Source organism: Hyperolius riggenbachi, chromosome 3 (genome assembly GCF_040937935.1).
Source record: "Hyperolius riggenbachi isolate aHypRig1 chromosome 3, aHypRig1.pri, whole genome shotgun sequence".
NCBI classification, from domain to species: domain Eukaryota; kingdom Metazoa; phylum Chordata; class Amphibia; order Anura; family Hyperoliidae; genus Hyperolius; species Hyperolius riggenbachi.
The window spans coordinates 498,794,719-498,864,951 of record NC_090648.1 but is presented as its reverse complement, the minus strand read 5'-3'; the positions used below and the strand labels follow the sequence as shown (position 1 = coordinate 498,864,951).

Below are 70,233 nucleotides of genomic sequence, written 5' to 3'. Positions count from 1 at the left end.
AGGAACTCGCTTTGCAAATTGCAGTCATAGTTCCCCAAAATGCTTTCTGTATTGCCAATTATTTTAAATTTTGTTGTTTTCCACATGTAAGAGGTACGCTTCTTTATGGTGCTTTTTAAAAACGTCAATTTCTATTACTCTGTGGTCCATATGCAATCAACCTTTTCTCCTGACTCCTGAGTTATATCCTAGGAAATAATTTTCATATTTTCGTTAAAATAACATTCAACATCTTAAAGACCGCCTCACGCCAATGGGTGTGAGCACGGCGGCAGCCCCAGGACCACCTAACCCCAATTGGCGTCAAGTCTTGGGGGAGGGTTGTGTAGGAGATTGCGCGCGCCGATGGGTGCGCATCTCTGCTCGGATGACGGTGTTTTTTTCTATTAAAAAGACCCACAATAAATATTTGTAAATAATAAATAAACAATGCTGGGAGCGATCAGAGCCCACCAACAGAAAGCTCTGTTGGTGGGCAGAAGAAGGGGGGAGGATCCCTTGTGTGCTCACTGTGCTGTAGCGAGGCCTTAAAGAGAACCCGAGGTGGGTTTGAAGAATATTATCTGCATACAGAGGCTGGATTTGCCTATACAGCCCAGCCTCTGTTGCTATCCCAAACCCCCCTAAGGTCCCCCTGCACTCTGCAATGCAATCCCTCGTAAATCACAGCCACGCTGCTGACAAACAGCTTGTCAGAGCTGGCTGTGTTTATCTCTATAGTGTCAGTCTGCTGCTCTCCCCGCCTCATTCAGAACTACAGTCCCCGCCTGCATCCCTTCCCTCCCTGCTGATTGGAGGGAAGGGACGGGGGCAGGGACCGGAGCTATGCAGGAGGCGGGGAGCAGCTGAGACTGACACTACAGATGTAAACACAGCCTCACAGCACGGCTGTGATTTATGAGGGATTGCAGAGAGCAGGGGGGCCTTAGTGGGGTTTTGGATAGCAACAGAGGCTGGGCTGTATAGGCAGATCCAGCCTCTGTATGCAGATAACATTCTTTAAACACACCTCAGGTTCTCTTTAAGTTGCAGTGGCCTTAATTGCAAAAAATAGCCTGGTCACTAGAGGGGTGTAAGGGGGTGTAAGACTACAGTCCTCAAGTGGTTAAGCATTCTACACTTGAAAAGTACCCAAGTTGTTGAAAAAGTACTAATTTTTGAGTATTTTCTTGCTTGCTGGTGGTTTAAAGGCATTTTATGACAAGGGCCCATATGCCATTCACTTTCTATCCTGAGTTGTCTCCTAGGTTATATTTTCAAACTTGTAAATACAATGCCTTTAAAACCACCAGCAAGCAAGAAAATGCTCAAAATAATTGTGACAGGACTTTTTCAACTACTTTTTGGTACCTTTTCAATTGCTAAATGATAAAAAGTTATTTTAAATAGAAGATGAAAAATTATCTCCTTGGAGAAAAGTTAATTGCATATGAGCCCTTGTCATAAAATGCCTTTTAAACCACCAGCAAGCAAGAAAATACTCAGGAAAATTTTGACAGTACTTTTCCTCTAACTTTTGGGTACTTTTTCAACTACAGAGTGCTAGAAAGTTATTTTAAAAAGAAGATGAGAATTATCTCTTAGGAGATAACTCAGGAGAAAAAGTCAATTGCAAATGGGCCAATAAGCACACATCCTATATTTAAACAAACGTTTTCGCATTTTGCAACTGAAAATGTACCAAAAAGTAGTTGAAAAACTACTATCAAAATTATTTTGAGTAGTTTCTTGCTTGCTGGTGATTTAAAATCCATTTTATTAAAGGTGTGAAAATTTAACATAAGAAAAAACTGTGGCCCCTATGCGATTCACTTTTCACCTGAGTTTTCTCCTAGGAGATACATTTTCATCTTCAATTTAAAATAACTTTCCAGCACTTTTAAACTAAAAAAAGTACCAAAAAGTAGGTTAACCTTTTCGGGACCGGCCACCTACCCCCCCTTAAGGACCAGGCATTTTGCGCGGGAGGGGGGTGCGCACGTTTGGGGGGGGTCAGGCGGCCGGATCCCGTGCGTGGCTGGCTGGATTTGTGTCCCCTCATGGTGGCCTGTGCCTCCCCCCTTCTGCCAGCAGCCTTCACTTACCTTCCAGGCTCCAGCGATGAGCCGCACGGGACCCTCTTCTCCGGCCGGCATCTCCGTTCTGTCTGACGAGCAGTTCCGTGTCGCGGCTTGATGATGTCATCAAGCCGGGACCCGGCGCTGACGTCAGATGAAGCGGAGATGCCGGCCAGAGCGGAGGGGGGCGCCGATCGTCGCTGGAACGGCAGGGAGGTGAGTGGATCCTCTTCTTTCCCCCCCTGCCGCCGCAGCTGTCAAACAGATCACTACGATCCGACGGCGATCGTAGTGATCGTGTGATCAGCAGCCATACGCGATGGCTGCTGATCACTCGGGGGAGATGTCGGCTGTCATATGACAGCTTAATCTCCCCCTCCGGGTGCGCACGATCGCGTCGGGAGCGGAAATTGCGGGCCGGCGTAGATTTTACGCCGCATCAGGCTAGAACAGCCACAAGTGCGGCGTAGGATCTCATGCACATGGTCCCGAAAAAGGTTAAAAAGTACTATCAAAATTATTTTGAGTATTCTCTTGCTTGCTGACCGCTTAAAGAAAATCTGTAATGAAAAAACCTCCCCTGGGGGGTACTCACCTCGGTTGGGGGAAGCCTCCGGATCCTATTGAGGCTTCCCCCGTCCTCCTCGATCCCACAGCGACGGACAAAATCCTCCCGGAGCGGCAGCGATGTAAATATTTACCTTTTGGCTCCAGCGCCGGCGCAGTATCCGCTCTCTGCACGGAGATAGGAGAAAATAGTCGATCTCCGTCGGGCCGCTCTACTGCGCAGGCGCAAGTCTCCTGCCCCTGTTCAGTAGAGCGGACCCGACGGAGATCGGCTGTTTTCGCCTATCTCCGTCAGAAGAGCCACAACAGCGCCCCCGCTGGAGCCTGGAAAGGTAAATAGTGCAAAGCCCGACAATTGTCGCCTGTGCGTTCCGGGGGCTGCAGCGAGACCGCCGTGGGGCACAGGAGGACGGGGGAAGCCTCGATAGGGTCCAGAGGCTTCCCCCTACTGATGTGAGTACCCCCCAGGGGAACATTTTTTCAGTACAGGTTTTCTTTAAAAGGCATTTTATTGACAAGTTTTAAAATTTCACCTAGGAGAAAACGCAGATAAAAAAGTGAATTGCATATGCCCCAAAGTATCTGATGTTAAACAAGGAGTTTCATTGGGTGATATTTATGTTGTCAGGGCCGGATTTTCCATAAGGCACTGTAGGCACGTGCCTACAGGCGCCTGATGATGAAAAGGCGGCTCACACCTCTCCCCGAGCACCTCCCTCCTACCTACCTATTCAGAGTCCTGGTGAGAGTGTAAATGAGAGGTTTCTCTCCCAGCTCTTGGCATTCCACTGCTTAGATCTCCCTTCAGTTGGGTCACTTCTAGCTACTTAATACTGAGGATAGCTCTTGCTACCTAATACTTGGGGGCACCTCTAGCTGCTTATTATTGAGGGTACTTCTGGCTACCTAATACTAAGGGGCACCTGTAGCTACCTATGATGGGCAGGGGAAGTAAGGGAGAAGTGACAGCTGAGCCAGTCAACACAATTGGGGGGTGGAAGGATGGGTTGTAGGTTCATGGACGGCGAAGTCTAGTGTGGCAGGACATCTATACAATACAATACAATACAATACAATACAATAATACAATACAATAACATTTGTAAAGCGCTTTTCTCCCATAGGACTCAAAGCGCATAGCTGTGTCTCAGATTAATACAGGGTTTCAGGCTGGGTTGTGTTACAGAGGAGATAGTCAGATGTTCATGAATTCCAGACTGAAGAGGTAGGTTTTCAGTTTAGACTTAAATGCTTCCAGGGATGGAGCTGTCCTAATTGGGTGTGGCAGGGAGTTCCAAAGTGTAGGGGCAGCATGACAAAAGGCTCTGTCTCCAAAGGTTTTGAGGTGGACTCTGGGGGTGACCAAGGTGTTACGTCCTTTTGATCTAAGATTGTGTGTGTGTGTGGGGTGGGGGGGTGATGCAGTTGCAACAAGTCCTTCAGGTATCCAGGGCCCAGATTGTGCAAGGATTTGAATGTCAGTACATGTCAGACATCTGTGCTCCTTTAATGTAAATCCAGGCCTATATGCTGTGTTAGTATTATTTTAATATAGATGTGGCAAAAATGATGGTCAGTAACAAAGATTTGTGTTGTTCGATGTCTGGCTGGGCATTGTGTATTCAATACATCTTTGTGCTATTTAGTTTCTTTGGCAACTGTGGATTTTGTATTTTTTTTTTTTTTTTTAGTAAAATTCTTGGAATGGCAAGAGCTAAGCCTGTCAATCACCCAAATCCTCTAGCGATGACTCCGCCTCTCTCCTCTGTCAGCCAATAAGCACACAGTGGAAAAGGAATTTCTCTAAGCTGGTACGAATACTAGAAAGCATGAATCCAGAGGTTCAGAAATATTTGAATTAAAGCTTAAATAAGAATCTATCCAACAATGTTGTAGAATTTAGCTATTATTATTCTTGCTCTGTAAAAACTTTTAAGGGAATGTATAATTTCTTTGTAGCATGTTTGTGTAGTTGTAAAAAATAAAAATGTACCGTATTTTCTGGCGTATAAGACGACAGGGTGTATAAGACGACCCCCACCTTTTCCAGTTAAAATATAAATTTTGGGATATACTCGCCGTATGACTACCCCTCTTGACTGTTGGACATTTGTATACTGTATTGTATGTACCAGTGCTGTACTGTATAAACAGGTACAGCTACTGGCGCTGTACTGTGTGTGGTACCCTGTATACAACAACCAACCAATCGCAGCAAGCGATGTACCTTACCGGTGATTGGCTGGTTGTTGTATACAAAGCCTGCTTGGATTGGTCAGTTATCTTTGTCTCCAAGATTATCAGAGCGGAACACGCCTCTTTCACCCTTCTGGCCCGCCCTTGTATACTATTACCTCCTTCTCTGCCTCTCAGATCTCGCATATGCACGCCTGCGCCGCTGCACTGCAGTCCTCAGGAGTGAGATCTGAGAGGCAGAGAAGGAGGTATGGTAATAGGATACAAGGGCAGGACAGATGGGTGGAAGAGGCGTGTTTTTCTGGGCACAGTGACGCTCTCTCTTTTTTTTCCATACCCCCGGGTGTCCCAGACGCCTGCAGCTTGCTCCGCCCTTCACTTACACCTTCACAGTGTGGTGCCCCCTCACCTCGTCATCGGCAGTGGTGCTCACCACCAGGTCGTGTTCACGCTTACGCGTGGATTCACGACCATTTTGACGCATTCTGCCTCGGACACGCTAAGCTGTGAATAGATTTTCAACCACGAAAATCTGCTTGGGCTTCGCGTGAATGCGGACAGAAATCCGCATTCACGCTCGTGAAACCCGGCACTGAAGTCGTGGTTAGCGGAAATGCGTCAAACTATGCGGAAGTGACACATTGCAGGCCAATCAGAGGGCCCCAGCCAGGCCCTAGCAACCAATCACAGGAGGGGAGCTATGCCCTCCCCTCCTGAATATAAAGCGGCGGCCATGATGGAAAAGCTCTGTCCTTGCTGGACTGTGGTGCTGAGAGGATTATCTCCAGGCCATTGTTGTTTGAGCAAGTGCATTTATTGTGTTAAAAACAAAGCGTTTTTTTTGCTAACACTGCTCTTATACTGTACACAGTTATCTAGTCAGTGAGTGATTGCTGTAGTTAGTTGTAGTCAGTGTAGTGTAGTGGGAGTGTGGGAGTCTAGTGATTATTTAACTGTGTGTAGTGCAGGCAGGTTCAGTGCTGCAGTGTAGTCAGTGTAGTGGGAGTGGGGATTATCTGTGTGTAGTGCAGGCAGGCAGGTTAGTGCAGCTGCAGTGTTCACTTGTATATTCCAGTGACAGTTATACACTCTCTGCCAGCGCTGTTCATTCATTCTGTCAGTGAACTTGTGCCGTGCCCAGTGCCCACTGCTCGCTCGCTGGCATATAAGCATCTCATTACACAGCGTGACATCCTTATGTGCCCACTGCATCCTTCAGTGACCTAGTTGTATATCCAGTGCCCACTGCTGTGCCCACTGCATCCTTCAGTGACCTTGTACTGTGCCCACTGCATCCTTCAGTGACCTAGTTGTATATCCAGTGCCCACTGCTGTGCCTACTGCATCCTTCAGTGACCTTGTACTGTGCCCACTGCATCCTTCAGTGACCTAGTTGTATATCCAGTGCCCACTGCTGTGCCCACTGCATCCTTCAGTGACCTTGTACTGTGCCCACTGCATCCTTCAGTGACCTAGTTGTATATCCAGTGCCCACTGCTGTGCCCACTGCATCCTTCAGTGACCTTGTACTGTGCCCACTGCATCCTTCAGTGACCTAGTTGTATATCCAGTGCCCACTGCTGTGCCCACTGCATCCTTCAGTGACCTTGTACTGTGCCCACTGCATCCTTCAGTGACCTAGTTGTATATCCAGTGCCCACTGCATCCTTCAGTGACCTTGTACTGTGCCCACTGCATCCTTCAGTGACCTAGTTGTATATCCAGTGCCCACTGCTGTGCCCACTGCATCCTTCAGTGACTTTGTACTGTGCCCACTACATCCTTCAGTGACCTAGTTGTATATCCAGTGCCCACTGCTGTGCCCACTGCATCCTTCAGTGACCTTGTACTGTGCCCACTGCATCCAGTGATTCATTACTAGCAACATGTCTGGCAGGGTTTCGCGGGGTGAGAGGAAAGGGAGTTCAATTGCCTCAGCCACTTCTGGGACTGCTCCACGTCCAGGGAGAGGACGCCCAGCTGTACGTGGTCGTGATGCAGCAGAAAGGGGGGCAGCAAAGCCTGGGCCGAGTCAGCGGACCCCATTGTCCAAATATTTTAAAGTTTCTGGTCCCCGTGTGGTGGTTGAGCAAATGGAACCTGACGTACTCATGGACATCATGACTTCCTCCCAGACCTCTACTGTGAGCACCACTCCAAGCAGCAGCAGCAGCCAACGTCCCACGCTTGTTGTGACATCCACCCCAGCACCCACTGGTCAGCAGCCCTCCCAGGATGACAGCGTTCTGTCCCTCAGTCCGGCATCTGGGAACCTGCTGATGCAAGAAGCTCAGGACTTACTGGGGACTGATGTGGCAGAGATTGAGATCGGGCCACAATCACAAGCGTTGTTGAGTTCTGGTGATGAAGAAGAGGGGTCTGTGTCTGGGGATGTAGGGACAGAAGAGGAGGCGGGGGAGTCAGAGGAAGAGCTGGATTATGATGATGCTGCTGATGATGACGACGTTGTGGACCCTAACTATGTGCAGCCTGCTGAGTCCGTGGAAGAATGGTCAGAGCAGGATGACGAGTCACCTCGGCCTAGGCAAGGATATCGCCATATGTCAGGCAGGGGCAGGGGCATCGGCAACAGTGGGCGTGGAGGAAGTAGACAGGACACTGCTTCAGCCGGCACCACCACCATGCAACCCCCGGCAACTACTACCACACATTGTTCCGCTGCACCCTCTGCTAGTGGGGGCCGCAGTAAATTAAAGTCACCAGTGTGGGATTGCTTTGACGAATGTACTGATGACAAAAGGTATGCGGTGTGCAGGTTAATGGTTAATTTTTTGGTGTTATGGTACTAATACCAGTAAGTTGCCATGGTCCTCCTTCTGAGCTGCTGAACTGACCGCCCGCTTTGTCCTCCTGACTCAGTCGCTACTACACTCTGCGTTCACACTGCCCGGGTCACTGGGTGCATTTAATTTTTGGGCCAGCACTATGACGCTGTGCTACTACTACTACTACCACCAGTATGTTGCCATGGTCCTTCTGTGCTGCTGCTGCTGCTGCTGAACTGAACGCCCGCTTTGTCCTCCTCCTCCTCCTGACTCAGTCGCTACCACGGTACCACCAATGCACTCTGTCTGCGTTATCACTGCCCGGGTCACCGGGTGCATTTAATTTTTTGGCCAGCACTATGACACTGTGCTACTACTACTTCCACCAGTATGTTGGCATGGTCCTGTGCTGCTGCTGCTGAACTGACCGCCCGCATTGTCCTCCTCCTCCTGACTCAGTCGCTTCCACCAATGTACTCTGTCTGCGTTCACACTGCCCGGGTCACCGGGTGCATTTAATTTTTTGGCCAGCACTATGACGCTGTGCTGCTACTACTACTACCAGTATGTTGCCGTGGTCCTTCTGTGCTGCTGAACTGACAGCCCGCATAGTCCTTCTCCTGACTCAGTCGCTACCACCACTGCACTCTGCGTTCACACTGCCCGTGTCCACTGACAACTCTGCTGCGATGTCATTGCTAATTGCTGCAAAAAAAAAAAAAAAAATTACAAAAACCTCTCTGGGGCCTTTTTGGCGTCAGCACTAATCCTCCTCCAGCGGTACCTTCGCCGCCAAGTGCCATTGGAACTCGCCTTCACCTCTTTGATTGCTTAACGCGTATATCCCTTTTTAAAACCACGTATTACCAAATAATAGCCCCATTTACAGTGGTGATTTGTCTTTAAAAGCCATTAAAAAACAAAAAAAAAAATTTGGAATTTTTTATGTTGAAGTTATGTTGCCCCTTATCACCTTGATAATCCATGCAATTTGGGGGATTGTAGCATGTATGGGGGCTTTGTTATTAACGTTAAAAGAAAATCCGACTCCGGGCGGGAATCCACGCGTGATTACGCCATCCACGGCAGAAAATCCGCGTGGTTGCGTGGACGCGGACGAAAATCCGCATGCGGCGGGGCCGAATGCGGATTTTTTTTTGCAACCACGCGAATTTTCTTCTACCATACTTGTACAACACCGCCCTTGCTGCTTTCATACGGTTGCCACATACGGCAGAGAAGCGGCTGCAGACGTTTTTGAGCTCCACCCACCATATGCAGCCACCGCAGATTCTCCAGTCTGGCTCAGAAGTTTCAGCACCCGCCCCATAAGACAACCCCCGACTTTTTAGAAGTTTTTCCTGGGTTAAAAAGTGGTCTTATACGCAAGAAAATACAGTATACATTTTAACCTTCTGGGGTCCGGCTGCCTAACCACCCTTAAGGACCAGGGCATTTTACCTGCGGGGGGGGGGGGGGGGGGAGGGGGTCGAGTTTGGGGGGGTCAGGCAACCGGATCCCCAGTACAGATAGCTAGGCATTATGTCCCCAGTATAGCCAGGTGTCCCCCATATTGCCAGCAGCCTTTACTCACCTCCTTGGGTCCTGCGAAGAGCAGCTCTAGCCCCCTCCGATCTAGCCGGCATCCTTGCTCGCACTGACTCTAAGTTCCGGGTAGTGGCTTGATGATGTCATCAAGCCGGGACCCGACACTTAAGTCAGAGCGAGCAGAGATGCCGACCAGAGCAGAGGGCAGCAACAATCGCCATGGGAACATTAGGAAGGTAAGTCCCCGTCCTTCCCCTCCTACCGCCGCTGCTCAACTCAATAGTGATCACTACAATCGGCCAGCAATCGTAGTAATCACGTGATCAGGAGCAAATTGCAATGGCTCCTGATCACTACGCCACATCAGAGTTAGGCAGCCACAAGTGCATCGTGGGATTTACTACCACCGGTCTCCAGAAGGTTAACGCAACAGGGACAGCCATACTATGCCAGGAAAAAAAAAAACATTTATAAGTAGATAAATACTTGTTTTACTTACATAACATACGCATTGTACTGTCCATGCTTTGAATTCTGTAGATTTTGTATAGAAAATAAAGAGAAAACTATTCCAGGCATTTTCCATCTTTACTGCCTCTGACTGAAGCCAATCTTGATTTAATTTGCTCCATTACTTTTTTTCCCTCTTGCCTGAAATGGTGCATGCATTGCAAACCTTCCTCCCCACTGAGCTCTGTACTAAAACTGCGCTGTCATATCTAGCTTGCTTTGTTAACACATGTGAGCACAGAATAGATCGTATTTCAGCAGCTTCTGCAGAGGGGTGAGGGGTATTTCCCTTCTCAGCCTCATGTCACACTGACCTGCCCTCAGCCAATCAGTGAAGAGCAGGAATTCGGGAGGGGAGATAACAAGCTTCCTTCTCCCTGGCAAGGTACCAGAAAACAGCCATGCTGACTGAGATAACATTCATTACAGCAGAAACATTTATGATTATATTGCAATGCTTGTAATGCAGGGTCAAGTTGTAGACTACATAATAAACACAGAGCAGTTTATTGCTGTCAGTCCCACTTTAAGAGCTAGAAATAAACAATTCATTTTTTCGAACCCTCATTCCCGGCTGCTAATGTTTTGTATCAGAAGTGAGTAAGTAAAGGTGCCCGTTAATGGCCCCATTTTTAGTAGACAATTGGAGTTTTTTTCAATAAGATAATTCAGATGGTATCTTATGAAAACAGAGAATCTGGTGGATATAGAATACTGGGCTTGGGGGGCAACTAAACTGGCTACTTATACTGGGCCTGGGGGCAACTAAACTGGCTATAAATACTGGGCCTGGAGGCAACTAAACTGCCTACCTATACTGGGCCTGGAGGCAACTGTACTGGCTACCTATTCTGGCCTGGGGGCAACTATACTGGCTACCTATACTGGGCCTGGGAGCAGCTATACTGGCTACCTATACTGGCACTGGAGGCAACTGTACTGGCTACCTATACTGGCACTGGAGGCAACTGTACTGGCTACCTATACTGAATTCAACGCACACAAGCAATAGAACACAGCAGTACATGCATCCAGCTACATTTAAGTGGTCAGCAGGTGCTCGTCAGCCAATCAGGATGCACTGTCATACACCCTTTACCTGCCATACCACATCTAGCAGCCATTAGCATTCAGGTGGGAGGCTTCAGTTGGACGCCATCGCAAGATTGCGTCGCTAGCAGGACCGCCCCGTGCAGGCATCCCTCCCACAGGGGTCCCTCCCTAACCGCTCACCTGTCCGCCATGTCCTAGAGCTGAAAGAAAACATTTAAAAACACATGATTGGTTCACATGATGGCCAGGGGCCCCGGACCTCTCTCACTGCCCCCCCCCCCCCAATAATCACTTTATTTGGCAGAGTTTCATCCAAAATACTCAAAATGAGGCAGAGTTTCCCCCCAAATATATATGATTAAGCAGTGTTTCTCCCAAAATACAAATAATTAGGCAGTGTTTCCCTACAAAATACACATAATTAGGCACCGGTATCCCCAAAATACACAAAATGAGGCAGTGTTTCCTCCAAAATACAAAAATTTAAGATAGTGTTTCCCTAAATACACATAATTAGGCAGCGTTTCCTCACAAAATAAAAATAATTAAGCAGTGGTTTCCCCCAAAATACACACAATGTGGCAGTGTTTCCCACAAAATACACATAATTGGTAGCATTTCCCCCACAAAAAAAAATTAGGCAGTGGCTGCCCTCAGAAATATACATAATTAGGCATTTTTCCCCTTAAAGAGACTCTGTAACATTCAAAAGATCCCCTGGGGGGTACTCACCTCGGGTGGGGGAAGCCTCCGGATCCTAATGAGGCTTCCCACGCCGTCCTCTGTCCCACGGGGGTCTCGCCGCAGCCCTCCGAACAGCCGGCGACTGTGCCGACTGTCATTTCAATATTTACCTTTGCTGGCTCCAGCGGGGGCGCTGTGGCGGCTTTCCATTCCGAACTACACGGAAATACCCGATCTCATTCGGGTCCGCTCTACTGCGCAGGCGCAGGAAACTTGCGCCTGCGCAGTAGAGCGGACCCGACGGCGATCGGGTATTTCCGTATAGTTCGGAGCCGACAGCCGTCAGAGCGCCTGCGCAGGAGCCAGGAAGGTAAATATTGACGTCACCGCTGCCCGGACTCCACGGAGGGCTGCAGCGAGACCCCTGACGGATGGAGGACGGCGTGGGAAGCCTCATTAGGATCCGGAGGCTTCCCCCACCCGAGGTGAGTACCCCCCAGGGGATCTTTTCATGTTACAGTTCCTCTTTAAGAAAACACATTAGGCAGCATTTCCCCATAAAATATATTAGACAGAGTTTTCCTTTAAACTTTTTCTCTCTCTCCCCCCAGTTAATGCTTCTTATATACCTGGCGGTACCTAAAAATGAAAATAAAAGTACTCACCTGGAAGGTGACTCCTCTCCTGTCCTCCAGCGCTGCTCCCCAACCTCCATTGCAAATCTCCCACGCTATGCTGACAGGCAGAGCAGGGCTACAGGAAAATGGCCGCTGGAGCCCAGCACTGGAGATACAAATAGACTCCAATGCTAGGCTTCAGACACCATTTTCCCATAGCCCTTCTGCCAGAGTGGCACAGAATCTCTGGTTGAAAAACACTGCACTAGAATCTTGAAAAACATTTAATGTATATCAAACTTAAAAGGACAACTGGACAGAGAGGTGTATGGAGGCTGCCATATTTATTTCCATTTATGCTATACCAGTTACCTGGCTATCCTGCTGACCCTCTGCCTCTAATACGTTCAGTCATAGACCCTGAACAAGCATGCAGCAGATCAGGGTTTTCTGCCAATTTTGACAGATATGACAAGATTTGCTGCATGCTTGTTTCTGGTGCGATTCAGCCACTACTTCAGCCATATAGCTCAGCAGGGCTGCCAGGCAACTGGTATTGCTTAATAGGAAATAAATATGGCAGCCTCCGTATACCTCTCACTACAGTTCTCATTTAAAGGGATTGTTAGGGTTATGCATCGGCGGGGTTGTGGTTAGGCATCAGCAGGGGGTGTGGTTAAGGTTAGGCTTCCGTGGGGGGGGTTGCTAGAGCCCGTTTCCATTATATGCGGTGTACTGCGGCTACATAGCGGCATTGCACGCGGGTGTCCTGAACAGTTTCCATTCCGTGCATTGTGTGCGGAGCGGTACGGAGCGATCCGAGGATCTGCAGCATGCTGCACATTCTCGCACAGCCACATCCGCCCGCCGTCCCCTCCATACACTTCCACGTCTCCCCCGATGCAGAAATGACGCAGCCAGCAGTGGAAGTGATGGGATGCGGCATGCGCATCACTCCGCAAATGGAAAAGGGCCCTAAAAGCCTGTTTCCACTACATTTTGAATGCCAAAAAAATGACTCCAATAAATGCCTATGGGCCTGTTTCCACTACCATTCTGATCGTACGGGAAACAATGCACGATGCAGAAATCTGCAAGCCGCATTTAGCGGAAACAGGCCCATAGGCATACATTGGAGTCCGTTTTTCTGAATCTAGAATCTGCCTGTAGTGGAAACAGGCCCTTGGCATCAGCAGGAGGGGTGGTTGGGGTCAGGCATTGCTGGGGAGGTGGTTAGGGTTAGACATTGGCAGGGGGAAGTTTAGTTTAGGCATCAGCAGGAGGGGTGGTTGGGGTCAGGCATCGCTGGGGAGGTGGTTAGGGTTAGACATTGGCGGGGGGAAGTTTAGATTAGGCATCAGCAGGAGGGGTGGTTGGGGTCAGGCATTGCTGGGGAGGTGGTTAGGGTTAGACATTGGCGGGGGGAAGTTTAGATTAGGCATCAGCCGGAGGGATGATTAGTGTTTGGTATAGGCAAGGGGGGGGGGGGGGGGTTGTGATTAGGCATTGGCGTAGGGTTGGTTATGGTTAGGCATTGGCAGGGGAGAAGTTAGGGTTAGGCATCGGTAGGTGAGGTGGTTAGGGTTAGGCCTCGTTCACATCAGGGATGTTTCTGTGCGCTTTCCACAGAGCACTGCCCTGTGCGTTCAGCAAGGTATTGATTTTTCCATGTAACTAAATGTACAGTAGCTGGTTCACATCTATGCGCTGCGCTGAGCAGCGTTACAAAAACGTAGTGCTGCATGCATTTCTTTGCGCTGAGCTGTAAAGCGCACATCAATGCAAGTGAATGGGTGCGCTTTTTTAGCGCATAGAAGCGCGTACAAGCGCATAGAAGCGCATGCGTTTTTTACCCCTAATTGGAGAAAAAAATACATTTACATACAAAAACAAAGTTTTATTGACAACTGCTGCTGCTACAGTAAGCAAAACGTGCTTTAAAGAAGCGCAGCGGAAAGCACAGAAACGCGCACTAAAGCGCACACAAGCGCATGCGTTTTTTACTACGTGCTTTAACACGTTTTTCAGCGCAGCAGATGTGAAGGAGGCCTATTGGCAGGGGGGATAGTTTGGATTAGGCATCGACAGGAGGGTTGATTAGGGTTAGGCATTGGCAGGGGGGGTTGGTTAAGGTTAGGCATTGGCAGAGAAGGTTTTTGTGTCAGAATAGTGTTAGGTTGCATTATCTGACACTAATAGCTTTAACTTAGTGGTTAGGTTTCACTTTATGATAGTAGTACCGATAAATTATTGCAGCTGGTGGGAAAGGGCCCTTCCTATGAATCCCTGAAGTTATGTTCCCTAGAGCTGAATTGAAGGGATTGCTGATAGCTGGAACATCTGTGCTCAAGTCTGGCTTTGCAGCTGCTGGGAGTTTAGCTGCCTCTGTGACTTTAAGGGGAGTTGCTGAGTTTTCTGCTGTGTGGCTCTGCAGGATCAGCAGGCGGGACTATAACAAGACTTGGGAAGCAGAACAAAAATAATACAATACACAATACAGAAGATCTACAGAGAGGCTGAGCTGCATGACCCGGGGATATCAGCCTCTAGGAAGAGCAGGCAGAGCAAGCTGGGGTAAGACATGGATACTGAGCACTGCAAATCAGGAGATGCCACTGTGACTTTCCTGGGCACACAGCAGGCAGATCAGGAGGTCTCTACTACTGGTAGCTAACTGGACTCTTCCCTGCTCTGACAGCAACTGGCAAAGGCAGATCAGGAGGTCTCTCCTACTGGTAGCTAACTGGACACTTCCCGGCTCTGACAGCAACTGGCAGAGGGCAGGGCTGGCTTCATCACCTGGCAAGGGAGAGGGCAGTGTGACCAGCCAACACCTGGGGGAGGAGAGCAGGAACCATAGGATGGCTATGAGTACATCCATGTCCCATGCCAGCTCCCTGTGACACCACAATGACCCTGTGAGTACCTCCACATCGCATGCCAGCCCCCTGTGACACAGTGATGACGCTGTGAGTACCTCCACCTCTCATGCTAGCCCCCTGTGACACAGAGATGACCCTGTGAGTACCCCACATCTCATGCCAGCCCCCTGTGACACAGAGATGACCCTGTGAGTACCCCACATCTCATGCCAGCCCCCTGTGACACAGCGATGACCCTGTGAGTACCCCCACATCTCATGCCAGCCCCCTGTGACACAGAGATGACCCTGTAAGTACCTTCACATCTCATGCCAGCCTCCCGTGACACAGCGATGACCCTGTGAGTACCCCACATCTCATGCTAGCCCCTTGTGACACAGCGATGACCCTGTGAGTACCTCCACATCTCATGCCAGCCTCCCGTGACACAGCGATGACCCTGTGAGTACCCCACATCTCATGCCAGCCCCCTGTGACACAGAGATGACCCTGTGAGTACCCCACATCTCATGCCAGCCCTCTGTGACACAGCGATGACCCTGTGAGTACCTCCACCTCTCATGCCAGCCCCCTGTGACACAGAGATGACCCTGTGAGTACCCCACATCTCATGCCAGCCCCCTATGACACAGCGATGACCCTGTGAGTACCCTACATCTCATGCCAGCCCCCTGTGACACAGAGATGACCCTGTGAGTACCCCACATCTCATGCCAGCCCCCTGTGACACAGCAATTAGCCTGTGAGCACCTCCACATCTCATGCCAGCCCCCTGTGATGAAGCGATGACCCTGTGAGTACCCCACATCTCATGCCAGCCCCCTGTGACACAGAGATGACCCCGTGAGTACCTCCACCTCTCATGCCAGCCCCCTGTGACACAGCGATGACCCTGTGAGCACCCCCACATCTCATGCCAGCCCCCTGTGACACAGCGATGACCCTGTGAGTACCCCCACATCTCATGCCAGTCCCCTATGACACAGAGATGACCCTGTGAGTACCTCCACATCTCATGCCAGTCCCCTGTGACACAGCGATGACCCTGTGAGCACCCCCACATCTCATGCCAGCCCCCTGTGACACAGCGATGACCCTGTGAGTACTCCACATCTCATGCCAGCCCCCTGTGACACAGCGATGACCCTGTGAGTACCCCCACATCTCATGCCAGCCCCCTGTGACACAGCGATGACCCTGTGAGTACCCCCACATCTCATGCCAGCCCCCTGTGACACAGCGATGACCCTGTGAGTACCCCCACATCTCATGCCAGCCCCCTGTGACACAGCGATGACCCTGTGAGTACCTCCACATCTCATGCCAGCCCCCTGTGACACAGAGATGACCCTGTGAGTACCCCCACATCTCATGCCAGCCCCCTGTGACACAGCGATGACCCTGTGAGTACCCCCACATCTCATGCCTGCCCCCTGTGACACAGCGATGACCCTGTGAGTACCCCCACATCTCATGCCAGCCCCCTGTGACACAGCGATGACCCTGTGAGTACCCCCACATCTCATGCTAGCCCCCTGTGACACAGCGATGACCCTGTGAGTACCCCACATCTCATGCCAGCCCCCTGTGACACAGCAATGACTTTGTGAGTACCTCCACATCTCATGCCAGCCCCCTGTGACACAGCGATGACTTTGTGAGCACCCCTACATCTCATGCCAGCCCCTGTGACACAGCGATGACCCTGTGAGCACCCCCACATCTCATGCCAGCCCCCTGTGACACAGCGATGACCCTGTGAGTACGCCACATCTCATGCCAGCCCCCTGTGACACAGCGATGACCCTGTGAGTACCCCCACATCTCATGCCAGCCCCCTGTGACACAGTGATGATGCTGTGTGTACCTCGACATAGCATGCCAGCCCTCTGTGACACAGCGATGACCCTGTGAGTACCGCCACATCTCATGCCAGCCCCCTGTGACACAGCGATGACCCTGTGAGTACCTCCACCTCTCATGCCAGCCCCCTGTGACACAGCGATGACCCTGTGAGTACCCCCACATCTCATGCCAGCCCCCTGTGACACAGCGATGACCCTGTGAGTACCTCCACATCTCATGCCAGCCCCCTGTGACACAGAGATGACCCTGTGAGTACCCCCACATCTCATGCCAGCCCCCTGTGACACAGCAATGACCCTGTGAGTACCCCCACATCTCATGCCAGCCCTCTGTGACACAGTGATGACCCTGTGCGTACCCCCACATCTCATGCCAGCCCCCTGTGAGACAGCGATGACCCTTTGCGTACCCCTACATCTCATGCCAGCCCCCTGTTTCACAGCGATGACTTTGTGAGCACCCCCACATCTCATGCCAGCCCCCTGTGACACAGCGATGACCCTGTGAGTACCCCACATCTCATGCCAGGCCCCTGTGACACAGCAATGACCCTGTGAGTACCCCCACATCTCATGCCAGCCCCCTGTGACACAGCGATGACCCTGTGAGTACCCCCACATCTCATGCCAGCCCCCTGTGACACAGCGATGACTTTGTGAGTACCCCACATCATGGAACCCATGGAAAATGGGAGCTGGAGGAAGCTCCAGGTAAGTATAAAAGCTGCTTATTACATCATCTCTGGTACACTTTAAAAGACCACCAATTATTTTGTTATTTATATAGAAACTGGGACTGGGACTGCAGTGATTGCAGCGTTCCATTAAAAGCACAGCTATCGTTACACTGATGGCTTTTAGGATATTTATTATTAATTATATTTGTATTCTACTCAATATGGAGGATAAAAATAGCACTTCCGCTGTGAGCAGCACTCCGGAACCTCTGCTGATGTACTCACAATGTCATTTCTCTGCTCCCTGCACATCCTCCTGTCTAACTTGTGGTGTTTGTGTTTCGTTGTTACATAGTGCAGAATATCAGTATCAGAATAGCAGTCAAAAATGTCACAGGTTGTGAACTGGTTCAGGGGTCAGGTGTCTTCTTAAAGAGGAACTGTAACCAAGGATTGTACTTCTTCCCAATCAGTAGCTGATACCCCCTGTCCCATGAGAACTCTTTTCTCGAATACATCAACAAGGGGGTCTGTGTGGCTGATATTGTGGTGAAACCCCCCCCTGAAACCTGTGATGTCATGACCATGGTCCAGACAGTTTCCTGTCTGTGAACCTCGTTGCATTGTGGGAAATAACGACTTTTTTTTCCAACTGCCAAGCAACCAGTATCTCCCTCCGTGCATAGAACTCTCAGTAACGAACATTCCATACATTATGCGGAAAACAGAGGCGCCAAAAGGATAAAAGGAAGCTAAATGAGCTTAAAAACCAAATTCTTGGTAAATAGAGGAGGTAGTGGTGGACTTACCTCCTCCAAGTAGACACACAACGACTGTAGTAAAGACAGTCAATATATTTTATTTATGAACTCCAAATATGCAACGCGTTTCACATGTTTGATCCCGCTTCATCAGGCAATAACAACGGAGCAATAGCATATGTGGTCAGTAGAAGAGCCAGGCACCTCTGTCGAACATTCCGTACAGATCACCTGGCAGAACTAAATATATCACCACCAGTGAAAAATGTCAGACTGTAAATCAGGGAGAGGAAAGATTTTACAATGGGCAAACACTGACTAAGTAAGCTATAAATGAATATTGTAAACAATAAGCAATTTTATTAATTATGGTATTTTCACTACAGTTCCTCCTTAGCGGTGCCCATTAGCGCTACAATCCCCCGGACTATCGATCTTCCGACTCAAGCGTCCCGTTCTCCTACTGAATCATAAATGATCGATTGGAAACGATTGTTTGGGCCAACTAACGGAAGGAAACCTGCTAACCAATCTGATCATTGATAACCACTCGATTGATGCCATCAATAATAGCAGTTTTCTTTCCGTTAGCAGGCCGAACAATCATTTCCGATCGATCATTGCGATCAAATCGTACGTCAGTTGTCCGGGGAATTGTATCATTAACCTCCTGAGCGATAATCCCGAGCTGAGCTCGGGGTATGTCGCGCAGGAGGATTTCTCAGGCCCCGCTGGGCCGATTTGCATAATTTTTTTTTTGTTACACGCAGCTAGCACTTTGCTAGCTGCGTGTAACTTACGATCGCCGCTGCTCGCCGCCGATCCGCCGCTACCCGCCGTTCCGCGCAGCCCCCCCCCTCCCCAACCCCTTGCGCAGCCTGGCCAATCAGTGCCAGGCAGCGCTGAGGGGTGGATCGGAACTCCCTATGACGTCACGACGTCCATGACGTCGGTGACGTCATCCCGCCCCGTCGCCATGGCGACCAGGGAAGCCCAGCAGGAAATCCCGTTCTGAACGGGATTTCCTGCTTACTCTGATCGCCGAAGGCGATCGGAGTGGGTGGGGGGATGCCGCTGCGCTGCGGCTATCATGTAGCGAGCCCTGGGCTCGCTACATGATTTAAAAAATAAAAAAAATAAAAAAATAGTGCTGCGCCACCTCTTGGGCGATATAATTGTATCGCCCAGAGGGTTAATGGGCAACTCAAGGGCGCCACCACACTTGTCCCTGCGATTTTCAGACCATTGTTTTTTCGGATTTGCGATTCTGAGTTTTGCGGGTTTTTTGCATTTGCGAGTTTTCACATTCCAATTTTTATTTTGCATATTCCTGAAGTTAATTAAATGAATTTTGAATGTTATTAACCTTACGTTCGCATGTGATTTTCCGCATTTGTAGTAAGATCGGATGTAAAGATTCAGAATAAAACGCACAAGTGCAATGCCCTTGACTTGCATTAGATGTCCCGGGAACCTGAATTCATAAAAAGGAAATTTGCATACGAATTCTATCCAGTGTGAGGGCTGGAACCCACCGGAGCGATTTTTTTTTTTGAGCGTTTAGGGAGGTTTTCAAAACGTTAGCGATTTTCCTAAACGCTCAGCTAATGTTAATGGATGGGTCAAATTCCACTGGATTGAAAATCGCAAGCGCAGGATATGCAGCATTTTTGAGCGTTAGCGTTTTGCGTTAGCGTTTCTGCAATGTAAAGTATATAATTGCTGGCGTAATCGCTCATAAATCGCTACACAGAGCGTTTTGCTAGCATTTTTAAATGACTGTACATGCTAAAAAAAATGAAAATTAATTGAAAGGACCAATCAGAATTAAAAATGCTAATTGCAAATCGCTACACAATCGCTGGCAAAAAATTGCTACCAAAATGGCCAGAAAACGCTCATGAAATAGCTTACAAAAAGCTACTTTAAAAAGCTAGCGATTGCAATTAACAATAGCGCTTTGTATGGGCCAGGCCTCTAGGAGGCCTAAGTTGGCCAATAATGATCCAATTTTTTAGCAAAGAATCGTTCGAGCGATAATTGTGATCAGATTGCCAGAAAATAAACTCCGTTGGTGTCTCCAATTGACTGCAAACTATTCTAAAACTGAGCATTTGATGGCAATTTTGATTGGGAAAACGTTTTTTTCTAATCAGTTGTGATAGATAGGAAGTACAGATTGGTTAGTTGCTGGTGTCAAATCAGTGTATTCTGGCATTTGTCTGGTCGCTCAAACAATTCTTCACTAAAAAATGAACCGTTATCGGCCACCTTTCAGGTCCGTACGCACATCCAATTCTGATTGGCCAATGACTGGCCATTTCATGTAGTATGAGAGCCAAAAGACTTAGGCTTTGTTTACATTGCTTAACGCAGAATGGCCATGCGATCGGGAACGCAATGCGCACAATTGCACGCCATCTACGCAGATTTGTGCTGCGCTGCTGATCCCACCCATTACAGTGAATGCGCATATGATCTGAATGGCAGAAGTGCTGTCTATGTTCTTGTGAGTCGCACTCTATACCCGCTGCCAAAATGTGCATGGCAGCACGTATAGTCTGAACGAGGCCTCAAGGTGCGTACGCACATCCAATTTTTATTGCCCAATAATTGGTCAGTTTCACCACTTCCATGTATGTACAGAGCTTACCTGCACAGACTGCTCTTAGTATTCAAAACCTGTTAGCTTTAAATTTAGCCTTCATACTACATGGAGGTGGTAAAATTGGCCAGTGATTGGCCAATCAAGATTGAATGTGTGTTTGCATCATTAGAATATTATGTCAATCTATACATATCATTCTAATGTGTGGGTAAAGACTGCTTTAGACTGCACGAGGAGCATTAGACATTGACTGAAATGGTAGGATTAGAGTGTGAGCTCTTCTGAGGCCAGTCAGTGACATGACTATGTACTCTGTAATGTGCTGCAGGAGATGTCAGTGCTATATAAATACATAATAATAATATGGTAGGACATTAGACTATGACTACGGTAGGATTAGATTGTGAGCTCCTCTGAGGACAGTCAGTGACATGACTATATACTCTGTAATGTGCTGCAGAAGATATCAGTGCTATATAAATACATAATAATAATACGGTAGGACATTAGACTATGACTACGGTAGGATTAGATTGTGAGCTCCTCTGAGGACAGTCAGTGACATGACTATATACTCTGTAATGTGCTGCAGGAGATGTCAGTGCTATATAAATACATAATAATAATACGGTAGGACATTAGACTATGACTACGGTAGGATTAGATTGTGAACTCCTCTGAGGACAGTCAGTGACATGACTATGTACTCTGTAAAGTGCTGCAGAAGATATCAGTGCTATATAAATACATAATAATAATAATAATAATATGGTAGGACATTAGACTATGACTATGGTAGGATTACATTGTGAGCTCCTCTGAGGACAGTCGGTGACATGACTATGTACTCTGTAAAGTGCTGCAGAAGATGTCAGTGCTATATAAATACATAATAATAATATGGTAGGACATTAGACTATGACTATGGTAGGATTAGATTGTGAGCTCCTCTGAGGACAGTCAGTGACATGACTATGTACTCTGTAAAGTGCTGCAGAAGATGTCAGTGCTATATAAATACAGAACAACAATGACCTTTAATGATTATTTTAAAGAGTAAACTCTAGTGAAAGTAACGTAATTAATAAAATTGCTTATTTTTTTATAATATTAATTTATTTTTTTTAAAGAGATTTTTTATTAAATTTTATCAAACAGACAACACAGAAAAGATAAACACATTCCCTCCGTTAGCTATAAGAATTAACAACATATAAAGCATTTGTATAGCAAGAGACAGATGAATTCCAGTTTATACATACATATACATATACATATAGTGGTATGTTGTATAACTGAACGTTGCATCTTTTGAATAATAGTATGACAACACCCTTTTGAATTTCTTAGATATCTTACATATATTAAAATTGTAAATCTTGCACCGTGGCTGTAATATCCAGGTTAGAGATAGGCGTTATTGTCTCAAAGGAATCTACCCATGTACTCCACACCTTATTGAATTTATTAAACTGGGGCCTGGCCTGATAGGTAAGTTTGTATACGGCTGGTTTCACACCAGGACGTTGCGTTTTAGGGGACGTTATGGTCGCATAACGTGCCTCTAACGCAACGCCTGGTGCTCTCTGATGTGGACGTCAGAGTGAGCCGCGTTGTGCAGCTCACTCTGGCGTCCGTGATGCCTACTCTTGGACGCATGCGGCATCACGTGGTCCCGCCCGGCCAATCACTGCACAGAGCGGCCGCTCCAGGAAGTAAACACTGCACGTCACTGAGTGCAGTGAATATTAATTAGCCATGTGCCTGGCCGCTCTCCGCTCCTCCCCAACTTTACTGAGCATGTGCAAACAGTCTAACGCGGCTCTGCCGCTTATAAAGTACTGCATGCAGTACGTTGTGTAATGGCGCAGCGTTACTGAGTAACACAACGTGGGCACTGTGAACAACCCATTGATTTTTCATTGCTGTGCGGTGGGCTGCGTTACAGGCTGCTCTAACGTACGCCTGTAACGTCCCACTGTGAAACCAGCCTAAAGGTATCGCAACGTTGACTAGCTTTATCCAATTTCTAATTAGCGGCGGATTAGGTTGTTTCCAACATATCGTTATAGCTTTTCTAGCGTAGTATAATATTAATTTATAAATGATTTAGTCAGTGTTTGTAAAATCTCTCCTCTCCCAGGTTTACCTCTGCGGAATGTTTGTATACTCATTGTTCCGAAGACAGTAGAAAAAATACCTTGTGTCCCAGAATGCACTGGGAGGAGATTGAGAAATGACTAACAGATACTCTGACGCCTGTTTATGAGAATCCGCTCAGTACCTTGTCATAATGCTTTGTGAACTTGTTCTGCAAGCCTAGAGCAATAAACAGCAGGTGACAAGCAAGAGATTGTGCTAATAGCTGGCAGCTGCTTGATGTACTGTATATAGGAGGCGCACAGAATATCAGCCTGTACCTGCTAGTTACACACTGCAAACATGACCTTTATTGATTCCCTCACCTGTCAGCGGGGTAACGGCAGATGTGTAAAGGGCCGGAATTCTGCTAACCGGCCTGGAATAAGGTACAGTGATATATCAGTGTTCAGTAATGATGTCATCGACGTGGGTTTGAGTTAATAATAAAAATCTATAAGTATTCGTTGACAGCCGTTAATGGACTGCACAATAACATGAAGATCAGCGACAGGTCCAAAGTACAACTGTATTTTATCATCTAAAGAGGAACTGTAACCAAGGATTGAGGTTCATCCCAATCAGTAGCTGATACCCCCTTTCCCATGAGAAATATTTACCTTTTCTCTAATAGATCATCAGGAGGTCTGTAGGACTGATATTGTGTTGAAATCCCTCCCACAGTGTGATGTCATGGCCATGGCCCTGACAGTTTTCTCTCTGTGAACCTTGTTGCATTGTGGGAAATAACGGCTTTTTCGAACTGCCAAACAGTATCTCCCTCTGTGCATAGAACTCTCAGTAACGGACATTCCGTACAGATCACCTGACAGGACTAAAGATGTCACCACCAGTGATACATTTCAGAATGTAAATCAGGGAGAGGAAAGATTTTTCAATTGGCAAACACTGACTAAATAATCGATAAAAATTAATATTGTAAAAAATAAGACATTTTGTCCATTATACTATTTTCAGTATAGTCCCTCTTATAGTGGACATGAACTCTTGCACAGGACAGAAGGAAAACAGAGAGAAATGCACCCTGTATGTATTTTGTATGTATTTAGAGAGTTTAGGCTCTCTATTTACAGTACCCTTTATTTATAACCCGACTGGGAGACCATCATTGTGCCATCGCTGAATTCAAATGCACTGATGTCATCTGCTCATCGCTAACTGCTGCCTCTAGATCCCATAGAGCAGTGTTTCTCAACCTGGGGTCTGCAGACCCCTGGGGGTACATTGGCACCTGTCACAGGGTCTCCAGGGGCTGCAGACAAAATGGCGGATCTTGCCCCCAGGTTTGTAGGTGCAGCGGCTCCTATGGCTGTGGGACTCTCGGCAGAAATCCGGCAGAAGGGCTATGCGACAATGGCGCCTGAAGCCCAGCACTAGAGTCTCCAGTGCTGGGCTCCGACGGCCATTTTTCTGTAGCCCTGGTCTGCCTGTAAGCATAGCGTGGGAGATTTTCAGCCAGAGCTGTAGAAATAGAGGCACTAACTGAGGGGGGAAAGTGAAACATTTTTTAAAGGGAACTCTAATGTATTCTTAATATATTTTATGGGGAAAATGCTGACTTATGAGTTTTCTTAAGGTGAGAAAAACCTAATTATGTATATTTCACGCCTGGCAACTGCTGCCTAATTATGTGGGGTTTTTTGTGTGGGAAATGCTACTAATTCTGTGCAGGGATGCTCTCAAATTCGAATTTGGATGAAATGTGAATAGGGCGATTCGAATTTCATCCTACTAATTACGGCAGCTGTGCGGGTGGGGTTAATCTTACCCATCAGGCGTCTTCTTGCTCCGTCCCTCGGCGCCTCCCACGCTGCGTTCCGAATCCGGCGTCACGTGATGACATACACCTCCTCCTTCCAGGTTGAAGGAGGAAGTGTATAGTCACGTGACGGTGGATTGGAACGCAGCGTGGGAGGCGCCGAGGGACGGAGCAAGAAGACGCCTGATGGGTAAGATTAACCCCACCCGCACAGCTGCCGTAATTAGTAGGATGAAATTCGAATAACCCTATTCCAATTTCATCCGAATTCGAATTTGAGAGCATCCCTGATTCTGTGTATTTTTTAGAATATAAAATGCAATTTTTCTTCTCCTAAAATGGGGATAAAAAGTTACTGCATTTTGTATGCCAAATACAGAGAGGCCCCGACTTACGAAATGCCCGCCGATACGAACCGCCAACCAGCCGCGATGGCGGGGACTCCGTATATTGTCCCTGTGTCCTCCTCCGTCCCCCCTGAATAGATGAAAGCAGTGCAGCACATCTCTCACCTAATCCATCGGAGCCCAGGGGAACAGAGACCTTACTTCTCCCTCACTGCCCACGATATATGACTACAGGGCTTCTTTAACCTCTTACTGTTCCAGGACGTAGATTCTGTGTCCTAATTAGTGCTGCTGTGTGTTCCACGATGTAGAATCTATGCCATGCATTGCCAACAACTTACATGCGTGCTCCCGGTCGTGCACGCTTTCAGGGGTGCACATGACAATGCCTGTGCACGCTCGTGCACGTGAACAATCTTGTGAGTGATTGTTGCTAGCTAATAGCAACAATCATTCAATAAGGTTAGGATAAACAAAAAAGATGGAGGCGTTGATAAAAAAAAATGTGTCATGGTCCCAATAAAAAAAAACTGATTTTTTTTTTAATCCCCATTTAATTTTTAACCCCAGCCTAGCCTAATAACCCATTATTAACCCCTGCAACACTTCTACCTGTTTATAAACTTTTAATGACTGCCGCCTGTAGCGATCGGATGCAATCGCTAGGGTGTTTCGGGCCCCAATGCTCTACAGATGTAACGCTCTGCCGTTGCCTAGTGATGCATCTGTACTGCTCTATGCCCCCTGAACTGTCGCCTTAGCTAATGCATCCGATCGTCACAGACGCGCAGACTGGGGATAGTGGTTCACCGCATGCTCAGCTAGAAGTAAAATGTGGCATAAGGGGTATCGTTTTAATCAGGAAAGGCCAAATAATTCATTTTTATGTGTTTTGTAACTGTGTGACGTGTGATGTGAAAATTAGGAAGGGTGAAAAATGAAACAGATGGATATTTCCTGCATTTACGCCTAATTTTTCCCCATAAAATGACTATAAAATAAAATAAATTTGTGAGAAAAATATTACCTAAAGAAAGCATAGATAGTACTGAAAAAAACAAGATATATATCACTAAGATGGCATAAGTAATTAAAAAGTTACAGCTGTATCAAAACGACACAGCTAAAGTGGCAAAAATGTCAGGAACCTTAAAGGGGAACTCAAGTGAAAATAATGTAATAAAAAAAGTGCTTCATTTGTACAATAATTATGTATAAATTATTTAGTCAGTGTTTGCTCATTGTAAAATCTTTCCTCTTCCTGATTTTTACATTCTGACATTTACCACATGGTGACATTTATACTGCTGGTAGGTCATGTCACTGGAAGGAGATGCTGCTTGCTTGATTGGCAGTTGGAAACAGCTGTAAACAGCTATTACCCACACTGCAATGATGTTCACAGACAGGAAAGTGTCAGGACCATGGTCATGACATCACACAGTGGGAGGGGTTTCACCACAATATCAGCCATACAGACCCCCCTGATGATCCGTTTGTGAAAAGGAAAAGATTTCTCATGGGAAAGGGGGTATCGGCTACTGATTGGGATGAAGTGCAATTCTTGGTTACGGTTTCTCTTTAAGGGGTAAATCTGTAGAACACACAACATGAATCTTCAGATCTCGATTTTCGACCCTTAAAACTAAAATAAGAATCAGGGACACAGGAAAGTTCTATGTAGGATTAGTTCTACAGATACAATTATTTATTTCATAAATTTACTTCCACTTTGGGTTTGCGTTTGGACATATAAGGGCTTTCTTTATGAAATGTGCATTGTTATGTTGATGATTTGGTATTGTTAATGGGAATGTTAATAAATGCTTTGGTCCTATTATAAAATGAGGTCTTAATCGTGGCACTTCTCTGTTTGCTTACAGATGGGAAAAAGTGAGGTCACCGCCCTGCCGCAGCGTCAGAGCCAGGTAACGTATTACATATGGTGAAGGAATGCCACCCTCTATGGCAATTCGGAGGGGAGAAGAGGGGAAGACATTTTATAGATTTTGCATACCTCCCAACTTTTTGAGATGTGACAGAGAGACACTTTAAGACATGCCCCTGGCACACCTCTAATCCCACCCCTTGCCACACCCCTATCCACACATACCACTACGAATTCTGTTCACACTGGTCCTTTCTCTCATCGCTAGTTTTTCTTCATATTAACATTTGAAATTAAGAAATATATCAATTTAAAGGATGAGAATACGGCTTGGATCCAATTTTTAGGAGAAAAATACATGTATTTACATAGATCCATATATCAGTCCTGAAAGAGGGACAAATGAGGAAGAAAGAGGGACAAGAGGATTTGGTTTCGAAAGAGGGACCATTGGGAGCTATTTATTTTGCAGCAAAGTCCCCGGGATCCGGCACCGGCGGGGATTGCCTGATGCAGGATACACAGGCTTGCTGATTGCTTGAACTGGCGCTAAAAACAATACTAACCTCCCCCTGGAGCAGCATCTGCACCCCGGCGCCACCTGCTACACATCCTGCAGCTCCTAGCAGCTTTCCGGCATTTTCTGAATACAGCTCACCTGGCCCGCATCAGGTCAAGTGACACGCTGGGAGCCGCGCATGGACGCGGAAAAGACGCTTGGAGGTGCAGGATGTGTAGAGGACGGAGTCCGAAGGATCGGTAAGTTGTTCCGAGTGCCTGAGACCTCCAGATGCCTGAGTTCCGGATAACAGGGACTTTGCTGTATACACCGATGTCACCCAAGGGAATTAAGTTCTGTGTCAGTGGAAGCTGGGAGGCCACAGCGGTGTATCTGGAGGCTGGCTGGGGATAGGGTAGGAGGAGGGTACCTATAGACTGTATGATTACAAGGTTAAAGGACAACTGAAGTGAGAGGTATATGGAGACTGCCATATTTATTTCCTTTTAAACAATACCAGTTGCCTGGCAACCCTGTTGGACTATTTGGCTACAGTAGTGTCTGAATCACACCAGAAACAAGCATGCAGCTAATCTTGTCAAATCTGACAATCATGTCAGAAACACCTGATCTGCTGCATGCTTGTTCAGGGTCTATGACTAGAAGTATTAGAGGCCGAGAATCAGCAGGGCTGCCAGGCAACTGGTATTGCTTAAAAGGAAATAAATATGACAGCCTCCATATCCACCTGGCTTTAGTTGTCCATTAAGGTGATCACCTTAAAGTGTACCCGAGACGCAATAAACTAATACTTACCCGGGGCTTCCTCCAGCCCCATAAGCATCGCTGAGTCCCTCCCCGTCTTCCCGAGTGCCTCCGTTCTTTGGCTATCGGTCCTGGTAGTCTTGCTAAGTCGCGTCAGTCGTGATCTTCTCCGCATGTGCGCCCCCCTCCAGGCATGCACAGAAGACCCGCAGTTGCAGAGACCGATAACCGGCGAATGGAGGCACTCGGGAGGACAGGGAGGGACTCGGTGGTGGTTATGGGGCTGGAGGAAGCCCCGAGTAAGGCCTGGTGCACACCAAAAACCGCTAGCAGATCCGCAAAATGCTAGCAGATTTTGAAACACTTTTTCTTATTTTTCTGCAGCGTTTCAGCTAGCATTTTGCGGTTTTGTGAAGCGTTTTTGGTGTAGTAGATTTCATGTATTGTTACAGTAAAGCTGTTACTGAACAGCTTCTGTAACAAAAACGCCTGCAAAACCGCTCTGAACTGCCATTTTTCAGAGCGGTTTGCGTTTTTCGTATACTTAACATTGAGGCAGAAACGCTTCCACAATCCAAAAAATGCCTCACCCCGGGAGGATTCGTTTCTGAAAAACGCCTCCCGCTCTGGTGTGCACCACCCCATTGAGATACATTGACCAAGCGGATCCGCAGCTGCAGAAACGCTGAAAAAGCCGCTCGGTGTGCACCAGCCCTTAGTATCAAATCTTTCTTTATTTGCATCTCACGTACACTTTAAAGAGACTCTGAAGCGAGAATAAATCTCGCTTCAGAGCTCATAATTAGCAGGGGCATGTGTGCCCCTGCTAAAACGCCGCTATCGCGCGGCTAAACGGGGGTCCCTTCACCCCCAAACTCACCCCCGCAAAACTTGGTCGTCAACTTGGTCGTAGATTTTCTCTTTCTGGAGGCAGGGCTAACGGCTGCAGCCCTGCCTCTCAGCGCGTCTATCAGACGCGCATCGCCGCCTCTCCCCCGCCCCTCTCAGTGAAGGAAGACTGAGAGGGGCGGGGGAGAGGCGGAGGTGCGCGCCTGATAGACGCGCGGGAGGCAGGGCTGCGGAGGTTAGCCCTGCCCCAATGCGGAAGCGCTCCCCGGCTGTACGGAGGGGATTTGGGGGTGAAGGGACCCCCGTTAAGCCACGGGATAGCGGCGTTTTAGCAGGGGCACACATGCCCCTGCTATCTATGAGGTCTGAAGCGAGATTTATTCTCGCTTTAGACTCTCTTTAACCACCCTGGCGTTCTATTAAGATCGCCAGGGCGGCTGCGGGAGGGTTTTTTATTAATTAAAAAAAAACTAGTTCATGCAGCCAACTGAAAGTTGGCTGCATGAAAGCCCACTAGAGGGCGCTCCGGATGCGTTCTTCTGATCGCCTCCGGCTACCAGAAGTAACAAAGAAGGCTGCAATGAGCAGCCTTCCTTGTTTCGCTTACCTCGTCGCCATGGCGACGAGCAGAGTGACGTCATGGACGTCAGCCTCCGTCAGCCGCCTCCGATCCAGTCCTTAGCGCTGGCCGGAACTGTTTGGTCCGGCTGCGCTGGGCTCAGGCGGCTGGGGGGACCCTCTTTCGCCGCTGCACGCGGCGGATCGCCGCGCTGCGGCGGCGATCAGGTAGCACACGCGGCTGGCAAAGTGCCGGCTGCGTGTGCTGCTTTTTATTTCATGCAAATCGGCCCAGCAGGGCCTGAGCGGCAGCCTCCGACGGTACTGCCCGGCTGGTTAAGGAGCTGTTAATATTGGAAAGAGTCTTATCATTAATATGATCACATCCGCAGCTTTTGGTCGGACAAGCAAGATTAATATTTTCTTAAAATAAGATTTACGTGATTAAACCTTCACATTCACAGGGAGTGGTTCATCCAGGTTCCCATGTTGTTATGTTGCTGAATGAATGTCCAGGTGATTCATGTATTCTTTTGTGGTAACAGACAGTTTATCTCTCCCCCTGTAGGATGGACAGATCTGGGATTCTGTGAAGAAAACCGCCTTCGTATTGGGCACTGGGCTTCTCACCTTCGCTGCTTTTAGAAACACGCTGACATGGTGAGGTCACATGACACGTACTGTAGCGTCTACCAGATAGAATGTCCGAGATCTAGAGTCAGAGTCCAGTATTATTACACATAAATGTACTGCAAGTGTTGGTGTGCAGGAAATGCTGTGTTCTTGCATATGGTAAAGACCGTAGGAAAACATAGAGAAATGCGCCCTGTATGTATTTCGAGAGTTTAGCCTCTCTAATTCCTCCTCATCTGTGACTAATCACTAGTGTAATTTGATCTCTCAGCTGTGTCAGCTGGCTGCCTGGGCAGAGCAGCTAATTTGTAAACACGGGATGTTAACCCTATGTCTGCTTCCATGAAAGCAGGAAGTAGACACACTGCAGAATTATTGTATCAGCTGTAACAAAGAAATGTTTTTTCTTTAAAGAGAACTTGTAACAAAAAAAGTTGCCCTGGGGGGTACTCACCTCGGGAGGGGGAAGCCTCAGGGTCCCAATGAGCTGCAGGCAGTCCAGCGCTGGCTCCCCCGGAGTGTCCCGGAATCCTCCCTCAACAAGCCTGACAAGCGCTGATAAGCGCTGATTTATTTACCTTTTGTGCCTCCAGCGGGGGCGCTGTTGTGGCTCTCCGCACGGAGATAGGCGTAAATAGACGAGCTCTGTAGGGTCCGCTCTACTGCACAGGCGTGGGAGACTTGCACCTGCGCAGTAGAGCGACCCGACACCGATCGGCTATTTCCGCCCATCTCCGAGCGTAGAGCCGATACTGCGCCTGCACTTTAGCCGGGAAGGTAAATATTTACATCCCCGCTGTTCGGGGAGCTTTATCGCCGCCGCCGTGGAACCGAGGAGGACGAGGGAAGCCTCATTAGGATCCGGAGGCTTCTCTCCAGGTGAGTACCCCTCAGGGGGTTACAGGTTTTCTTTAAAGGTTGCTATGCTGTTGCTTATCTTTTAGAACAGAGAGGAAGTTCTGAGTTCAGGTCCACTTTAAAGAGGAACTATAGTGAAAATAATTTTAATGGAAAAAATTACTTCGGTAAGTATTTCCTTTCTGACCCGAGCTTCGCCTCAGGTGCACTTTAAAGGCTCACGCGTTTTGGGAGCATAATTACCTCTTAGTCGCAGCCATAAAATCACACAAAAATCCAGGACATATACAGTACAGTATATAGTAAAAAGGAGCTCCACCCATAGAATGAGGCGGGTTCAATTATTAGCCCCTCCCTGACCATCCCAACCTGGTTCACACAATGCATTACTTTAAGGGCTTGATACACAAAAGCGTGATAACTGCTATCACAGCAGTTATCACACGATCTGCCGCACGCGAAGGTTTGCGCACATAAAGGATTACTCCGTGTGATAAATAAATGCTTGCAAACGTTCTTTTATCACGCGGAGTAATCCTTTACACGTGCCAACCTTCGCGTGCGGAAGATCGCGTGATAACTGTAAAAGTATTGTGTTTTTTTTTAAATTAGGTTTGCTTTAAAAAAATGCAATTGTAACCATTCCATTATTTTCACTACAGTTCCTCTTTAATGTTCGGGGTTCCGTCAGGCAGAGCTTGTCATATGTTCCTGTTACACAAGATTTGTCTGAGCTTGTTGTGGTGTTTGCAGTAGGTGTACTTGTGCTATGTGGTGGCCCCCGGGCCTCACACAGTGCAGAGCTGGATGTAGCCGCAGTGCTGATCGCTCTCAGCACACACTGGAGCTTGTTGTTGTGGTGTTTGCTGTAGAGGTACTTGTGCTATGTGGCGGCCCCGGCCTCACACAGTGCAGAGCTGGATGTAGCCGCAGTGCAGGATAGCTCTCAGCACACACTGGAGCTTGTTGTGGTGTTTGCAGTAGAGGTACTTGTGCTATGTGGCGGCCTCCAGCCTCACACAGTGCAGAGCTGGATGTAGCTGCAATGCTGGATAGCTCTCATCACACTGAGTGGAGCTTGTTGTTGTGGTGTTTGCAGTAGAGTTACTTGTGCTATGTGGTGGCCCCGGGCCTCACACAGTGCAGAGTTGGATGTAGCCGCAGTGCAGGATAGCTCTCAGCACATACTGGAGCTTGTTGTCGTGGTGTTTGCAGTAGAGGTACTTGTGCTATGTTTGCGGCCCCGGGCCTCTTACAGTACAGAGCTGGATGTAGCCGCAGTGCTGATAGCTCTCAGCACACACTGGAGCTTGTTGTGGTGTTAGCAGGAGAGGTACTTGTGCTATGTGGCAGCCCCGGGCCTCACACAGTGCAGAGCTGGATGTAGCCGCAGTGCAGGATAGCTCTCAGCACATACTGGAGCTTGTTGTCATGGTGTTTGCAGTAGAGGTACTTGTGCTATGTGCCGGCCCCGGGCCTCACACAGTGCAGAGCTGGCTGTAGCCGCAGTGCAGGATAGCTCTCAGCACACACTGGAGCGTGTGGTGTTTGCAGTAGAGGTACTTGTGCTATGTGGCGGCCCCGGGCCTCACACAGTGCAGAGCTGGATGTAGCCGCAGTGCAGGATAGCTCTCAGCACACACTGGAGCTTGTTGTCGTGGTGTTTGCAGTAGAGGTACTTGTGCTATGTGGCGGCCCCGGGCCTCACACAGTGCAGAGTTGGATGTAGCCGCAGTGCAGGATAGCTCTCAGCACATACTGGAGCTTGTTGTCGTGGTGTTTGCAGTAGAGGTACTTGTGCTATGTTTGCGGCCCCGGGCCTCTTACAGTGTTGAGCTGAATGTAGCCGCAGTGCTGATAGCTCTCAGCACACACTGGAGCTTGTTGTGGTGTTAGCAGGAGAGGTACTTGTGCTATGTGGCGGCCCCGAGCCTCACACAGTGCAGAGCTGGATGTAGCCGCAGTGCAGGATAGCTCTCAGCACACACTGGAGCTTGTCGTGGTGTTTGCAGTAGAGTTACTTGTGCTATGTGGTGGCCCTGGGCCTCACACAGTGCAGAGTTGGATGTAGCCGCAGTGCAGGATAGCTCTCAGCACACACTGGAGCTTGTTGTCGTGGTGTTTGCAGTAGAGTTACTTGTGCTATGTGGTGGCCCAGGGCCTCACACAGTGCAGAGTTGGATGTAGCGCAGTGCTGATAGCTCTCAGCACACACTGGAGCTTGTTGTCATGGTGTTTGCAGTAGAGGTACTAGTGCTATGTGGCGGCCCCAGGCCTCACACAGTGCAGAGCTGGATGTAGCCGCAGTGCAGGATAGCTCTCAGCACACACTGGAGCTTGTTGTGGTGTTTGCAGTAGGTGTACTTGTGCTATGTGGCGGCCTCGGGCTTCATACATTGCAGAGCTGGATGTAGCCGCAGTGCTGATAGCTCTCAGCACACACTGGAGCTTGTTGTGGTGTTTGCAGTAGAGGTACTTGTGCTATGTGGTGGCCCCGGGCCTTACACAGTGCAGAGCTGGATGTAGCCGCAGTGCAGGATAGCTCTCAGCACACACTGGAGCTTGTTGTGGTGTTTGCAGTAGAGGTACTTGTGCTATGTGGCGGCCCCGGGCCTCACACAGTGCAGAGCTGGATGTAGCCGCAGTGCAGGATAGCTCTCAGCACACACTGGAGCTTGTGGTGTTTGCAGTAGGTGTACTTGTGCTATGTGGCGGCCCCGGGCCTCATACAGTCCAGAGCTGGATGTAGCCGCAGTGCAGGATAGCTCTCAGCACACACTGGAGCTTGTGGTGTTTGCAGTAGAGCTACGTGTGCTATGTGGTGGCCCCGGGCCTCATACAGTGCAGAGCTGGATGTAGCCGCAGTGCAGGATAGCTCTCAGCACACACTGGAGCTTGTTGTGGTGTTAGCAGTAGAGGTACTTGTGCTATGTGGTGGCCCCGGGCCTCATACAGTGCAGAGCTGGATGTAGCCGCAGTGCAGGATAGCTCTCAGCACACACTGGAGCTTGTGGTGTTTGCAGTAGAGCTACGTGTGCTATGTGGTGGCCCCGGGCCTCATACAGTGCAGAGCTGGATGTAGCCGCAGTGCAGGATAGCTCTCAGCACACACTGGAGCTTGTTGTGGTGTTAGCAGTAGAGGTACTTGTGCTATGTGGCGGCCCCGGGCCTCACACAGTGCAGAGCTGGATGTAGCCGCAGTGCAGGATAGCTCTCAGCACACACTGGAGCTTGTTGTTGAGGTGTTTGCAGTAGAGGTACTTGTGCTATGTGGCAGCCCCGGCCTCACACAGTGCAGAGCTGGATGTAGCCGCAGTGCTGATCGCTCTCAGAACACACTGGAGCTTGTTGTCGTGGTGTTAGCAGTAGAGGTACTTGTGCTATGTGGCGGCCCCGGCCTCACACAGTGCAGAGCTGGATGTAGTCGCAGTGCTGGATAGCTCTCAGCACACACTGGAGCTTGTCGTGGTGTTTGCAGTAGAGGTACTTGTGCTATGTGGCGGCCCCGGGCCTCACACAGTGCAGAGCTGGATGTAGCCGCAGTGCTGAGAGCTCTCAGCACACACAGTGGAGCTTGTTGTTGTGGTGTTTGCAGTAGAGTTACTTGTGCTATGTGGCAGCCCCGGGCCTCACACAGTGCAGAGCTGGATGTAGTCGCAGTGCTGGATAGCTCTCAGCACACACTGGAGCTTGTCGTGGTGTTTGCAGTAGAGGTACTTGTGCTATGTGGCGGCCCCGGGCCTCACACAGTGCAGAGCTGGATGTAGCCGCAGTGCTGAGAGCTCTCAGCACACACACTGGAGCTTGTTGTCATGGTGTTTGCAGTAGAGGTACTTGTGCTATGTGGCAGCCCCGGGCCTCACACAGTGCAGAGCTGGATGTAGCCGCAGTGCTGGATAGCTCTCAGCACACACTGGAGCTTGTGGTGTTTGTAGTAGAGGTACTTGTGCTATGTGGCAGCCCCAGGCCTTACACAGTGCAGAGCTGGATGTAGCCGCAGTGCTGGATAGCTCTCAGCACACACTGGAGCTTGTTGTCGTGGTGTTTGCAGTAGAGTTACTTGTGCTATGTGGCAGCCCCGGGCCTCACACAGTGCAGAGCTGGATGTAGTCGCAGTGCTGGATAGCTCTCAGCACACACTGGAGCTTGTGGTGTTTGCAGTAGAGGTACTTGTGCTATGTGGCGGGCCCGGGCCTCACACAGTGCAGAGCTGGATGTAGCCGCAGTGCTGATCGCTCTCAGAACACACTGGAGCTTGTTGTCGTGGTGTTAGCAGTAGAGGTACTTGTGCTATGTGGCGGCCCCGGGCCTCACACAGTGCAGAGCTGGATGTAGCCGCAGTGCTGAGAGCTCTCAGCACACACAGTGGAGCTTGTTGTTGTGGTGTTTGCAGTAGAGGTACTTGTGCTATGTGGTGGCCCCGGCCTCACACAGTGCAGAGCTGGATGTAGCCGCAGTGCAGGATAGCTCTCAGCACACAGTGGAGCTTGTTGTTGTGGTGTTTGCAGTAGGTGTACTTGTGCTATGTGGCGGCCCCCGGGCCTCACACAGTGCAGAGCTGGATGTAGCCGCAGTGCTGGATAGCTCTCAGCACACACTGGAGCTTGTTGTGGTGTTTGCAGTAGAGGTACTTGTGCTATGTGGTGGCCCCGGGCCTCACACAGTGCAGAGCAGGCTGTGGCCGCAGTGCAGGATAGCTCTCAGCACACACTGGAGCTTGTGGTGTTTGCAGTAGAGGTACTTGTGCTATGTGGCGGCTCCCGGGCCTCATACAGTCCAGAGCTGTCAGCAGGATGTAGCCGCAGTGCTGAACGGATAATGTAGCTTCCTGTTCTCTAACGGTAGAGTCACATGACTGCGGATTAGTATTACTGTTGTCTCTGTGTGTCACCCCAGAGCGTGACCTCGTCACCCACATGGATTAACTTGTATTTCTCCCCCTGTTGTCTTACTACACAGTGCTACTCCTCACACACACCTTGGCTTTGCAGAAATACTGTGTGTTTGCTCAGTTGTGGATCACGATTGTTTACTCTCTGACTGTACTGTCGGACAACTGTAGCGAGAGGGATATGGAGGCTGCCATGTTTATTTCATTTTAAACAATACCAGTTGCCTGGCTGTCCTGCTAATCCTCTGCCTCTAATACTTTTAGCCAAAGACCCTGAACAAGCATGCAGCAGATCAGGTGTTTCTGACATTTTGTCAGATCTGACTAGATTAGCTGCATGCTGGTTTTTGGTGGGATTCAGACACTACTGCTGCCAAATAGACCAGCAGGGCTGCCAGGCAACTGGTATTGTTTAAGAGGAAATAAATATGGCAGCCTCCATATCACTCTCACCTTGAATTCACTTTAAGTCTGAAAAAAAGCAGTTTAACTTACATGGGGCTTCTTGAAGCCCCCCTGCAGTCATCCTGTGCCTGAGACCATCCAGTCAGCAGCAGTGACCCCTCAATGCTGGCCAGTCATGGCCGGTCACCGGCTATTGCGCATGTACGGCCCTTGGTGGTGTGCACCTTGATCACGCTCCCACAGCTGGGAGCACTCTGCGCATGCGCAGTAGTGTTTTCTCTACACTGTACAAACGCAGAGCGCTGCCATGCATGGGAGCAGCGCATTGAGGAGGTGCGCAGCCCAGGGTCGCGTTTACATGTTTTTTTTTCAGGCTTAAAGGGGCACTACAGCGAAAAACTGTAAAATTTTAAATATGTGCAAACACATATTAAAAAAGGTAGATTTTTACCAGAGTAAAATGAGCCATAAATTACTTTTCTCCTATGTTGCTGTCACTTACAGTAGGTAGTAGAAATCTAACAGAAGTGACAGGTTTTGGACTAGTCCATCTCTTCGTAGGGGATTCTCAGCAAGGCTTTTATTCTTTATAAAGATATTCCCTAAAAAGGATTTAAACAATGATGCTGGCCAGCCTCCCTGCTCCCTACAGAGTTTTTTGGCAGTTGGACAGAGCAACTGCCATTCACTAAGTGCTTTTGAAAATAAATATATCCCTGAGAATCCCCTATAAAGAGATGGACTAGTCCAGAACCTGTCACTTCTGTCAGATTTCTACAACCTACTGTGAGTGACAGCAACATAGGAGAAAAGTAATTTATGGCTCATTTTACTCTGGAAAAAAATGTACTTCTTATTTGTATATGTTTGCACATATTTTACATTTTACAGTTTTTCGCTGTAGTGCCCCTTTAAGATTCCCTTTAACAAGATTGGACCAAGTCTGTAAACAAACTGTACAGAGTACCCAGATAAGCTCATGGTAACACAGAACCACTTGGGTAGTATAAAACGCTGCCAAAATCGCCCTAGTGGGTTCCAGGCCTAAGATTTCCTTTTAAGGTGCCCATCAATGGTACAATTTTTTTTAAGCAAACTATCTATAAGATCCTTCAGACTGAGGGCCCTTTTCCACTAGAGGCGATTGCGATGCTGAATCGCAAAATCACAAATCGCTAGCGATTTTAAAATCGCTAGGGTTTGCTACACAACATAGGAATCGTGGTAGGTAATTTCCACTACCGCGAATCGTTTTTTACTAAAGCGCGATCGCAACGCGGAGCGATTTTTGCTGCGATTTTGCTGTGCATTGCATAGCAAAATCGCAATTGCCGGGAAAAATTAGGACTTTGCTGAATCGCAATCACTAGCGTTTAGGGCAAACGCTAGCGATTGCTAGTGGAAAAGGGCCCTGAAAGAAACAATCGTATTTACTCTATCCACACCACTGAAGAACCCAAATTACAATCGTATCTCCACCAGTTATGATCATACAGTATATATGAAAATATCTGCCAAGGGAAACGATAATTTCTTTAACCAGTTTGAGCTTCTGGATGTAGCGCTTCGGTAGAATCTTGGACGTTGTGGGCTAAATAGTTGACGGACCCCACTGGAAGTACTTCTGGGCCATACGTGGTGGTACTGGGGCTGCCGGTTGAGCGCCGGGGGTTGTTGGTCCAGGATAGTGTCTCATATACTCTTTGTTCTTACTTTATCCTGGTTTCAGGCACCTGCAGCGGTTCTGGGGGGCGTCCGGTGACTTCTGGCAGGCGCAATGGACGAAGCTGCACAACTACTATGGTGGAAACGAACTGATCTTATTCTGTTTAGGTGAGTGATATCGTCTACCCAGTATTTCCTGTGTTGTCTCGTTCATTTGTGGCTTTATAGGTAGACCCAGGAGCAGGGCTGTGGAGTCGGAGTTGGAGCCGGAGTCGAGGTGCCGGAGTCTGAGCAATTTTGGGCTCCTGGAGTCAGAGTTGGAATCGGTGGTTTGAGATGGAGTTGGAGTCGGATGATTTTTGTACCGATTCCACAGCCCTGCCCAGCAGATCCTGGAAAACAAAAAATAAAACAAAGACAAATACCAGGAGAAAATAGTACAAACTGCCCCCCCAAAAAAACATTTTATAAATTAGAGATTGGACGAATCCTACATTTCCTCAAATCCGAATCCAAAAAGATTCTCAAATCTTTTGAATATCTCGAATGTAACGTATTCTGTACAAGAGAATTGAGTGATGTGTGTAAGAATAGTAGTTAGACTTAGTAGAATAGTACCGTATATCTAAGTACTATTCTTACACGCATTACATAATTCTTATGAACAGCAGTGGTCTCCCCAGGCTTTTTTAGCCAGGTGCTCCACCCGGCTAGTGTTGGTGAGCACGCGGCTGTCATCAGCTCACCTCCTCCTATGCTATAAGCAGAGTTGTGCACAGAAGCACCGGCCCTGCATTCTCCCATATTGCCCCACCCGGCTACTTTTTCATGCCACCCAGCTAGAAAAAAATTCTGAGAACACTGAACAGGATTCGTTAAATTCAAAAGATTTGAGAATCTTTTTGGATTCGGATTCGAGGAAATGTAGGATTCGTCCCAGCTCTACAGGAGCGGGATTGTCCCATATGCTGTCAAAGCTGTTGCATATATTGGCAAACAAAAAAGTGCGAGTAAAATCTTTAAAGCAGATCCGAGATGAAAGACTAACTATAACAAGTAACTTGTCTATATATCTTATCTAAAGTTTAGATAGTTTACACAGCAAATCTAGCTGCAAACAGCTTCAAAGGAATATGATTATTTCTTCCTGTGATACGACAGCAGCCATGTTGTTTGTAAACATTACAAACAGGCAAGCTTAATTGCATCTTCTGTGAAAAAAACCTAACCCCCCCTCCTCCTCCCTCCTCCCCTCTGCCTCTGAAATCTCCAGCTAGTAATACCTCCTCCTCCTCCTGGCCAAACTGAGCTCCCATGAGCCCTTACTACTGCCTAGGCTCTCTGAAAACCTGTGGGCGTGGCTTGTTTAGTTTATAGGGAATTTGAGTATTAAAATAAAAACAAAAAAGTATTTGGCTTGAGGAATGCCCTATATATGAAAGGAACACAATTATGTAATGAGTAAAAGTTCATCTCGGATCCACTTTAACCCTTGATTTTTAATAGAAATCAGCGGTGCCCTATAGACGGCCATTACCTTTGTTCTGTACTGAGCAGTACAGAGCTATCGATAAGACATGACACAGAACATTTATATTGCGCTTTTCTCCTGGTGGAGTCAAAGCGCCAGAGCTGCAGCCACTAGGGCGCGCTGTATAGGCAGCAGCAGTGTTAGGGAGACTTGCCCAAGGTCTCCTTACTGAACAGGTGCTGGCTTACTTAACAGGAAGAGCCGAGGCGGAGGCCTACTAGATGATATTCAGTCTGATTTCTCCTGCTGTCTGGTCGATATTAAGAGCTACACAGCAATGAAATGACTCCTATGTCTCGACTGGTTTACAGTCAGGAAAATAACAGTTTTGTACAAGGTTGCCTGTGTATCTGACAGTGTATGGTGGTCATCAGAAATCCTGCAGGAGATATCTCACCGCTGGCACTTTGGAAATATACAGGGAGAAAACTTCAAGTACGCGTACAAGTGAGAGGGATATGGAGGTTGCCATATTTATTCCCTTTTAAAGCGGTTTAACACCCAGCATTTCAACTTTGCTTTAAAAGATTGCTTACAGCTTAGAAACTATTATGCCAGATTTTTTTAAGCAGAAATTCACTGAATGGGTTAAACATGACATTTTAGTGCTGCATTTAGCTAGAAATCCGCCTCAGTGCTGAGGTTTAGATACAAATGTATCTGTGTTTGGAATGCAAATAGACCTCTGAAAAGCCTGTCTGGGAAGCCCTCTGGCTCTCTCAGAGAGGTGTCTGTTTATTTACATTGTAAATAGATACATTTGTATCTAAACCTCAGCACTGAGGCGGATTTCTAGCTAAATGCAACACTAAAATGTCATGTTTTACCCATTCAGTGAATTTCTGCTAAAAAAAAAAATCTGGCATAATAATTTCTAAGCTGTAAGCAATCTTTTAAAGCAAAGTTGAAATGCTGGGTGTTAGACCACTTTAAATAATGCACATTGCCTGCTGATCCTCTGCCTCTTTTAGCCATATACCCTGAACAAGCGTGCCGATCAGCTGCTCTGACTGAAGTGTGGCTGGATTAGCTGCATGCATGTCTCCACCAGGACCACTAGGCTTAGAAACTCTTTCTTCCCCTCGGCTGTCAACCTCTTGAACGCTATCCAGAGTCTCCCCGCCCCTGCAGCTGTGGGCGAATGCTCCCGGTAGAATGACTAGTGAGAGACTGTATCTTGGTGCGGAATGTGTCGCGTTGAAGCTGCTGCTATTGTGTTTCCTGTCTCATATTTTTGTTAAAGTGAAAATAAACTTACGATATAATGATTTGTATGTGTAGTACAGCTAAGAAATAGAACATTGGTAGCGCAGATATGAGTCTCATATTGTTTCCAGTACAGGAGGAGTTAAGAAACTTCAGTTGTTATCTATGCAAAGGAGCTTCTCTGGGCTCCATGACCAATTTGGTCGCTGTTTTCTGGAGCATTTATACATCCAAGAAACAGAGACAGATTTAGGTAACATTTTTACTCCTGGGAAGTTGAAAGGTTCATTAGCTCCGCTTGTGTTACAATTTAAAATACAGAGGGCTTGATTCAGAAAGCCGTGCTAACTCATAGCACGGCCGCACTATGCTTCACGCGCTTTACCGCGCATAAAACCTTGACACGGCACAATGCGTACTTTTGCGCGTGTTGTGCCGCATGAGCGCGCGCAAACGTTTGTTATAGTGCACGTAAAGTTTTATGCGAAGCATAGCGCAGCTGTGCTATGAGTTAGCACGGCTTTCGGAATCAAGCCCAGAGTGGGAGTTGTAATTGCAAATATTAGAGAATGATGCAATATTATAAAAAAAAGCTATGTATAGCTAAAAATTTAAATATGAGACTCTTTTCTTTGCTTCTAATGTTCTATTAACTATTTCTGCCACCTGGACGTGAAGCTTACGTCAGGCCGGCTGCTCTGCTGCGGTGGCGCGCGATCGCAGGCGCGCCCCCGTGGTGTCCCCCGGTAGCCCTGGTATCAGTGAACGGGAACATGGTTCCCAATCACCGATCCGTCTCCCCAGCAGAAAAACCGAAGCGCTCTTACTAGAGGCTGCAGTCTTTCTGCCCGGAAAAATTTCCGCATCCCCCTTGTGCTTCCGCTTAGCGAGAAGCACAAGGAGGGTAAAAAAATCAAGGTAGCCATCTTGTGGCCAAATAGTAAAACTACATCTACATGTTTTTTTCATTACAATTTACACATATAATAACATTCAGAATTAACTGTTTATTTCCCACACCAAAATATTACCCAAATAAAAATTTTAATGGGAAAAAAAAAAATTACAATAAAAAAAAAAAAAAGACATAAATAGTTACCTAGAGGTCTGAACTTTTTAAATATGCATTTGAAGGGGGTATACTACGAACATTTTTAAAATTATAAGCTTGTAAATAGTGATGGACACAAAACGGAAAAAATGCACCTTTATTTCCAAATAAAATATTGGCGTCATACATTGTGATAGGGACAAAATTTAAATGGTGTCATAACCGAGACAAACGGGCAAATAAAATACATAGGTTTTAATTAAGGTAGCGTGGATTATTTTAAAGCTATAATGGCCGAAATCTGAGAAATAATGAATTTTTTCAATTTTTTTCTTATTAATCCTGTTAAAATACATTTATAAAAAATAATTCTTAGCAAAATGTACCACCCAAAGAAAGCCTAATTAGTGACGGAAAAAACAAGATATAGATCAATAAATTGTGATAAGTAGTGATAATGTTATTAGCGAATGAATGGGAGGTGAAAATTGCTCTGATGCATAAGGTGAAAAATCCCCACGGGCTGAAATGGTTAATTATCAGTACTACACATCCAAATCATTACATCAGTCCACCTGAAAACTTTTGGTACCAGAGCCTTCTGTCATGCTGCTCCTACATTATGGAACTCCTTACCTCAACAGATCAGGACAGCTCCATCCCTGGATGTGTTTAAATCCAGACTGAAAACCCACCTGTTCAGTCTGGCATTTGCAGAAATATAATTTTGTTGTGTTAACACTTCATCCTACTACCAATGACTGAATCTGAGAGAGCCTAAACCAGGCTTTCCCAACCAGGGTTCCTTGAGTACTCTGCGGGGGTTTGCTTGGCATTTTCCCCATATAATTGAGTACATTATAATAGGGGGTACTGTAAAAAGAAGCACTAAATTGGGGGTCAGAATAATAATGAGCACAGTATAATGAGTGGCAGTGTAATAGGAGTTAGTGAAGTTAACAGCCCCGCCTACTTTTAAAGACTCTAAATAAAATGCAGGGGTTCCCTGAGATCCAAAAGTTATTTGCAGGGTTCCTCTGGGGTAGAAAGGTTGAGAAAGGCTGGCCTAAGCACTTTGAGTCCTATGGGCAGGGGCGTAACTAAGAGCCACCGGCCCCCCCTGCAGAAATTCTGAGTGGGCCCCCCCTCCCCCCTCGTGACCGTTTTGGGGGGTCTGTAGGGGTCGCAGCATGAGGAGAAAGCTATGGCCACACTCGGCGGGGAGGGGGGACGGTCCCTCCCCCCCTCCCTCACCTCGGCTTTCCCCTCTGTGCTCCCCTCCAGCTTCAATAGCAGCGGAGCGGCGGGCAGCGGCAGACAAACATACCTTCCGTGCGTTCCAGCGCGGAAACTTCTTGCTCTAGTGACTGACGCGACTTCCTGTATAAAACAGGAAGTAGCGTCAGTCACTAGAGCGAGAAGCGTCCGGACGCACGTAAGGTATTTTTGTCTGCCCGCCACTCCGCTGCACATGTGTCCCCCCTCCCTGCCGAATGTGGCCATAGCTTTCCCCTCATGCTGCGACCCCTCCAGCCCCCCCCCCCCTCAAACGGCCACGAGCGCCCCCCCCCCCACGGGCACAGGGGCTGCATCCTCTATTGTTACGCCCATGCCTATGGGTGAAAAGCGCTATAGAAATGTCATTGTTATTTTATTGTTACATCCCCAAAAAAATTTCACTTTAGTGTCACTTTAACTACTCTGCGACCGCTCTACGCCAATGGGCGTGACCGCGGTGGCAGCCCGAGGGCCGCCTAACGCCAATTGGTGTCAAGACCTGGGGCTCTGTTTTGCAGGAGATCGCGCACAGGCTCCTGCTCGGGGGGCGGAGCTCTGCCCCGCCTTCAGTCTCCGAGCTCGGAGACTGTTAAATGGCGAAACCGCCGTCTTTACATATAGTACAGCGCTGCGATCAGACCCCACCAACAGAGAGCTCTGTTGGTGGGGGGAAAAGGGGGGGGGATCACTCGTGTGCTGTGTTGTGCGGCCCTGCAGCTTGGCCTTAAAGCTGCAGTGGCCATTTTAGTAAAAGTTAGCCTGGTCTTTAGGGGGTTTACCACTGTGGTCCTCAAGTGGTTAAAGGAGTTCTTTTGGCATTCTATAAAAAACAAACAAGCTGAAACTTATCTGGGGCTTCTATCGGCCCCCTGCAGCTGTAATGTCGCGCGCCGTCCTCCTCTAATACTCCCTTCCCCGCCGCCGGTCCCGGTCTAGTCACGCAAATAATAACACGTGTGCTCGCTCCCGCTTGCGTCATCGGAAGCTTACTGCGCGGGCGCCGTACAAGAAAACTTTGTACTGCATCTGCGCAGTAAGCTCCCGATGACGCCAGAGAGCGAGCACTATTAGTCTATTTAGAAGAATATTAGCATTGTAGGAGGACGGCGCGGGACATTACAGCTGCAGGGGGCCGATAGAAGCCCCGGGTAAGTGGCAGCTTGTTTTTTGTTTTTTTTTAGAATGCCACAGAACCCTGTTAAAGCTGTTATTATTGTCTTATTGTTTTTCTGTGTCATATTCTTGTTAAGCTGCCATTATTTTTGTCTGTGTTTGTTTTTCTGGATCACTATTTATTGCTTTAAAGAGACACTGAAGCGAAAAATTTTTTTGATATAGTGAATTGGTTGTGTACTATGAATAATTACTAGAAGATTAGCAGCAAAGAAAATATTCTCATACTTCTATTTTCAGGTATATAGTGTTTTTTCTAACATTGCATCATCCTATAATATGTGCAGATTACACAACACTCAGCATTCAAAATGAGTCTTTCAGAGCAGTCTGTGAAGTAATGACCTCTCCTCTAGCAGAGGAAAAGTAAATAGTCCAGGAACAGTTGAGATAATAAAAGTCAGATAACAGCCCTCTCCAGGACTAACTTAGTCGGAGAGCTTAATGGCTTGTTTGCATAGAGATAACAACTGGAGTTTCTCAACTCTTCCTGTACTGGAAACAATTAGACTGATGTATCTGATCTTAATGTTTTATTTCTTAGCTGTGCTACACATACAAATCATAATATCATCATTTTTTTTCGCTTCAGTGTCTCTTTAAACCCAATTCGGGGCACGACCCAGTCACGCTTGGCGAATAAATCTGATTCTGATGCTTGTTTCATGTGTGTGATTCAGACACTACTGATGCAGGGAAGACCAGCAGGACTGCCAGGCAACTGGTATTGTACATAAATATGGCAGCCTTCATACCCTTCTCACTTCAGGTTCCTTTTAGCTAGTAAACATGGTGTACTTGATTATTTGTATTTAATCATTCACATACACATGTCTATAGAAAAACAACTTCAAAGCTCCTGCACAGTAAAAAATGAATGTAGACACATAACCAACGGCAGCAGCATTCTTCAGATGGACGACAAGCCAACTTGGTGGGCGGGGTTTCTATGTGTAGAATGCTCTCTGTTCTTTTGGGCGATGGGTATTGGGGGAAGTCATGTTTCACCGGATTAATGTTGTCTCCCTAAACGGCAGCTGCCACGCGATCCGGATTGACATGCTCAGCTGTGTGTTTGGTTTGAACACTAATCTAATTCAGAATTGATGCCATGTTGTGTCATTTATCTTACCTGTTTTCCAGGAGCAATGGCGGTGCCCACCCTGTTCTTCTGGGTGTACAATGCTTTGCTAATGTTTGTTGACCTGACTGGAAAACCAAATTTCATCACCCGCTACAGAATCCAGCAGGGGAAGAATGAACCGGTAGGTTTGTTGCATGCATATGCTGTATCGGTTCAGAATTGGAAAAAAAAAGGCAACCTAGGCTGGAGCCTTGGGCAGTCAAACTACTTTTCAACACTTTTTCCGATGACTTTGTTTTGTAAGTCCTCAGACCTATTTGGAAATAAGTGTTTCCTCCACATGTGAGACTTATTCAGGAGCTGTCGTTACTCTCTGTATATGAGCCAATATTCTAGAAAATCCTCTCCCTTAACCGCTTCAGTGGTAACCCCGAGTCAGGCTCGGGATAGAAATACGGAGCTCAGAGCGGTAACCCCGAGCCTGAGTGAGTTATATGCAGGAGCAACTGCAGATCTCTTTGCAATGTGTTTTTTTTTCTTGTTTTTAGGGTCTAAAAGCTTGTGAAAAAAATTGCACGGCTTTTAGACTCTAATTCTGGAAATAATCATAAACTTGAAGGGAAAAAGGGCCCCTGGGGGTACTTACTCCTGATCAAGCTCTGCTATTTCTGCCAGAGCCCGAGCGGTAAGCCCCTAGTGCGCATGCGTGCAGCTCTGAATCTGAGGCTTCACCCTCCCAAGGTAAGTATCTGATTTTTTATAATTTAAAAGTTTCGGTTTGCTTTAAAGTGGAACTATACTTCCAAAACTAAAATTTCAGTAACTATTCTTAGTTACATAAAAGAACATTTGAAAGCATTTAGATGCATCCCTGTGTATAACAACCTTTATTTTCACTGCAGAGAGCAGGAGAAGCTAGCTTATCTCTTGTCATTGGCAAAGGCAAATGTAATCTTTGCCAACTGAAGATCTCTGAGAATGTCTTCACTCCGCCCCCCTTCCTTCCTCTGCTGAAGAGAGAGACACATCGCCCTGGAAACAGAGTTACTTCAGCAGAAAAGGAGGGGAGCAGAGGAAAGACACATGCCTAAGGGCCCTTTGCCACTAGCAGTCGCTAGCGTTCACGCTGAACGCTAGCGATTGCTGAATCGAAAAAGCTAAAAATTTACCGGCGATTTCCCGACGTTTGCGCCCGCGATTTTGCTATGCTATGCACTGCATAGCAAAATCGCGGCAAAAGTCGCTCCGCGGCACGATCGCGATCAAGTAAAAAACGAATCGCGGTAGTGGAAATTACCTACCGCGATTCCTATGTTAAAAAGCAAACCGTAGCGATTTTAAAATCACTAGCGGTTTGCGGTTTTGCGATTAAGCAGTCGCAAACGCCCTAGTGGAAAAGGGCCCTCAGAGAGATTCAGCCGGCAATGATTACATTTGTCAATGACCAGATATAAGCAAGCTTCTCTTGATCTCTGCAGGGAAAACAAACATTTTTACACACAGGGAATGGTTGGGAATGCTTTCAAATGTTTTTTTAATGTAACTACAAGTAGTTACTGAAATTTTAGCTTTGGGAGTATAATCCCACTTTAACTAATAAACACACCGCTGAGTTTTGTCAGCGAAAACAATCATTCTTGATAATCTTGGACGAAAACTACCCGACAACAGTTAGGCTCACCAGTATTGTTATTCTATTATTGTATCTGGAGCAGGAAAGAAGATTTAACTATCTAACTGGCATCAACTTCTGCTCCTTATGTTTACTCAGCTCCTATACAAAGTAATAAGGACTTATAGAATGTGTTCCCTCCTCCCTGCCATGTGTGTTTGTCAATAGAGATGGCCAGTGAAATGTCTACCATTCTGGCTTACATGCAGATTGTATGCAGATCGGAACTGGGCCAATCAAATGAACTTCTTTGCCTGCTGTCTGATTTCATCTAACTGCATAGAGACTGTGATTTAAAGCCCTAGATTATTAACCCTTATGGTGAGAAAAAAGCAACACAGGCAAGTTCTAAGTAGAATTGGGACTGTACACATACAACAACAACAACAACAAAACATTTGTAAAGTGCTTTTCTCCCCATAGGACCCAAAGTGCATAAGCTTGTCTCAGATCAGTACATAGTGATGTGTACCGGGGAAAAGTTATGTGATCATTAATGCTAAACTACACAGTTGGCTTCTCAGTTTTGATTTAAACGTGTCCAGGGTTGGAGCTTTCTTGATTAAGTTTGGCAAGGCATTCCACAGGGTAGGAGCAGCATGACAAAAAGCTCCGGCTCCAAAGGTTTTTAGTTGGACTCTGGGGGTGGTTTTTGGATCTTTTTGATCTGAGGGTGTGTGAGGTGTGCTGCAGTTGCAACAAATCCCTCGGGTTTCCAGGGCCTAGGTCGTGTTGGGATTTGAATGTTAGCATGCCAGTTTAGAAAAGGATTCTCCATTTTATGGGTAGCCAGTGTAGTGAGCAGATGATTGGTGTTATGTGGCCACGGTGGGGTTGGCTTGCTAACAGTCTTCTGTACTAACTGCAGGCGGTGTAGGTATTTGTCCTGCTGTGTCACTTAGCACCAGCCAGCCTTTAAAGATCATCTGAAGTTAAAAAAAAAAGTTACCTGCTTACTGTAGAAAGTGTTCCTGTGATGAAAAAAACACAAGTTTTTTTTTTTTTTTTACTTACCTTCGGCTTCCTCCAGCTCTCTGTAGTCTGTGGCCTCCCTCTGTGTCTGTCCAGTCCTGCCTGTTCTGCCACTGCCAGCCCTGGGAAAGTCCCCGACTGGCCCTGCCCATGCACAACTCTGGCTGCGCACCTCCTTGGTCACGCCCCCATAGCTGTGCAGGTGCAGAATGATCCCGCCCATGTGAGTGCAACCAAAAAGGCACATGGCCCAAGGGCACTCATGCGCAGTATTCTCCGACAGCGGACCAGAGACCACAGAGGCTGGAGGAAGCCATAGGCAAGTATAAATCCTTGTGTTTTCATCTCAGGTTTTCTGTAAGTTCACCTGTGTATGACTGACCCCCCACTTTTGCCCGCAAAAAACTTGCTAAAACACATAGCCTGCCCAAGCCATGCTTCGTCGCACATGCACAGCTCGGCCGTGCGCGCGCCCCTGTTGCCGGGAGCATACTGCGCCTGCACAGTATTTACTGCGCAGGCGCAGAACACTCCTAGCCATAAGAGTGCGACGGAGAGCATGACTTGGCCAGGCTTCACTTAATAGGCCACTGCAGCTTTAAAGAGGAGCTGTTAGGTATAAGGTCTCAGAGAAAATAAACACATATATCAGTAGCTAAAGATTGGCTGTACTTACATTACATATGCATTTCACTGTCCACGTTTGAATTTCACAGAATTTTTATATAGTATATGCAGAGATTGATGCTCCTGACAGCTCATGGCAGGTTCCATGTTTGTCTGTCTCCTATGAAGCCAAATGTGTCGTCATGTCCTGCCTGCTTCCTGATGATTCCACTCAGAAAAAATACAACACTACTGTGCAGTGAATATTAATTAGCCATGTGGCTAGGAACAATAGCGGACTCATGCAGTATACTCTGCCCGGAGATTTTTCAGTGCTGGCTGTTGTAACATGAGACTGTAACTTCTCACTAGCAGCCGAGGGGAGGACCCAAGCAGCCCCAGAATGCTTTGCAGTATGGTATGCGGCTTTTCGTCCTTTTAAGAGCTTGGGTCTAACATCCTTGCTGTTCAGCACACATCAAAAGTAAGAGAGATTTTTAACTTCAGTATTGCCTTTTTGGCTTCCTTCTAAACTGTTTAACACAGGAGAATAGAGGTTTAAATTAGCTTTTGCAGCCTGACAGTTACTCTTTAAGGCCTCGCTGCAGGGCCGAACATGTCGGCACACAAGTAATCCTTCCCCCCCCCCCCCCTTTTCTCCCCACCAACAGAGCTTTCTGTTGGTGGGGTCGGAACACTCCCCCAATGTTTGTTTGTTTTTTCACAAATATTTATCTTATTATTTTTCTAATACATTTTTCCCTTTTTTTGTTTATTTTTTTCCTAGGCCCGCCAGCCAATCCCCGTGATCAGCTGTCATAGGCTTCAGCCTATGACAGTTGATCACTTCTGTCTCCCCCAGGGGGACAGCAGTGTCACAAGGCTGTCCCCAGTACAGCGCTGCCTTAGATTGCAGCGTTGTACTTAGTAAATAGACAGCAGTTTCGCTGTCTAACAGTCTCCTAGCGGCGATCGCTCTGTCATTGAAGCGGGGATGCTCGTGTATCGGCGTGCGATCCCCTGCAAACTCCGCCCAAAGGACTTAACACCGATCGGTGTTAGGTGGTCCAGGGGCTGGCGTCGCGTCCACGCCCATTGGCGTGACGTGGTCGCCAAGAGGTTAAGGAAGCCCTAGGTAAGTATGGAATCTGAGACTCCTTTCATCCCAGGTTCCCTTTAAGAGAGTCTCTGCCTTGGATCATTGGACTGCAGGAGGGTCTGAGAAGCCTTTCGATCATCCACGGGCATTCCACTACTGAAGTAAGTATGTAATTTGGGGGAGGGGTTTAGACTTCAGATCTAATAACTACTTCAGCCCGAGAACAATTTTCACATATAGGCGCTGCTTCCATTCATTGGCCAATAACTTTATTACTACTTATCACACCTAAATGATACATTGTTTTTTTTCAGGACAAATTAGGCTTTCAGTGTGTGGTAATTTTGTTTAGTAATCACCTTATTTTCTATGCATTTTAAAGGGAAAATAAGGGAACAAATAGAAAAAACAAACTATTTCTCCAATTACATCCATTATAGCTTTACATTAAACAGTGCTGACTATAAGTTAAAACCACTAATTTTATTTGCTCATCCATCCTGGTTATTGCAACATTTAGAATATGTTCCTAGCACAATGTATGGTGACAATATTGTATTTGGAAATAAAGGTGTCTTTTTTCTGTTTTTTGTTTTTTGCTTTCTCATTGTACACTACGGATGATTACAAGACCTTATTTTCAAAAATAATAGTAATATACCCTCATGGCATACATATTTAAAAAGCCAGGTTCCTAAAGTAACAATATATGTTTTTTTCTTTTATATTCTGTCACTTTGTTTTCATTTTACAAGTCTTTTATTTTGGTACAGAATATGCAAACTTTAATTTCTTTTGATTCAGTTTGTGACTAAAAAGAATAAAGGAGGCATAGGCCTCAACCCTAAAACTCTTTAAACTGTATTCTATTACCTATCACGGTTAAAATGATACCACATATGTCTCTTGTAGCGTTGCTAAAACTTTCCCAAGTTTGATTATAATTCTGAAAATTACTTTTTATGTTTGATTGAGTTTGTCCCTACCTATTTTTCATGTGAGGTGGGTCACAGCTTTTAGACACACCAAAATTAATTCTACAACTTGTCCCTGTTAAAATGATACCACATGTGCCTCATTTAGTAACAAACTAGAGGTGCACTCTCCACAAATACACTGGACAAATATATTCGTCCAGTTGTCTTTAGGGCTCGTTTCCACTATAGCGAATCCGCATGCGGGCACTGCACGCGGATTCGCATAGGCAATGTAAGTGTATGGGGCTGCTTCCACTTGTGCGGCTGCGGCAGCGTTTTTTGGTGCGGCAGAAATCTGCACGGCAGGGCCGTCAGATTTCGCGTGCAGAAGGAATGTGCGCGAATCGCCGCTAATGTAACTAATAGGGAAATCGCATGCGGGGTGACCATGCGTTTTTTGATGCGAAATCGCATGCGATTTCGCATAGGTATTAATGTTAATTTACACAGGCAGTGACATGGTTAAATTCGCATGCAGCCTTACCTATGCGGAATCGCATGCGAAATCGCGGCAAAAACGCATGCGGAATCGCACCCGCATGCGATTTCGTCCGCGGTGGAATGCAGGCGATTCCGCACCGCACTAGTGGAAATGAGCCCTAAGTGGTTAACCTCCTTGCCGGTCTAAAAAATCCGGCAAGGAGGCAGCGCCGCACTTTTTTTTTTTTTTTTTTTTTTTTTTAAAATCATGTAGCGAGCCCAGGGCTCGCTACATGATAGCCGCTGAGCGGCGGCATCCCCCTACCTACTCCGATCGCCTTCGGCGATCAGAGTATGCAAGAAATCCCGTTGAGAACGGGATTTCTTGCAGGGCTTCCCCGGTCGCCATGGCGACCGGGCGGGATGACGTCACCGACGTCATGGACGTTGTGACGTCAGAGGGAACCCCGATCCGCCCCTTAGCGCTGCCTGGCACTGATTGGCCAGGCTGCGCAGGGGTCTGGGGCGGGGGGGGGGCGGCTCGGCGCGGCGGGTAGCGGCGAATCGGCGGCGAGCGGCGGCGATCGCAAGTTACAAGCAGCTAGCAAAGTGCTAGCTGCTTGTAACAAAAAAAAAAATTATGCAAATCGGCCCAGCGGGGCCTGAGAAATCCTCCTGCGCAGGTTACCCCGAACTGTGTTCGGGATAACCGGCAAGGAGGTTAAAGGGACACTTAAGTCAAACAAAAAAAATGAGTTTTACTCACCTAGGGCTTCCAATAGCCCCCTGCAGCTGTCCGGTGCCCTCGCTGTCTCCCTCCGATCCTCCTGGCTCCGCCGGAAGCCACTTCCTGTTTCGGTGACAGGAGCTGACAGGCTGGGGATGCGAGTGATTCTTCGCGTTCCCAGACACATTAGCACCCTCTATGCTGCTATATGGTATATGATATATTCTATAGCAGCATAGATGGTGCTATTGTGGCCAGGAACGCGAAGAATCACTCACGTCACCGAAACAGGAAGTGGCTGCCGGCTTTTTTTTTGTTTGACTTAAGTGTCCCTTTAAAGTCTTCTCTTGCAATCAATTCATACCTTACAAATCAGGAGAGGTTGTGATGTCTTCTGTATAGACCAGGTGTGGTGAGACTGACGGCTCTTATGGTCTCTGCTTTTGTCTCGTCTTCTCAGGTGGAGCTTGCCAGGCTGCTGAGCGCAGTGAAAGTTGTGTTCTGCAACCAGATCTTCCTGTCCTTCCCCATGGTGCTCTTCATGTACGTGTACATGCAGTGGCGGGGCAATCCCTGCAGCATCGAGCTGCCCACCTTCCACTGGGTTCTCCTGGAGCTCTCTGTCTTTGTTATGGTGGAAGAGATGCTTTTCTACTACTCACACAGGTAAGTATCAAAATGCTGTGCATGGGAGGGCTGGTGCACAAACACCAATACTTCAAGAGGAACTATATATGTGTGGTGGCTGGATAGTGTAATGGTTAAAGGTTCTGACACAGGAGACCAGTGTTCAAATCTCAGCTCTGCCTGTCAGTAAGCCAGCACCTATTCAGTAGGAAATCTTGGGCAAATCTCCCTAAACACTTTCTCCCTAAGCACATTATAGAGTGTGTCCTAGTGGCTGCAGCTCTGGCACTTTGAGTCTGCCAAGAGAAAAGTGCAATATAAATGTTCTGTGTCTGTCTATAAAGCGGATCAGAGATTAAAAATTAACTATACCAAGTAACTTGTCGATATACCTTATACCTTTAGATAGTTTACACAGCAAATCTAGCTGCAAACAGCTTCAACAGTATATGCTTATTTCTTCCTGTGATACAATGAGAGCAGCCGTATTCTGCTTGTGATCATTACACACAGGCAAGCTGATAGCCTCTCCAGCCCTCAGCCTGTGAAAACTTCACTCCCCTCTCCTCCTTCCCTCTGCCTCTAGAATCTATGGCTAGTAACACCTCCTCCTCCTGCCCAGACTGAGCTCCCATAAGCCCTTGCTGCATGAGTCTGAGAGAGCCTATGCGCTGGAGGAGCTGTGGGTGAGGCTTATAGGGAATTAGGGTATTAAAACAAAAACAAAAGTATTTGGCTTGAGGAAGCCCTATAAACTATATAAAAGGAACACAATTATGCAATGAGTAAAAGTTTATCTCGGATTCACTTTAAAGCAACTGAAGCAAGAAGCATATGGAGGCTGCCATATTGATTTCCTTTTAAGCAATACCAGTTGCCTGGCTGTCTTGCTATACTGGGGCACATCCTACTCATACTGGGGCACTATACTAGCTATACTGGGCACTATGGGCACTATACTAGCCATACTGAGCACTATACTAACTATACTGGGCACTATACTAGCTATACTGGGCACTATACTAGCCATACTGGGCCCTATACTAGCTATACTGGGCACTATACTACCCATACTGGGCACTATACTAGCCATACTGGGCCCTATACTAGCTATACTGGGCACTATACTACCCATACTGGGCACTATACTAGCTATACTGGGGCACTATGCTAGCCATACTGGGCACTATACTAACTATACTGGGCACTATACTAGCCATACTGGGCCCTATACTAGCTATACTGGGCACTATACTACCCATACTGGGCACTATACTAGCTATACTGGGCATTATACTAGCTATACTGGGCACTATACGAGCTATACTGGGCACTATACTGAGCACTATACTAGCTATACTGCGGCACTATACTACCCATACTGGATCACTATACTAGCTATACTAGGCACTATACTATACTTGCTATACTGGGGCACTATACTACCCATACTGGGTCGCTATACTGAAGCACTATACTAGCTATACTGGGGCACTATACTACCCATACTGGGTCACTATGCTAGCTATACTGAGCACTATACTGGCTATACTGGGCACTATACTAGCTATACTGGGGCACTATACTACCCATACTGGGTCACTATGCGAGCTATACTGAGCACTATACTGGCTATACTGAGCACTATACTGGCTATACTGGGCACTATACTAGCTATACTGGGGCACTATACTACCCATACTGGGTCACTATACTAGCTATACTGAAGCACTATACTAGCTATACTGGGCACTATACTAGCTATACTGGGCACTATACTAGCTATACTGAAGCACTATACTAGCTATACTGGGGCACTATACTACCCATACTGGGTCACTATACTAGCTATACTGGGCACTATACTAGCTATACTGGGGCACTGTACTACCCATACTGGGTCACTATACTAGCTATACTGGGTCACTATACTAGCTATACTGAGCACTATACTGGCTATACTGGGCACTATACTAGCTATACTGGGGCACTATACTACCCATACTGGGTCACTAAACTAGCTATACTGAATCACTATACCAGCTATACTGGGCACTATACTAGTTATACTGAAGCACTATACTAGCTATACTGGGGCACTATACTACCCATACTGGGTCACTATACTAGCTATACTGGGCACTATACTAGCAATACTGAGGCACTATACTACCCATACTGGGGCACTATACTATCTATACTGAGGCACTATACTAGCTATACTGGGCACTATACTAGCTATACTGGGCACTATACTAGCTATACTGGGGCACTATGCTATCCATACTGGGCACTATGCTAGCTATACTGGGGCACCATACTAGCTATACTGGGGCACTATACTAGCTATATTGGGTCACTATACTAGCTATACTGAAGCACTATACTAGCTATACTGGGGCACTATACTACCCATACTGAGTCACTATACTAGCTATACTGAAGCACTATACTAGCTATACTGAAGCACTATACTAGCTATACTGGGGCACTATACTAGCTATAATGGGGCACTATACTAGCTATAATGGGGCACTATACTAGCTATAATGGGGCACTATACTAGCTATAATGGGGCACTATACTACCCATACTGGGTCACTATACTAGCTATACTGGGCACTATACTAGCTATACTGAGGCACTATACTACCCATACTGGGGCACTATACTATCTATACTGGGGTAACTATACTAGCCATACTGGGGATACTAAACCCCCTATACTGAGGCAACTATTCTAGCTATGCCGCTGCACCCCAGCCCCCCCTCCCCCGCAGGCCCCAGAGATAAATTTGGTCAGAAAGCGGTCCCCAGGCTGGAAAAGGTTGGGGACCCCTGCTATAGAGCCTTCCCTCTCCTCGTCCCAGTGTTCCTGCAATGGCTCCCCCATTAACAGTCTCTGACTGCTGGGGCGGAGACTGCTCTCTTTTGCTGCAGGTAGTCTTCGGGAGCACTTGGGCTCGGGTTTCCAAAGCCTCCTGCAATGGGAGATTTAAAAGGAGGAGACTGCGGGTGAATGAGGAGATGAGGAATGGAAAGGCTCTATAGGATCCAGAGTCTCCCCTCTCCATAGGTAAGTAGCTGTTTTTTTTTTGTTTTTGTTTTTTTAATTTAGGCTTTAGCTTCAGGCTTCACAGAGAACAGCTTGTCTAATTCTCCCTTCCCAGAAAGTAATGAGCTAATGTAATTTGAGCTTTCAACTGTCTGCAGGCAAACATGTAAACACAGGAGCTGAAGCATTTCTGTGCTCGCAGCAAACCATGAAGTAACCACTCAGTAGGAGTTCTATAAGCTGTAACAAGGAAATGTTCTTATTTAAAGGTTATTATGCTGTTACTTATCTTTTAGAGTAGAGAGAAAGTTTTAAGTTCAGGTTTGTTTTAACCCAGGATCAGTAGCTGGTAGTTTACATATAATGGCAGTTGGTGCTGTCTGTCTTTTTTCAGGTCTGCCAGTAGTAAAGATGCTGACCCACAGAGGATGTAACATGAACGAATTTCACTTTCTACTACTAGCTTTTGGCAAAGTTCCTCTTGAGCCTCGTTCACACGCTATAGGGTTTTCGGCCAAGTTGACCGTTCAGGGCCATCTACACCAAGAATCTAACATGTGTATGGCAACACTTATTTGTCTCCTAGAGATCTGGAGTGCCCATTTTTCACTTACTCACCCTATCACGTTGAACCACTGTTTTGTGCGCCATGCAATCGTCACCCCTCCCCTTTCCCCTTGTACAGTGACAGATACATTGTTCCCCTCTAGGCCTGTACAGTACCTTAAACTGTAGTCTGAGGCATCAACATCAGTTGGGTGCGTACGCACTTTTAGGCCTCTTTCCCACCAAGACGTCGTGTTTTAGGGGACATTAAGGTCGCATAACGTGCCCCTAACGCAACACATGGTGGTGCTGAAGTTGGACGTCAGATTGAGCCGCGTTATGCGGCTCTTGGTGCGCCGTTTACGTTCTATCCTGGGAAGTCTGGATCTTTTCAATGATTCAGATGATTCGAATCAAATCATTGAAAAGATCCGGATCTTTGAACCGAATCTTTGAATCATTTTACTAGGGAAGCAGGAAGCAGGGGTGCAGCAGAGTGAGAGGTGCAGGAGAATGAGGGCACATTGAGGGTGCTAATGGGGAAGGGAGGGATGCAGCAGGAAGATTGTGCTTGTGCACAGAAGCTGCAGTTCCTGTTTCTTCCAGACATCCACTGTGATCCAAATCCTTCATTGTGGTGATCCGGATGATTAAACTCACAAAAAAGATCTGGATCAAAGATCCGAACTGTTCATGATCTGGACAACACTACAGTGCAGTGAATATTAATTAGCCATGTGGCTAGGAACAATAGGGACTCTCCCCTTACTGAGCATGTGCAAACAGTCTAACACAGCTAAAACCACCTATAACGCACAGCATGCTGCACTCCCATTGAACGTCCAGCGTTACAATGTAACGCAACGTGGGCACTGTGAACAGCCCATTGATTTTTCATTACTGTGAGTTGGGCTGCATTACAGGCTGCTCTAACGTGCGCCTGTAACGTCCCACTGTGAAAGCAGCCTTAATCTGCAACTGATCAGAAACAGTGATTGTTTAGATCAGGTAAACGATTCATATTTGAGCAAGAGATCACAAACTGGTATAACTCACTGTGTTATGAAATTATAAACACGTCTTTAACCACTTTAGCCTCAGCCACAGTATCTCTACATTCCTTGTGACTTCATCTAAGCCACGAGGAAGTAGATATAAGTTTTGTAGCTGAAGAACGGCTGCGCATGATTGGGTATTGCTCCTGTGAAAAACCTCCGACATCTACTGCAGCACTAATTGGTGAAAGGGAATAGATGTTCCCTGAGCCAATAAGATTGATTTTTATCATTAAAAGTACTTTTATTTTCTCAGTTCATAGTGAAAAATACACACTGTAGCATTATTTCAGAATCAAATATCCTAACCATAAATGGTGAAAGGAACATAATCTAATGGTAGATATAGCCAAACAAAATGTGTGTGTTTTTTCTACAGTAGCATTTTTATTTTTCAAGCGAAATTGTAAAACTGAGAAACCATGTGTTTTTTTCCTCTTTTTTTCCATTAAAATGCATAGAAAACCAAATTGTTCTAGGAAAAAAAATGCCATACAATGAAAGTCTAGTTTGTCTTGGAAAAAAATAAATATATATATATATATATATATATATATATATATATATATATATCATTGAGGTGTCATAAGTAGGGATAAAGTTATTGCTGATTAAAGAGACTCTGAAGCGAATAAAATTTGCCATTTTTACCTTATTATTTGCTTCAGGAGTCTCATCAGAAGTAAACCGCCGCATCCCCGCCGCAAAACGAGGGGTTTAGACCCCCCAAATCCCTGTGCAAACATCCACGATCAACTTGGTCGTGGATTTTGCTGCGCTGAGAGGCAGGGCTTTCAGCCGCAGCTCTGCCTCTCCTGACATAAATCGCCGCACGGATCTCCGCCTCTCCCCGCCCCCTCTATGAAGGAAGAGTGAGAGGGGTGGGGAGAGGCGGCGATCCGCCGCGATTGACAGCAGTAGAGGCAGAGCTGCAGCGGAAAGCTCTGCCTCTTTGAGGTATTTGGGGGCTCTAAAGCGCTCAGGGACATGGCGTTTTACTCCTGCTGAGAGCACTGAAGTGAAATCAAAGGTTAAAATGGCAAAAACAATTCGCTTCAGTATCTCTTTAAATGGGGACATAGCTAAAATGTTAAAACTCCTCTGGTCCATAAGAGGGGTCTGGATGCAAATGATCCCAACCAAAAGCCGTACAATATTATTATTGTTATAGTTCTTATTTCAGACTTCTACATGTAGTTACAGAAACGTTATTTTCTCTTTATGAATTACTGGTGTCATTTTACATTGGGCAGGTTGTTCCACCATCCAAGTCTATACAAGCATGTCCATAAGCAGCATCATGAGTGGACGGCCCCCGTGGGTGTGGTTGCTATGTACGCTCATCCTCTGGAGCACATCGTAAGTGAGAGACCTTAAATGGAGTAATTAAAATACTCAGCTGTTCAAGACCGTAACTGTACAAATAGTGGGGTCTCCCCATAAAGTATACAAATAATGCCCCCCCCCCCATAAAAAAATATAATGGCACGCCCTAAGGTTCACACCCCTTCCTTTGCCTTCCCCTGGTGGCCCTCACAGCCTGGAGGCCCAACTCACAAGGCTCATAAAACAAGTGTCGCCATCAGGATCTTCACACCCATAACAAGTGTAACCACAACAACACCTGATGTGGAGGGAAGCGGGATATGTGGACGGCTACTAGCGAGGAACATTTTGGGCACCACCATAGAGTTCCATTAAATTTATCGGCAAGAAAGGCAAATATTTGGCATCGCAAGTGCCATTAAATTTATCGGCAAGGAAGGGAACCCTGTGGCGGTTGGGGTTAGGTGTCAGGGAGAACATTTGTGTGAGGGGGGAGGGTTCTGTGTGAGAGTAGGGTTAGGTTTAGCTATAGCAGAGCCGGGACAAGGTCCTCCAGCACCCATGGCTGAGACACCAAAGTGCCCCCCTCCATCCTCCATCCCACCAAAGTGCCCCCCTCCATCCTCCATCCCTCCCACCCCAGCCGTCACACATAGGGCTTGATTCATTAAACTGTGATAACTCACAATATCACACCTTATGAAAAGATATCACACCCTATGAAAAGATATCACACATTATGAAAAGATATCACACCTTATCAAAGTTATCACGCCTTATCAGAGTAGTGTAGCAAGCGCTACGAACCCGCAGGGGCTCAGGGCAGGACGAGTGCCATTGCCAATTAGCAGGCATAAGTTAGAAGCGCTCGCTATGCTACTCTGATAAGGCATGTTAACTTTGATAAGGTGTGATATCTTTGATAAGGTGTGATATCTTTTCATAAGGTGTGATCTTTGATAAGGTGTGATATTTCAGGTATCGCGGTTTAGTGAATCAAGCCCATTGAATGCTATTAGACTAAGGGCCCGTTTCCAGTAGAAGCGATGCGATGCGGCTACATAGCTACATCATACTAGTGAAGAAATGGACCGTTCTAAACAGAAAAATACACTTTGGGGCGGGGGAAGGAACGGAAGCAGCTGAATGGAAACGGAGTGAAAACAGATCCGATCGACCAGTGATCAGATCTGTTTTCACGGATCCGTTTGCCACTTAATTGCCAGAGTGAACTGGGCCTAACAGATTACAGAACTCACCTGGGTCATTTTGGAACAAAGTGGAGTCACTAAAAAGTTTGTATATTACCCTCTTTCCCCTAAATTAAGACATCCCCTGAAAGTAAGCCCTAGCGGGAATTTTGAGCATGCTCCAAATATAAGCCCTATCCTGAAAGTAAGCCCCAGCGGCAGTAAGGGGAAAAGTTTGGCAACTTGTGTTGTTACTGGAGCCCAGAAACACAAGTTGCTGTACTTCTTCCCTATAGGCTGAAGGGTAGAAGTAGAGTGACTGCAGTCTAAGGCCACGTTTACAGTGGTGTGTTGTAACGGCCGCTTCATAACGTGGCTCACCGCAATGCACCCCCCTATGCAGCGTTCACAGTGTGGCGGTGGCGTTGCGGCATAGTGGGTTTCGGTATGGTAACGCACTGCACGGAAGCCATACAGTCCGCTGTCCTGTATAAACACGTCATTTTTGTCAGCGGCAGACCCCGTACTGGGCTTTTATGAATGTCAGTCAGGTGGTGGCAGGGTGACAAGCTTGTTTGTAACATTTGTTCTTTGCGCGTTGGATAATCCATCTGTACTGCTCTTTCTCTTGCAGTTTTCCAATATGTTGCCCCCCATGGTTGGACCAATGCTGATGGGGTCCCATGTGGCCACCGTTATGATGTGGTTCTCGCTCGCTCTAGTGTCGACCACCATCTCCCACTGCGGCTACCACCTGCCCTTCCTGCCATCTCCGGAGTTCCACGACTTCCACCACCTCAAGTAAGTCTGGCGGCGATTCGGTGTGGAGCTCCCTGTGAGGAGGGGCTGCTGGAAATCTTATGGTCCCCACTAATGGTCCGATCCTTATTGTCCAATCTTAGCAAATCTCTGTAGTAAAAGTTTGAACTGAGTGAATATATTGACTGGATACTTTAGACAGTCCCTCATACAACTTAGAAATGGTAAGAGTGAAGAAAAAGATTGGATCATTAGTGGCCACCTTTGGGCTGGGAGCACACGTGTCTGTGCGGAAAACGAAACGTTTCTGCTGTGTGCATTTCTGCATTTTTCATTTGCGTTTATCATGTGTTTTTTGTGGGTTTCCGTTTTTGCATTTTTAATACTTACCGTATATTTAATGTGTGAAATGGTACTGTATATACTCGAGTATAAGCCTAATTTTTAGGCCAAAAACAGTTGCCCAAAGGTGGGGGGTCTAGGATTATACTCGAGTCACTACTGTTTGAGTAACCCCCACAGTGCCCTCGCTATATGCACAGTGGTACATCATCTGAGGGAGACCACACACTTAGCATTTCCATGGGAGGACCCAGCTAATCTCATCTCGAGTTGTAGCCTTGGAAGGCATACAGGGACAGTGTCTACTGAGTGGTGAGAATCCTTGCATTGCTATATCACGTTTTAGATACATGACTATGTGGCTCTGCATTCCTTGCTTTATCTTTATGCCAGCTTAAACTCTGCAACAGGAGTTCTTTGCATGTCCATCTCCATTGTTGGCCTTTGTTCTGGGCTGGCTTATTATTGCAATCTGCTGAATTTATGCTGCTTTTCTAATATATGGTTGTGGCCGGCCATGGCTGTGAGTGGTGTTGTGGTTGTGGCTTTTGCCGCCCCGGCTTATACCTGGGTAAAACTTTTCCAGTTTTTTTAAGGCAAGAGTTTGGAGGGGCGCCGACTTATATTCAAGTCAGCTTATAATCGAGTATATACAGTACAGTACATTATGAGATCTTTTTTTTCTCCTTTTTCTTAAGAAAAAACAAAAAACAGCAAAAATGCGTACCGAATTGATTCGTTTTTGATTCCAAGTTCTTTTTGTGTGGCCCATAGACTAACACCACGCATGTGCAATTTCACATGTCCCCTGCCTCAAGGTGCCCATACATCTCTCGATCTGCCACCAAATCGACTATCGGATATACCCATGTGTGACACCGCCTACACCCCCCCCCCTCCCGCCCCCCCCCCCCCGGTCCCTGGTGAGTGTTGCTCATCTCCTGACCTCCTCCTGTGTCTGGTGTCTTTTTGAATTGCCACCATGAGTGCCTGTGTCATATGACACAGGTGCGTGTAGTGATGTCACTACATGCGGCATTGTCACATGGTACGGCACTGAGAGGTGTGACAGTTGAGCAGGCAACACCACCACGGGCCCCGGGGGGCCCACATACACTTAGCGTGGGACCAGACTGGGGGTCCCTCAGTCGTCGGGAGATCTAACACCATTAATGCCATTGTTCTTTAAAGTAGTTGCGATCACCCCTCCGTTGTTATTCATTCCTGTCTCCCAAGATAATACTGGGAAGAGACACCTTCAACAATAGGTAAAAACAAAAAGGCACATAGTGTAACCTGTTTACAATAATCACTATCGCCCTTTTTGTGACAGACAATCTAACCACAAACACAGGAGTGCATACATGTAAGGGGTCCACCACCTGTGGGCTCAGGCTCTCCCCCCCCCCCCCCCATATGCCCCTGCTCACCAAAGACTGCTATAGTTCAATAGCCACTGTCTGTCACCTGGGCTTTTCCACGGATGCAATCTCCTTGTGAGTCGTGACATGACGAAACCGGTAGGGCGGAGCTTGGGATACGCATGCGGAGTCTGTGGAGGAGAGGAAACGCGAGACGCTGATATCCTATCCAGACAAGGAGATGGTGATATGCAATGCTGTTTATATTTGTTTTAATGTACGCCCATCTCTTATCTTTTAATCTAAGTATTAAAAAGTGGTTTTACACATGAGCGGTTCTTGTTTTGAGTTTACCTGCAGATTGCATCCGTGGAAAGGCCCAGGTGGCAGACAGTGGCTATTGAACTATAGCAGTCTTTGGTGAGCAGGGGCATATGGGGGGGGGGGGGGGGAGCCTGAGCCCACAGGTGGTGGACCTCTTATATGTATGCACTCCTGTGTTTGTGGTTAGATTGTCTGTCACAAAAAGGGCGATAGTGATTATTGTAAACAGGTTACACTATGTGCGTTTTTGTTTTTACCTATTGTTGAAGGTGTCTCTTCCCAGTATTATCTTGGAGACAGGAATTAATAACAACGGAGGGGTGATCACAACTACTATAAAGATCATTGGATTATATACAGATTGGTAATCTAGGAGTAGTGTGATCCATCTAATATAACAATTGGTTTTATTGCACATACTGTGACATATCTAAGGGACTCAGCGCAGCACTATTAATAGAGCATGAATGCCATGCACCGGATCGAGGGCCTTACGACCGTGATTTCCAACATGCCCAATCGATCTTTTTCACCAATTTTGGCTGGAAATCGATTCATCGTGTAGCCCTGTTGCAGCATTGGTTGAATTTCTGGATATCGATGCGAAAATGAAGTAATGTATGGGCACCCCAAAGGCGCGTACACTAGTAGTGAGCACAAATTTTGCATAATCCTAATTTCGCTTCGCAATTGCAATGCAAAATCGTAATGCGGAATTTCAGGGATAATCATAAGTAATTTTGTTTAAAAACGCAATCCGGAACCATAATTTTACGTAATTTTCACATCATTTCATGCCGACTTTAGCAGTTTATAGCCATACATGCCATTGTCATAAAAAATTGTTTGTTAAGGAATGTTAAAATTGCGTATTTTAATGTAGAAGAGTTAAAGGAAAATAATTTTTCAAAAAGACCTTGTAGTTTTTGAGAAAATCTATTTTAAAACTGCGAAGGAAAACTGTTTTTTAAACGCAGAACATGGCAATTTAAAAATCAATTTTCCCTTGCATTTTTTAACCACTTCAGCCTACAGTGTTGTTTCACTTTATGCATCCGAGAAACTTTCACCTCCCATTCATTCGCCAATAACTTTATCACTACTTATCATACTGAAATGATCTATATCTTGTTTTTTCCGTCACCATTTAGTCTTTCTTTAGGTGATACATTTGCTAAGAATTATTTTATTCTAAATCCATTTTAACAGGAAGATTAAGAAAGAAATGGAAAAAATGCATTATTTCTCAGTTTTTGGCCATTATAGTTTAAAATTAATACATGCTACCGCAATTAAAACCCATGTATTTGATGTGTCCATTTGTCCCGGTTATTACACCGTTTAAATTATGTCCGTATCACAATTTATGGCGCCAATATTTTATTTGGAAATAAAGGTGCATTTTTTCAATTTGCGTCCATCACTATTTACAAGCTTATAATTTAATAAAAATATAGTAATATACTCTCTTGACATGCATATTCAAAAAGTTCAGACTCTTAGGTAACTATTTATGTTGTTGTTTTTTTTTATTGTAATTTTTGGTATTTTTTTATATAAAAATTTTATTTGGGTAATTTTTGGTGTGTTAGCAGTTAATTTTAAATGTAATATTATGTGTTTATTTAATAAAAAATGCATGTGGGTGTAGTGTTACTATTTGGCCACAAAAAGTCCTGGAAGCATTAGGAGGACGGGAAACTTTTTTTTGAGCAGAAAGACAGCGGCCTCTAATAAGAGGTCGTATGTTTTTCTGCCGGGGACTTAGATCGATGAATGGGAACTATGTTCCAATTCATTGATCTCGGGGCTAACGTAAGGCGGCGGGAGCGCGCACGATTTTCTCAAATGCTACAAGGTCTTTTTGAAAAATTGTTTTTTACGTGTTCCCATTCTTCTCCTAAACACACTTAGCAATTTTAGTGACAATAGCCTGGATGTAGACTTGGCTATTAACCACTGAATTTGGCACTAAATAACGCAAAATTACGAATGGGTTACACAAAATCAGTTGAATGTACAAATTGGAATAATGTATGGTCGTAATTGCGAAAATTATGGAAAATTTTGCATCATCGTAATTAGCAGATTACAGTCATCACTCGCAAACACACATTGTACTACATGGTGGTCGTAAGATTGGCCAGTCATTGGTCAATCAGTGTGTGTCTGGCTGGAGTACTCTACAGCTGACGATTTTCCTGGTGTTTTTTGTTCTCCAGGTTTAACCAGTGCTATGGAGTCCTGGGGGTGTTTGACCGACTTCACGGCACAGATCTGATCTTCAAGCAAGCCAAAGCCTACGACAGACACATCCTCCTGCTGAACCTCACCCCCCTGTCTCAGAGCATTCCCGAACCTGCTAAGGAACCTGCGGGCAAATCAGAATAATGAGCATACCAGGCGGTGACCAGACCGCCAGTGAGATGACGATAATTTGATGCAAATTTATGGAGGTGGAATTGGACCAATCCAATGCAGCTATTTCATTTTATTGGGGTATTATCTCATTGACTATCCCCAGTGGTTGGTTTACTAAAGGTGGCCACTAACAGTCCAATTTCTAGCGAAAAATTGATCAAGAGATCAGATAATTCTGATCAGATTGGTTGTAAATTACCTCCGTTGATGGGCAAAATCAATTACAAATGATTATAAAAACAGTCGTCCGATTGGATTTTCGTTGAACCAAAGTTTGACTCTTCTTGTTGGTTGTAATAGATAGGAGACAAAGATTGGTTCGTTGATGGTGTAGTGAACAATGTTTTACAATATTTCACTTCCAATCAGAATTATCTGATTGCTTGAAATATTTTTTTTGCTAGAAATTGGATAGTTGGTGGCCACCTTAAGGCTGGAGGACATCACACAAATGCTATTATGTGGCAAATTTCTTTACTTGGGTCACATCAGAATAGAATGAGGTTTGCCGAAAGGTTAGTTAGACTTAAAATGTACCTGAGGCGAAAGGGGTGAAATATGTTATACATACCTGGGGCTTCCTCCAGCCCCCTCAATGCAGATCGCTTCCTTGATGCCGTCCTCCTGGATAGCCTGATAGAAGCCCCATTACCTTCAGCCAGTCAGCGCAGTCCACGCAGTGCATGCTCCCCCATCACGCACCCGCAGGTTATTGACTTCTACACATTCGTCGGCATGCACCCACGTCAGCAGAAGCATACTGCGCCAGTGCAGTACTTCTGAGGGGCAGTACGCTCCAGATGACATAGGTGTGCACACGCAGAAGACCTTAGATGCTGATACCGGGACACCGTAGAAGACTGGAGCTGCAGCGAGGGACACACGTGACTTCTAGGGGCCAAGGCCACTTGCACACCAAGACGTTGCGTTAGGTGCTACGTTAAGGTCGCATAACGTGCACCTAACGCAAGGCCTGGTGCTCTTCGATGTGGACGTCGGAGTGAGCCGCGTTGTGCAGCTCACTCTGGCGTCCGTGATGCGTACTCTTGGACGCATGCGGCATCACGTGGTCCCGCCGGCCAATCACCGCACAGAGTGGCCGCACCAGGAAGTAAACACTGCACGTCACAACGTGCAGTGAATATTAATTAGCCATGTGCCTGGCCGCTCTCCGCTCCTCCCCAACCTGACTGAGCATGTGCAAACAGTCTAACGCGGCTTAAGCCGTTGTAACGCCGTAGCATGCTGCACTTTCGGGAGAACGTGCAGCGTTACATGTAACGCAACGTGGGCAGTGTGAACAGCCCACTTGTGTTACATTGCTGTGCGTTGGGGGAGCGTTACAGGCTGCACTAACGTGCGCCTGTAACGTCCCTGTGTGTAAGCAGCCTGAAAGAAGCCTCTGGTAAGTAAAGATTTTATTTATTTTATTCATCGCCTCGGATATCCTTTAAAAAAATAATAATAATTGAGGTGGGTGGTACAATTGCTAATTCACTAACCTTATAGCCACCCCCTCCAAGCATGACTGCAAACTTTTGCTCACCCAATCACACTTCCCAGTGCCGAGCTGCATGGCCACAGTGATGCCATGTGACCAATCGTCAGTACGTCACATGACGCCGCTGTAGCCATGGAGATCATTGCTGGAAGCTTCGACTGGGTGTGTTAAACTTATCATACTGCACTGTTTGCAACTCTGCAGGGAGGGAGGAGAGGCATGGAAGTTTTCCCAACCCTGGGCTAATCGCAATGTTTACTCCACAGTCTCTGCATTTAGCATGCGATGGAAAAAAATAATCTCATGGCAACGCAATGCTATGTGACAATGGGCGTGGTCACACGTGTGCATCAGAATCCGTCATGTCACGCCTCTGCTACAAGTTAATGGCCACTCGATCCTATGCGATTGCACCGTGCACGTCACCAGATGCAACTTTTTACTTTAATCCTGCAGTGGTGTGCTGTTTGTGCTTCGCAACAGAGTAAACTTAACCTAACTCCCAGCAGCCTTTGCCCCTACGTGGGAAGCAATCACTAGTAGACAGTGTGAACTTAGCCTAACTCCCAGCAGCCTTTGCCTCTACGCTGAAAGCAATCACTAGTAGAAACCATGTGACCTTAGCCTAACTCCCAGCAGCCTTTGCTCCTCCGCGGTAAGCGATCACTAATAGGAACAGTGTGAACTTAGCCTAACTCCCAGCAGCCTTTGCCCCTACGCAGGAAGCGATCACTAGTAGGAACAGTGTGAACTTAGCCTAACTCCCAGCAGCCTTTGCCTCTACGCAGGAAGCGATCACTAGTAGGAGCAGTGTGACCTTAGCCTTTGCCGCTAAGTAGGAAGTAATCACTAGTAGGAACAGTGTGAACTTAGCCTAACTCCCAGCAGCCTTTGCCCCTACGCAGGAAGCGATCACTAGTAGAGACCATGTGACCTTAACCTAACTCCCAGCGGCCTTTGCACCTATGCAGGAAGTGATCACTAGTAGGAACAGTGTGAACTTAGCCTAACTCCCAGCAGCCTTTGCCCCTACGCAGGAAGCGATCACTAGTAGAAACCATGGGACCTTAACCTAACTCCCAGCAGCCTTTGCACCTACCTGGTAAATGATTACTAGTAGAGACCGTGTGAACTTAGCCTATAGCCTTAGGGCTTATTCACACTACAAGAGCTTTTCTAAGCGCTTTGTGATTTTTATAAACTCTTGCTGATGCTATGCTATGTGTGTGTTCACACTGGAACGATGTGGTTTTGTAAAAATCCCCCATAGCATTGCATTAGCAAGAGCTTTTAAAGTCTCTAGTGCTTAAAAAGCTCTTGTAGTCTAAACCAGCCTCCCAGCAGCCATTGCCTCTACGTGGTAAGTGATCAGTAGTAGAGACTGTGTGAACTTAGCCTAACTGTACAAGTTTCACCTCCATCTAAGCCACTCATAAATTAAAACTTGATTCCTCTCAGTGTAATTACACTGCAGTGTTTATAAAGCCAAAAGTATATATACAGCAAAGAACCCGGTAACGGGATCGCCTGATTCTGCATACACCGGTTGCTTGAGCAGCCGGTCGAAATAGCACAAACCTTCCCCCTAAAATACTTGTCGAGCCTCTGGCAGTCTCTCTGAACCTCCCCACAGGCTCGGAGCGGCTTTCCGGCTTCCCTAGTGCACGTAGGCCGGAGTGTCAGCTGACCTGCATCGGGTCATGTGACACTCCAGCTTCCGTACACTGATGCCGGAAGCCGCTAGGTACCCGGCGGGGAGATAGAGGGAGACTGCCAGACATCGCTGGGACCTCGGTAAGTATTCCAAAGCCTGCATGCTTCCACAGACAGCCCCGCAAGAGAGGTCCCCGTTATCCTACAGGCACGCCGGTTAGCTGAGACTTCCGGTTACCTGAATTCCGGATAATGGGGACTTTGCTGTATATTAAAAAAAAGAAGATATCGTACGTAGAGGAAGGACAGCGCCGTAGCACTAACAGCACTAACATAGTATCCAGTAATTGGCTGTAGTGTGAAGTAGCAAACTAATCATTTCAGCTTGCATACAAACGGTATGCAGCTTGGTACCTGAGCGAGAGAGGCAGCTGCAGACCTGTCTGCCCTAATAATCACAGTGATTACTCTGACAGAGGCGCTATTCGTGCTACTGACGAGCTACTGTTTGTCCCCTATCTTATTGCCTGATGAAGCAGGCTGTGCCTGCGAAACACGTTGCATCTTTTGGGGTACCAATAATAAATGTATTTGTTTAATTCAGACAGTATTTTGAGTCTGCTTTCCGGAGGTAAGTCCACCACTGCCTCCCAGAAAATTTGAAAATTTTTATTACCTTTTATCCTGCTGGCGCCTCTGTTCTCTTACGATAACACTGCAGTATTTTACTTTTTGGGGGGATAGTCAATAAGATGCTAATATGTCCAAGTTGGTGCAAAAGTTATGCTTAAATTTATGCAACTTGGAAAACTTGATGGGTGCATTTCCAAGCTGCATACATTTGCAGGCCATACACTCATCAATTAAAGTCGATTCTGATCATATCTATTACACAACGTGTCACATAAACCGTAATCACAGTTACCGAAAATCATTCAAAACGATCGATTGGAAAATCTCGATTGATCTAGGTGGGAAGGCGCGGCGGTAGATTGATGGCGCGTAGAATTTCCACGGCATCGAGCAGCACAGTACAATCGTTCTACCATACATCCCATGCTGGAATCGATCATTGAAAGTCGATGTGCAGTGTGTGGAATAGATCCCGCTCTGTTCAGATTCCGATCAGAGAGGGAACGATCGTTTTGCTGCATCGGGTAGCAGTCTATGTGTGTATGGCCTGCTTTAAAGGGGAACTGAAGAGAGAGGTATATGGAGGCTGTCCTGTTTATTTCCTTTTAATCAATACCAGTTGCCTGGCAGCCCTGCTGGTCTATTTCTCTGCAGTAGTATCTGATTAAAACCAGAAATGAGCATGCAGCTAGTCTTGTCAGATCAGACTTATAAGTCTGAACCACTGAAACACCTGATCTGCTGCATGCTTGTTCAGGGGCTATGGCTAATAGTATTAGAGGCAGAGGATCAGCAGGGCTGCCAGGCAACTGGTATTGTCTAAAAGGAAATAAACATGACAGCCTCCATATACCTCTCTCTTCAGTTCCCCTTTAAGCCTGGTACACACTTTTAATTATGATTGGCCAATCACTGACCAATTTTACCACCTCCGTGTAGTTTGAGTGTCAACAGATATTGAGTACTATGAGCAGATTATGCAGGTAAACTCTCATACTACATGGAGGTGGTAGAATTGGTCAGTGATTGGCCAATCATAATTGAAAGTGTTTACAAGGCTATAGGTGCTGAACTGGGCATGTCAGAAAGGAAATAGCACTTAAGTTAATTGTTGAACTCGTCTCAAGCACGGAAACCGTATCGAATTAGAAAATGCCGATGATGCTGGCACTTTGTGTGATCGGTCATCCTCGACTTAATTTAATTCCATAGACATAACTTGTTGACAATACTGTAGTAAATATCCAATAAGATAACTTTAATGTATGGTGTATGGTGTATGTAGTATGTTTAATTATAGTGATGCACTTTATTCTATCATGAAAATAAATCTTATATATATATTTATACGTATATTTGCTTCTTGTGCCTTTTTTTAAAGATAGCGGCTTCTGAAACCCACTCAAAGGCTCTGTTCACATCTAACATCGAATTAGTTGACACCAGCGATTTTATTTTTTTTGCACAATTGGACGGGACCAGGGAGCATGGTGGTTGGGCGGGCGTGCGCAACGTTTGTGGGTGGGGGTGGGCGCGGCGGGTGCGTGCGCATGGAC

General features: G+C 46.7%; 1 protein-coding gene across 2 annotated transcripts; it reads left to right on the top strand.

Moving 5' to 3' along the window:
- The first annotated feature begins 14,460 nt into the window (after positions 1–14,460).
- FAXDC2 (fatty acid hydroxylase domain containing 2) lies at positions 14,461–70,030 on the top strand. Of its 2 annotated transcripts, none has more exons than XM_068278300.1 (9): positions 14,461–14,592; positions 26,961–27,005; positions 30,205–30,296; positions 38,153–38,256; positions 45,471–45,592; positions 52,345–52,550; positions 58,421–58,526; positions 60,318–60,484; positions 64,692–70,030. In XM_068278300.1, the coding sequence occupies exons 2-9, from the start codon at positions 26,961–26,963 to the stop codon at positions 64,858–64,860; spliced, it is 1,011 nt and encodes a 336-aa protein (XP_068134401.1). In that variant the 5' UTR covers positions 14,461–14,592; the 3' UTR covers positions 64,861–70,030. The 2 variants fall into 2 exon arrangements, with proteins under 2 accessions (XP_068134401.1, XP_068134402.1); XM_068278301.1 differs by lacking the exon at positions 14,461–14,592 and adding an exon at positions 14,866–14,936.
- Positions 70,031–70,233: the final 203 nt, after the last annotated feature.

Bases quoted from the DNA above. Each gene is read 5' to 3' on its own strand.
- FAXDC2 (XM_068278300.1), top strand. From the start codon at position 26,961: ATGGGAAAAAGTGAGGTCACCGCCCTGCCGCAGCGTCAGAGCCAG. The intron at 30,297-38,152 runs GTGAGGTCACAT...TCCTGGTTTCAG, and splicing joins TTTAGAAACACGCTGACATG to GCACCTGCAGCGGTTCTGGG. The intron at 38,257-45,470 runs GTGAGTGATATC...CCTGTTTTCCAG, and splicing joins ACTGATCTTATTCTGTTTAG to GAGCAATGGCGGTGCCCACC.